Raw genomic sequence first — 72,089 nt, forward strand, 5'->3', positions numbered from 1 at the left:
GAGACGCGAGCAAGCCCGCGACGTATTAAACTGAGAAGAGATAAGTGCTAGACCCCGTCTTCTCAATCTAATACGTTAAGCGTCAAGAAATACAAACGAAGTCACAGGTCCCCGATCACAATCAGCAAGAATATAATAAACAATACAGAATATGAAATAGACATATCATCAAAAGTAGATCATCCGAGACATAAAATACGGGTCAAACATACCCTTATACAAATCTGAACAAATGAATACTAAAGAGATAAAGCAAACTGAAAGAAATAACTAAGCTCGGTTCTTCTTCTGCTCTGTCCGCTAAGCACTCCTGCTGAGAATCCTCTGGCTCCTGATGATCTCCCAGCTAAACATGTTCTTCCTCTAAGTCTGACGTACACCAGAGAAAACAGGTGTACGTCAGGTGCATGGCGCACGACAAGACCCGACCCCACAAAACAAAAAGAGCGAACAAAAACCCAATGCGAAAACGAAATAACAATAGAAATGATAAAGAAACATGCAACGGAAATCCAATAAAATCAATCAAGTAACAAGACGATCATGCAACTAGAGATCAGAAATCATCCAAGTCACAAGGTTATACAATAGATGGAATTAATACTTAAAAATCTACAACAAGAGACGTAGTACATCGAGCGAAATAATCCAAACAAGGAAAGCCTCATGTATATACCATATGTCTCAAATTGTAGATAATTAAATATTGACCCCGATCTATGTATGAAAATAAAACAACTAGACATCCTATCACAACTCACTGGTCACTATCTCACACAGAGTCAAAGTTCACATTATCGGATATCTGGATAACAACCACATCTCACTAGTACCTCAGACCCGCCCCAGTGCGAAACGATTCACTGGTGCGTGCCTGGAAATAATCAATAATCACAATATCACCGTTCCTCAGACTCACCCCAGTGCGAAACGATTCACTGGTGCGAGCCTGGAAATAATCAACAATCACAATATCACATCACCTCAGACCCACCCCAGTGCGAAACGATTCACTGGTGCGAGCCTGGAAATAAACAATAACATATCCGATAACACGAACCAAGACTTTCCCATCCCAAGTCCAAGTTAACAACTCATATCTCACGGGTCACTACGGTAAAGCCATACTCGCGATTCTCAACTATAACAGGATATAAATGCAATGAATACTATGTAACAGTGTCATGAATCATGAACATGAAACGTGAATAACTACTTATAATAGTGCAAGATGGAACTACAACTATCAAATAATTATACATGAAAACTCGCAATTTCCAATCGTCATGATCACAAATTTATTAATTCCAAAAATAATCTTTTCCAAAAAATAGATTCCTTTAAAAGTAATCCCTTTTCCAAAAAATTTTCTTTAAAATTTTTTTACATTATAATTATTCAAAACTAACCCATTTTCCAAAATAAATTCTTTCAACTCATTTATTATTATAAAAATTCAAATTAAACCTTTTTTCCAAAATAAACTCTTTTAAAAAAATTATTTCTCATAATAATAATTCTAATTAATCTAGAAAAAATATTAATTTATCATTTGAAATCATTTAATGTCATCATCAACAGTCCCACGCAGATAATCGCAATATACTAGTTATAGCTAATCATATTACAGCACAAATAATTCGCAATAGATCCAGAAATTGAATTAACGAGTCAAAGGGGAGCGGGATCTTGCCTCGGGGTTCGTCGAACGAATCGACGCACTTTACAAGCCACATCAGCATATGAAATCACTTTACATTATTTTCACGACTACAAACAAACAATTGAATGTGATGAAAGCTGACATTGGGGCCCACTTTTTTACACTTTCCATCCTTTTACATGGTAAAAACATACAACCAAACAGCCCACAATTTTACTTTCCGAGCAAAGTGTAGCAGGAAAATAAATATTTTTTAAACGTACGTCGGGCCCCAAGTTGCTTCTAATATGGGTCCAACTATATCCACTCCCAAACAGTAACTTTGGGTGGTGGATGGACGAAATTGCCCTTTATTGTTAATTAAGCTTACATCGACCATTAAAAGCTTCTCATTAAGGTTCATTAATTCGGTTCATTAATTCTGAGTCCACAATCCTTTTTGTTTAATTGACCTTGTTTTTTTATTAATTGTTTTTTATATTAATTCCGTGTTAGACTAATTCCGTACTGTTTTTTCAGCGATATTAAGGTCATGGAGACTAATTCCGTGTTAGACTAATAAAATAACAAGGTCAATTTAACTGTTTCAAAAAAACAAGGTGTTGGACAAAAATAGAGACTTCTCATTAAGGTCATGGAGACTAATTCCGTGTTAGACTAATAAAAAAACAATTAAATTTGTTTTCAGCGATATTAATAAAAAAACAGTCCGGTGGGTTATAAATTTTTTTATTTTGTTTTATTAACTAATTCCATTTTAATTGTGTATTTAAAATCCGTGTTAGACTATAATCTGTGTCGGTTTATAATCCGTGGGTCATAAATTTTTTAGTCACGTAAATCTCACAAGGCTTACCTATTTGTTGTGTAGCTTCCGAAGTGAAAATAATGGTCGATGTAAGCTGACAGGATTTTTTGGGAATGCGGACTAATCCATGTGTCAATGCAGTAGTTCAACAATGCTCCCCAATTCGAGTAATGTGCTGCCAGACGTCCCCATCTATCATTAAAGTCATCTATGGTCGGTGCACTTATCGCCCAATTCCAACGAAATTTAAATCCTTCTGCCGCCTCTTTTAAAAAACCAGGTTGCTGCAGTGCTCGTTGTAGCACGCATTGCTCAATGTGACGGCGACACAAATGATGCCTGGATTCCGGGAAAACATACTCGACAGCATGCATCAAGGCGTAATCTCGGTCTGTTACAATGACATTAGGTGTCACTTGGCTAACGCACAAAGTACGGATAAACTGTAACACAAACCTGCAAAATAATATAACATTAATAATTTTAAATTTAAACGTAGGACAAAATAACTGTACTAAATAATTGTCAATTGTAATTTATAACAACAAATTAACATAATAACAATATTAATGACAATACTACAATAACAATGTTAATAACAATAATAATACTATAATAAGTCCTAATTAAACAATATAATAATTTTCATAACAGTAACAACTCCTAATAATACTATAATAAGTTCTAATTAAACAATATAACAATAAAAAAATAACAATATAATAATGTTCATAAAAATAATAACTCCTAATTAAACAATACTAATAACGTTCCAATAAAAATAATAACTCCTAATTCAACAATTCTAATAATGTTCATAAAAATAATAACTCCTCCTAATTCAACAATTCTAATAATGTTCATAAAAATAATAACTCCTCCTAATTCAACAATTCTAATAATGTTCATAAAAATAATAACTCCTCCTAATTCAACAATTCTAATAATGTTCATAAAAATAATAACTCCTCCTAATTAAACAATTCTAATAATGTTCATAAAAATAATAACTCCTCCTAATTAAACAATTCTAATAATGTTCATAAAAATAATAACTCCTAATTAAACAATACTAATAATGTTCATAACAATATTAACTCCTCCTAAATATTCAATTTAACATTATTCATAACATTGACAAACAATTGTACTAAATAATGTTAATTAACAATTTTAAATTTAAACATATGACAAAAATTAAAATTCATTAAGACACAAACCTGTAGTTTTCTTGTCTCTCATTTCGCATGAATGCGTAGGCGATAGTGAACGTTTTGTCCGTACTTGTTGCACCGACCACTTCTAGTAGAGGCATGTCATACTCATTGGTGTTGTACGTACAATCAATCATCATGACTTCCGGATATGCATTCACCATCACAAAAGAAGCCGGGTGGCAGAAAACAATATCTCCAAGTTCGGAAGATTCATCAGCAGTCCGAACGTCGTACATGTAGTTCAATTGCCTGAGTAAATGGATGAAATTATTCATCGGGGTCCGACCTTCTCTTTTCTGGGCACGCACCTTACTGACAGCATTGTAAACTTGTTTCTGACACGATTTGTTCTCCGGATCAGCCCTTTTCATGGACGCCAACATATTACTCGGGCTTAAATTAAAATTCTCTTGCTCCCTAATAACTTCAAGTTGAATAGGGGATATTTTACCTAAACGAGATCCCACAGCATGAGACGGGAACGGATGGTTGTGTCTCCCCTCCCGGACTTCAAAGTACCAGCGCCCTCCAGGGTACTCCATTCCGTCCAACCAAAATGGACAATTATTTTTTGTCGTTTTAGTGGACCTAGTTCCAGTAACCTTTTTTGGTCTGTATCCGCCACCTTGGCTACATAAATATCGAACTTTGGGCCGTCGGCCGTCTTTTCCCTTCGAATCACGAATTGCCAAAGTAACGTTCCTCAAGCCAGCAACATATCTTACATGAGCATCCATGTCCTCTCTACTAGCAAAACCTCCTTCCGGATTACCGAAATCGGTTGAAATGTCTTCAAACTCTACATATGAACTATGATCCTGGAATGGATCACTTTGTGTTTCGTCGATGACGAATTCAACTTCATCTAGATTTATGGAGTTGTAATCTCCAGAATTCATATTGTTTGTGATTGTAATTGTAAGTGATTGAGTTGTGAGTGTGATTTGAAAAACTTAAACTGTTGGCCTTTTTATAGGTAAAAATCTAAGGGGTCAAAATCAATTTTGACATTTTGAGTGCTCAAATCAAATTAGTAAAAAATTCTGAGTGGTGTAATTTATTTTTGAAAAAAACGATTTTATGTAATTTGTGTAAATTGTATTGAAAATGAAAATTGTTATAAAAATTTGAAATCGGAATTCGAAGCCAACCGGACACCATAAAATCGATTTGACCACATTTTCACCATATTTTCACCAATTTTTCTACCGTTTTCACCACCGGAAAATTTTATGCACACACAAAATTACATTAATTGTTGAAAATGTGGTGCATAAAAATCCCCGTAGTATTAATCTATGAGGAAAATTTATGCACCACATTTTCATGCACACACAAAATTACATTAATTTAATGCACACACAAAATTTATTAGAAAATCAATTGTTGAAAATTTGGCGAAATACATCAATTGTTGAAAATGTGGTGCATAAATTTTCTTGCCAACATTAAATTAGTGTGTTCAAAGTATCTGGTTTCGAAAATTATTATATTGTTCAAAGTATCCGGTTTTCGAAAATTATTAAATTGGTGCATAAATTTTCTTGCCAACATTAAATGGCAAGAATACAATGCCAATCCGGTACCACATTTAATCAATAGTCCACATTAAATGTACAAATTTTTTGAAGCCAACCGGATACTTTGAACACACCAATTTAATGCTCACACAAAAGTAAAAATTTATTGCACACACAAAAGGGCATTTTCGGCAATCCCACTCCCAAAGTTACTGTTTGGGAGTGGATATAGCAAACGTGGGTTGCTTCGTTGGTTTCTTGGGGAATGGGAGATGAGAGAGAAATGAGCTGGAGAGTTGTAGTGGTAGTGGGTTTCTTGGGTTTTAAAAGAGGAGAGAGAGTGAAGAAAATATAATAAAGAAGTGAGTGATTGAGTGATTGGTTGAGTGTGAGAGATTTTGTTGGATTAGAGAGAGAGTGTCAGAGAGAGAGAGTTTGATTGAGTGTGGGATTGGAGAGAGAGAAGAACGGCGGAGAATTTAATGAGAGAGATTGTGCGGGATAGGGTGGTTGGGAGGACGTGGGTTGAGGGCTGAGGGAAAACATGAGGCGGAGGGATATACAGAGTGAACACCGGTGGGAGGAAAAAACACGGGGAAAAAAAATACCCTTTTACATAGTTTAAAAAATATCATAAAATTTATTTAAAATAAATATTAAAATTTATGGTCAAAATAATAATAACAATAACAATGATGAATAACTAACTATTTATTTACAATTTTCACCAAAACAATTAAATTTATAATTAGTAAAAATATTAAAATAACATAATACCGTATTTTTAAACCGTAGAAAATTCTAGAGAAATTGAGAAAAATACAAAAACTCTTTTAGAAAAATAATATTTAATATTTAAATACCAGAGAATTATTTAAACCCGTATTAGAAATTTACGGTCATTACAATGCTAGTGCGCGGGGAGGACTTCCGTGTCTTGGTTTGAAGAGACCGTCGATTTGTAGTCTCTTTCTGTCAAAGCGTTGCAAAGATCGTCATTTTGTAATCTTTGCTTTAGCTCTTTGATATGTGAGAGTCGTCAGATTATAACTCCCGATGTTGATTGTGAAGACTGTTGATTAGAGCTTTCATCAGTTATTGTGAAGATCGTCAGATTGGAATCTTCATCGATCTACGTGAAAGTTTTGAAATTATAATCTTCTGGAAGCCGTCGAATTGTAACTTTCATCATCGGTGTTTGATGAGAATCATCTATCTGTAGTGATTTTTAGACAGCCTACAGTCCAATATATATTATTCCTAATTAATCTAATCTTAGACACATCGGCTACTTAATAAGGTTATTTTGAGGCACGTGACCTCACGTGATAATTCTAGCAACTAATTTTTGCTGCTGGGGTAAAAAAAAAATACCAAAGTGACAATAAGGATCATGAAAATACCACTCTGATAATAGAAATGTTAGGGGCACACCCCCAACCACAATCTCAACCACAACTCCTCTCCCTCTATAGTGCATTGGGCTCCACATCAATTTTTTTTTAAAAATTTGATATGGGACCAAATGCACTATAGAGGGAGAGGAGGTGTGGTGGAGGATGTGGTTGGGGGTGTGCCCCTAGCACCACTCCTCTGATAATTTAGTCTTGTTTATTCATTAACGAATAGAATGAAACAAATTGCTGAATCAATGATATGACCCACTTTCTTGGGTCATTTGCTAATGATTGATGGCCTTGACATTGTACGTGCTTATTTTATTTGTTTGTACTAGTTTTTTTGTCGTAACCAAGCTGTTCAGAACATGGATGACATGTTGTTAAAAGGGAAACGCTACCAGCACAATCTCGGACATACCTCCGGCCACACCCTCCTCTAGCTACAGTGCAGGAGGGCTCACTTGAGATTTTTTTAAAAATCTCAAGTGGGCCCCCCTGCACTGTAGATAGGGGGTGTGGTCGGAGGTGTGCCTGAGGGTGTCCGATGATGTGTCTCTATCATTTCTCTTGTTAAAATTAGCCAACGATTTTGTTACTTAAAATATTATATTATATTATATTGAAATTGTAATGATAATTGTACATAAGGGTATACTAATTTTATACTACTACAAGTAAAAAACTAAGATTATTTTTGGTAAATTATAAAAGAAAATTTATAATACTTTTAAATATTAAGGGACCTCTTTTGCTATCTTTATAATCGTGATAACTATTTAATTTATATGCAGCCAAAAAAAAATAAGGGACAACAGTGCACTCAATTGTTTGGTGCATGCGCGTGACTCTCTATTTGATCTTTATCTCCTCTGTTCAATTAAACTTCTCCTGGGTACAAAACAACTTAATTTGTTGTAAGATAATCGAGAGAGAGAGAGAGAGAGAGGGAGATGTGCATCAATATTGGTGCAGAGCTAGTTTGACAAGTGTTAGCTTGAAGCAAGAAGGTGCAGTTAATTTGAGCGGTGGACCTTTTAACAGTTTTCTTGGGGAATAGGTTCTCCTAAAGTTTTGCGGATGGGAGCGAACATGGCGTGCCGCATCAAATGTACGATTTCTTCAAAGTCCCAACTAATTCTCTGACTAAATTAATAACAAGAAGACAAAAATAAGTCATCACTAGGAAAAAACGTAAATTAGGTAGTCTCATTTAAGTGAACAGAAACTATTATCTATCTAATTTTTTTATCCGTTGATTAATTTTATTGTTAAGATTCAAGATATGCTATTTTCTTAGAGTACTTGAACTTCAACATGCGTCCTTAATAAGCGTGAAATCTGAAAACAGATAAAGATAAAAACTCAGATGGACAAGGGGACCATGTATACGTACATGAAACATAGTTCATGGTTTTTTCATCCATCATCACTTGGTTTATTTGAAAATCTAGTTGTAATTTTTAGAAAACTAAACGTAATTTTTAGTTCACATCCAAACATCGTAATTTTTGGAAAACTGGACGTAAACCCTACTTTTGACACTTCCTACCGCTTTACCTTGCGAAAACGTGCATCCAAACAGCCCCCAAGTGGATCGAAAGACATTTTGCCGCTTTCTTTCAAAAACTCTCTACCCAGTGATTTCAGTACGTAGTATAGACGGTATAGATTTGATGTACGATGTTAGGTGTTGTCGGGACACTGGATACTTTCTCCAATTAAATCTCCAAGTTGTTGGGAGAAAAAGTTGATCATTAGTAACGAGAAGGGGATGAGGTTGCGCTTGTGAGCACTACCCCCATCAACTTCATGTGTGGGTGGGGGCGGGTCACATCGATCGTCACAATAAACCCAAGGGGAGCATCTCTTGATAGAAACAAATTAATTATTTCTACCAAACTTCTCGGTATGTGTGAGCGTTAATTAATAATTTAATTATATCAAATTAAGCATCTCCCTGTGTCTGTGTGACCGGTATCATGCGCAGGCGATGACTAGCCCAACCACTGTAAACAACAGTAAATCAGAAGCGTTCATGTTCACGGGTGATATAAAAAATAGGCTTAGAAGATGAAGAAATAAAAGGTATTTCACCCATTTTTATATATATATATATATTTTTTTTTTACAAATCAATACCTTTTGGTTGTTGTTATGGATATATTTCTGACAATTAAGAGAGGTTAATAGAATGCTATTTTTTTTACAACTTATGGCATTAAAGTTTCAGTTTCTTATAACTTAGAGGGTTAAAATACTACTTTTACAATTTAAAATATTAGTCTAAAAGGGTCCGTTCGGTTGGCAAAAAAACATGGAAATTAAAGATAATGAAATATATTTCCTATAATTAGGTTGATTTCTTGTGTTTGATTCACTTCTTAAAAGTAAAAAGGAGATGATGTGAGATGAGTTGTCACCGTATTATTGGATGATGTGAGTAATTTTTAAATAAAGAAATTATAAAAAATGTTTTGAGGTTGTTTGGTGGGCTAAAAAAAGGAAATGAATTATAAGAAATATATTTCCTTGTTTAGGTTCTTTTCTTGTGTTTGGTTCATTCTTAAAACTACGAAAATAGATGAGATGAGATGAGTTGTCATTATATTATTGGATGATGTGACACGTGCTTAAGAAAATCAATTTTCTTATTTTTTTTAGGAAATGGATGGAAATAAAATGTTAATGAGATGAGACGAGTTGTCATCATATTATTAGATGATATGGGTGATTTTTAAAGATGAGATAAAATAAGATGAGATGAGTTGGATGCTGTGACCAATTTCTTGTGTTTGGTTTATTTTTAAAAGAAAGAAAAGAGATGAGATAAGATAAGTTGTTGGATGAAAATAATATTTTATTAGATATTGTGGGTGATTTTTAGAAATGGAAATGGATGAAAATAATACTTTAATAGTTTCCATGTACCAATTTCCTTTTCTTGGTTTTTAGAAAACCAACCAAACGGACCCTAAACGTGGTGACACAATTGATAGAATTAGTTGTTATTTGTTATTATCAGTTTGTTTAATTAGTCGTTATTTGTTATTATCAGTTTGTTTACTGTTTTGATTCGTATCACCACATTATAGGGTTGTTAGATGTGGTTAGCTATTTACTTTCTTAGTTATTTTGTACTGGCTATATATAGCCTTCGTTTGCTATCAATCAATAAAACCCTTCCAGTATTCCTTTGAATCAATTCTTGAGTTCTAACAATTGGTATCAGAGCACTGTAAAGGGCCTGATTGTGTGAAAGGGACGTCACCAGCGGCTGAGACACAAAGGAAGATAGTGGAGGAAGCCAAGCTCAAAGATTTGAAGGTCAAAAACTATCTGTTCCAGGCAATTGATAGAGAAATTCTGGAGACAATTCTCGACAAAGGGACGTCGAAGGCAATCTGGAATTCAATGAAGCAGAAGTATCAAGGATCCACTAAGGTGAAAAGAGCTCAACTTCAGGTTTTGAGAAGAGAGTTTGAGCTACTCACCATGAAAGAAGGAGAGAAGATAGACAGCTACCTGGGGCGAACCTTGTCTACAGTGAACAAAATGAAGACAAATGGCGAGACAATAGAGCAGAGTACAGTGGTCAGCAAGGTACTGAGATCTTTGACTTCCAAATTCAATTATGTTATCTGCTCAATAGAGGAGTAAAATGATTTAAGCACCTTGAGCATTGATGAATTGCACGGGAGTCTGTTGGTTCAAGAACAGAGGGTGCAGGGCCACCATGAAGAGGAACATGTGTTGAAAGTGGCTCAGGAAGACAGAACAGGTAGAGGTCGAGGTCGAGGCGCACTCAGAGGAGGACGTGGCCGAGGAAGAGGAAGACAGTTTCCAAACAAAGCAACCATTGAGTGCTTCAAATGCCATAAGTTGGGACATTTTCAATATGAATGTCCTGACTGGGAAAAGAAAGCAAATTATGCAGAATTAGAAGAAGAAGAGGAGCTCTTGCTGATGTCGTATGTAGAACATCATCGAGCAAAGAGGGACGAGGTGTGGTTCCTCGATTCAGGATGCAGTAATCACATGACCGGGAACAAAGAATGGTTCCTGGATCTGGAAGAAGATTTCAGTCGAACAGTGAAGCTTGGGAATGACACAACAATGGCGGTGATTGCAAAAGGAAGCATAAGAGTGGAAGTGAATGGCATAACCGAGGTGATTTCTGATGTTTACTATATTCATGAGCTTAAAAACAATTTATTAAGCTTAGGACAGCTTCAAGAGAAGGGATTAGCTATTTTGATTCAAAATGGAGCCTGCAAAGTTTTTCATCCTAAGAGAGGATTGATCATGCAAACTAACATGAGTGGGGACAGAATGTTCTTTGTGTTAGCCTCCATGACAACAAAGAGTTCTATGTGCTTAAAGACTGAAGGTGTGTCTGACAAAGAAGCTCACATATGGCACTGCCGCTTCGGGCACTTGAACCACAAGGGATTGAGAATGCTATGTGTCAACAAAATGGTAACTGGGTTACCATCTTTAAAGCCTCCAGAGAAGATATGCACCACGTGCTTGACTGGCAAGCAGCACAGAGAGCCTATACCCAAGAAAAGCTTATGGAGGGCATCAAAACAACTTCAGCTAATCCATTCAGATATATGTGGTCCCATCACGCCAACTTCTAGCAGCAACAAGAGGTACATCTTAAGTTTTATCGATGACTTTACTCGTAAAACTTGGGTTTATTTCTTGCATGATAAATCAGAAGCTTTTGTCACATTCAGAAACTTCAAGGCCTGTGTTGAGAAGGAGACAGGGGCATACATAACCTGTTTAAGGACAGATAGGGGTGGTGAGTTCAACTCAAATGAGTTTGAAGAATTCTGTTGATCACATGGCATCAGTAGACAGTTGACAGCAGCCTATACCCCTCAGCAGAACGGGGTTTCCGAGAGGAAGAACAGGACAATCATGAATGCAATCCGATCCATGCTAAGTGAGAAAAAGGTTCCCAAAACCTTCTGGCCTGATGCTGTAAGATGGTGTGTGCACATTCAAAATCGATGTCCAACAACAGCAGTTCAAAATACAACCCCAGAAGAGGCATGGAGTGGTAAGAAACCAGTGGTGGAGTATTTTCGAATTTTTGGTTGTGTAGCACATGTCCATGTACCGGATCAAAAAAGGAGCAAGTTGGATGATAAGAGCAAAAAATGTGTCTTTCTAGGAGTCAGCGAAGAATCAAAAGCATGGAGATTATGTGATCCAGTCTCAAAGAAAATTATCATCAGCAGGGATGTAATTTTTGAAGAAGAAGAAAGTTGGGACTGGGACAGAACAGACGATGAAATCAAGGGAGACATACTAGAATGGGGTGATGAAGATGAAAGTGATGATCAGATTGAGGAAGAAAATGATGAGATACCCTCAAGCAGCAACTCAAGCAGTAGTCCAATGGAGACGCCTTCAAATGAGCCAAATTCTGATCAAGATTCGAGTACACCTGAGGGGCTTGATGTAGCTGGAGAATTAGCTGAAGGGAGGGGAGCACGAGAAAGAAGAGCACCAGGTTGGATGGCAGACTGTGAAACAGGGGCAGGAATTTCAGAGGAAGAGAACCTCAATGTGATGATGGTGGTAACTGATCCAGTTACATTTGGAGAAGCAAATGAAAGCAAGAAATGGAGGGAAGCAATGTCAGCAGAAATCGAAGCCATAGAAAAGAATCAAACCTGTGAGCTTACAACGTTGCCTAAAGGAGTCAAGCCTATTGGAGTTAAATGGGTGTTCAAGACTAAGCGTAATGAAGTTGGAGAAATAGAGAAATTCAAAGCAAGGTTGGTGGCAAAAGGGTATGCACAACGTCATGGAGTAGATTATACTGAAGTATTTGCTCCAGTAGCAAGGCTCGACACCATCCGTGTGATACTTTCAATGGCTGCTCAGTTCAGTTGGGAGGTCTTTCAACTCAATGTGAAGAGTGCCTTTCTTCACGGGGAACTCAAGGAGGAAGTGTTTGTGCAGCAACCTGAGGGATTTGTTAAAAGGGGAGAAGAAGAGAAAGTCTATAAGCTGAAGAGAGCACTCTACGGATTGAAACAGGCACCACGAGCCTGGTACAGCAGAATTGAGGCCTATTTTCTTCATGAAGGATTTGAAAGATGTCCCAGTGAGCACACCTTGTTCACCAAGACAAAAGGAGGTAAAATTTTGGTAGTCAGTCTATATGTTGATGATTTGATTTTTACTGGGAATGATAGAAGCATGTGTGATGAGTTTAAAGCTTCAATGATGTCAGAATTTGACATGTCTGATTTGGGGAAAATGAAATATTTCCTGGGGATAGAAGTTAAACAGTGTGCAGATGGAATCTTCATATGCCAGAAAAGGTATGCACGAGAAGTATTAGCAAGGTTTGGCATGGAAAATAGCAATGCAGTAAAGAATCCAATAGTGCCAGGTACTAAGTTGTGCAAAGATGAGAATGGAGTTAGAGTTGATGAAACTCTATTCAAACAAGTGGTTGGCAGTCTCATGTATTTGACTGCAACTAGGCCTGACTTAATGTATGGTGTTAGCTTAATAAGCAGGTTTATGTCAAGTCCTACTATGGCACATTGGCTCGCAACAAAGAGAATTTTGAGGTACCTAAAGGGTACAACAGATCATGGAATTCTCTACAAGAAAAGGGAGAGCAGCTTGAAACTTTTGGCATTTACGGACAGTGATTATGCTGGAGACTTGGATGATCAAAAAAGTACATCTGGATCTGTATTTATGTTGGGAGCTGGAGCTGTTTCGTGGTCATCAAAGAAACAACCTGTTGTTGCTCTCTCTACTACGGAGGCACAGTATATAGCTGCAGCGGTGTGTAGCTGTCAGTGTGTTTGGCTCAGAAGGATCTTGGAGAAGCTTGGAATTGAAGAGAAGACGAGTACAATGATTATGTGTGATAACAGCTCTACCATACAGTTATCAAAGAATCCGGTGTTCCATGGCAAGAGCAAGCATATTGATGTACGATTTCACTTTCTTAGAGACCTGGTGAATGATGGAGTCATCAAACTAAGCTACTGTAACACTCAGGAACAAATTGCAGATATTATGACGAAGCCATTGAAGTTAGAGCAGTTTGAGAAGCTTCGCAACATGCTGGGAGTGACTGAAGTTACAGAAGAAAGCTAAGATGCATTAGTTTAAGGGAGGGAATGATAGAATTAGTTGTTATTTGTTATTATCAGTTTGTTTAATTAGTCGTTATTTGTTATTATCAGTTTGTTTACTGTTTTGATTCGTATCACCACATTATAGGGTTGTTAGATGTGGTTAGCTATTTACTTTCTTAGTTATTTTGTACTGGCTATATATAGCCTTCGTTTGCTATCAATAAATGAATCCCTTCCAGTATTCCTTTGAATCAATTCTTGAGTTCTAACATCATCATGTAGTTATGCAAAATGAAAAAATAAAATAAAACAAATAAATTATCAACATGGGATTCAAACCCATGACCTCAAGCCAAAAAGCCAAATGCCTCAATCAAGTGTGCTAGTAAGTATTCATTAATATTTATCAAATATTTATTTAATTAATCAAATTGAATTTGAACACTTCTACCTATTCAACACAGATTCGACGACAGCGCAAATAGAATTCCAATTTGAATTTGAATGTAAAGATAATCAATCAGATTCGATTTGTTTTCAACCCTACTTTTTAGAAAAGAGCGATGAACCTTAAAGGCTCTTTAGATTATGTTCTCTCTGGATGTACTGTTGTTGTGACGCCAAACGTTGGCGATGGGTTATTGTTCTGTCGCCAATGCTTTGTCTCTCATCTCTGATGACCCATCGCCAATAGTGACTTTTTTACGAGAGAATTCTGGAACATGTATAAATACATGCTGATTGGTTTTGTTTTTTTAATATGATTTGTATTGATAGTATAATTAGTTTTCTAGTATGGACTATGAATTTATTTGTGAGTGTATAATAATATATTCATAAATGTCTTATATTTATTATTATTTTTACAATACAGAAAAAAATTATTTGACTGGCGTAACATAAAGAATTTGTATGTTTGATTTTTTTTTAAATCTTTATATGCCGCAATATCATCCTTTATCCTATATTTATATATGTTCATGATTTCGTTGGCATAGATAAGTTCTGTAACACTTGAGCAATTCGTAGAGTTGTGCTTAAGCCCAATGGCCCATAAACTGCATCGAGTCTTGAAGCCCAACAACAAAATGGCGTTTCAGAATTAACATCTCCTTAAAAGGCTGAAGCCCACCTGTTATACCCGCAACGCCTCTGCTTCTCTGCTCTCTTAATAAATGATGATCAACTGTAGGGACTGTTTGTCCGTACGCAGCCCCTCTCAAGTAATTAACAGCAGTTGACATTAATACACACGTGCTATTAAGGGTAAATGCCTTTTTATGCTGCTTTTTTTTTCCTTCTTCTAATTTATGATGGTTATCTACAGAACTCACAAAGTTTATGGGGGGTGCTCTACAATTCCAAAAGGCTTACGGGGGTTTACTGCAAAAATATGAAAGTTCATGGGAGTTTAGTGTAATTTACCTAAGAGTTCATGGTGTTTTCTGCAAAAGTTATCGGGTGTTTAGTGTAATTTTGAAAGGTTATGGGGGGTTCCACATGAAAACACTAAAAAAGGTCATGGGGGTTCGTGTAATTTACCTACTTCTAGCTATCAAGAGGAAGCTACTTAATAGATGACTTCAAAAAAGATACCGATTTATAGAAGAAACCAGCCTGTGATAATCTTTACGTATTTGTAATATCAGGGTGTGTTTAGCAAGTTTAAAAAGTAGAACAATTTTTCAAAACGGACTGATTTTTTTTTTTTTTTTTCAAAACCGACTGTTTTTTTTTTATTTATCAAAATCGACCCGGTTTTGTGATTAGGCTGCTAATCACTATCCTAAATAGTCGGGGTTGGCAACCCCGACTATTTAGGAGGGTGTTAAACCCTAATTAAAGGGTGATTAGCAGGTTAATCACTATCCTAAATAGTCGGGGTTGCCAACCCCGACTATTTAGGATAGTGATTAGCCTGCTAATCACAAAACCGGGTCGATTTTGATAAATAAAAAAAAAAACAGTCGGTTTTGAAAAAAAAAAAAAAATTCAGTCGGTTTTGAAAAATTGTTCTTAAAAAGTAATATAGACTTTATTGAGACCGCTTTGCCTAGGAATAACTTAAAACTTAGTTCGGCTAATTTGTAGACTACTTTATTGAACTAGTTTTGTTAAACAAGACTTCAGTGAACCAGTTATAGATGACTTTGTTAAGCTAGACAAGACTTTATTGAACTAGTTCCAACTAAAACCTAGTTTGGCTAATTTGTAGACTAGACTCTATTTGAAACGGCTCTCTTATGAACCAACCAAGTGGGAGTTACTTTATTTTTAGCCTAGTTATTAAGCAACAGTGGACCTCAAAAGAACTTTTCCCCCCAAACTTTTTCATTTGCCTAACAAGAGCTAAGCGCATAGAGTCATATTGTCTCCACTAAAACTGGTATTATACCTCAAAAGAAGAAAGAAAATAAAGATGCATGCATTAGATTGAGGAATGCCCATGGCTAGCTAACAAGAACATCCTGGAATGAGAGCTCCATGTGACATATCAATACAGAAATTAAATTAGCATGCAGCATTACGACGACTACGCGAAACAAAAACCCTGCAGTGTGATCTAACGTCAAGATTCCCTGGAACCAGCAATATTGAGCACATCCTCAGCACATTAAGATTTGCCATGCTTAGGTTTTCATTGATTTTGCAGACGAAAAAAATCTTACAGAAACATGTTTAGTTCTCAACCGCGTAACAAAAATCTTACAAAAACATGTTCAGGTCCTCGATGGCGTAAAGGAACTTCATATCAAATGGCATTACCTTGAAAACAAAAGAGCATAAAATAGAAGCAACCTCACTTAAAATTCACCGTTACAAATATTGCTCAGACGTTCAAACTACAAAATAGCATGTTGCCTTCACCACATCATCATGGTGACAAGCAAGAATAATAATGACAATACCCAATGGAAACATAAAAAACAAGGAAAAAGGATGGAGGCCTAGACTTGCTTTGATGTGCGCTCATTCCTATTATTTAGTACCACGACGCAAAAAAAAAAAAAAAAATTCACTGAAAATCAGGCTTCTCAGGGTAAGTGCAGCCTGACCTCTGAATAATGACATTTGCTGCATAACAGCCAGCCCTAACACAGTCCTCTATGCTCTTCCCTTGAACCAACTGAGAGAGGAATCCCCCCACAAATGCATCACCTACTCAGCAGGGTAAAAACAAAAAATTAATAATGAAAAGATTTGAGGTATATATAATAGCCAAAATATTGGAGAAGCAGCATAAGTTCTATCCACAATTATTATTATAGTACCTGCGCCATTTGTGTCAACCAGCTTCTCCTTTGGCAACAAAATGACTGGAAAAGTTTTCACCTGTTGCCACAAGTACAGCATAAGAAAAAGCAAACCAAGCACCATAACAATACACATGGTTTCTTTGTGCAATCAATAAATGTTACATTTTGTCGCAACAAAAAACTAGTCTACTTGACAGTAAATGGTTTTGCTTTAGCAATAACATTATTGAAAATCAACGCAGAAAAAGCTAACCTTCCCATCCTCAGCGACAACAACAGGATCAGCACCTTGAGTGATAACGACGGTTCTCTTGGGTAGTCCTGGTGCCTTGGGTAATTCTGAGATCTTTAATGCAATCTCCTCAACATTCTCAGTCTAGAAACCACAAGTAACTCATCAGCCAAAAAAAATTCACATGATAAAAGCAGTAGCCGTATACCAGAATTCTGAAGAAAGTTACCTCCCAACCATGGACTTTGGCGAAGGTCTGTGCTTCAGTTTCATTCCCAAAAATATAGCTACAGTACCTGAGTGTGGTTAAAAGAAAAGATATTATACTGGGAAGCACTACAAATGTCTCTGACCAAATGATAAGACCTTATCAATGTTTATTATCACTTCATTAGTACATCACGAACGCGTAAATAGCTTCTAGTTCGCAAGAATGAAATAAAAGGCATCATAAACAAGTAAATCAAACCTACTCAATCTAATGATGCATCTGCATTCACGAGCATCCACCCACCCACAAACAAAAAGCAGATTTTTAAAATTACAAATTTTGAGAGAACTTGCCATTAAGACCCGGAATTCCAGGGGTAATATGAAGATGTACACAGTTAAGACTCCGGCCCCAATCTAAAGCCTAATCTGGTTTCAAATTGCTCCTTATGTAAAAAGAAAGAAGCAGCAAAAACTTACGGTAAAACCTTCTCTTGGGCATCTTTGAAGAACTCACAAATGAAAGGTGCAGAGAGATTCATCATGAACACCTTGTTGTTTGCAGCTGCATGCTCAGCGACAAGCAAGATAGATTCAGGAGAGACCGTGAGGAAGAAACCGGCAATATAGATATACTTTGCCTTTTCAACTGCCAGAAATGTATTAGAATAATTTGTTAGGTCCAAAATATAGTTTAGTTTCAAAGTAAAACAAAAATCTAAATAAAGTGTGCTCCTTCATTGTCAACACGCAACAGGTAGACATGCATAAAAAAAGACTGGAGAAACAACTTTCAAGCAAACATAGGAAAGTATTAGTTTATTGGTAATGGTATTAATGAAATAAAAGTTTCGGAATTAAAGATTTAGAATGTGGAGATTTTTATCTTGCAAAGAGTTTACTGCCCTATAAATGTTTGACATCCAGAAAGATGATTTTAAATAATAAAAAACTATAACAGTAAGATTCTGCAGTTAGTTGGGTTCAATTGGCCTTATCATCAAAGAAAAGACCAGTATTGTAAAATATTGTTTTGCACCATAATCTCTAAACAAAAATGATAAAGGCAGTGTTATCCATCTGCAGCTGATTTAGTTAGCATCCACACAAAGAAAGTGGTGAATCTGGCAATTTTGAAGTGGTGAAGCAACTAAGTGAGGCAGATTTTTTCTGCATAGTTCAGCTAGACAGTTATTTTCCAATATTATTTTCCTGGGGACAAGGCTATTGCCTGAATAAGAACTAGGACTTCTCAACATCCAGCTCCATCTTTAACAGTGGGCAAGGGCTGAGAGGCAAATAGGCTAGAGCCGTCAATGAACATGAAGGAATTTGCCAATGTGTTCATGATTCACCTACATTGCTCACTCAATGACAGGTGAAAGCTCTAGGAAAGCACTTAAGACCAAAAACATGCAATATTAGTTCTAAAAAATAACTGCAATTTAAAGTGTGAATTTCCATCTAATTGAAAAGGCAATACGAAGACGGAAGGCTACTTCAAGAACTGCTAGAAAACTAAAGGCAATCATCATGCTAGGAACATCTCAGTTCCAAATTTACATGCAATAGAAGACATTCTTCCAGTTGAGATGAACAATGATGAATTTCATTGTTCATACATATCCATTTCTTTTTTCCTTTTAAGGGTTTACAACCTAAAGCAATAATTAAATATCAATTGGTTCTCACACAAACCATGATGCCAATATGCATCTCTATTTCTTTCTGCTTACATCCTAACGGTCTTGAAACCACCTAGTAAAGTAAATCAATCAAGTACTTCGCGAATATGCCAAATGGAGACAAGCTTTGCAATACATATATTAGTTAGAAAGAGGTTTTGACAATGAGGAGCACAAGAAAAGAAATTACCTAGTCCCCAGTTCTCTGGTTTTTTCAAATGGTCAGGCTTGTAACAATTCGCTGCAGATAAGTTAGCAATCAAGGACCTGTTCATCAACAAAAGAACAACACTGATAAGACATCATGACAACAAGCATAATGCAATAACCAACTGCAACAAGTGAATACCCTAAAATTGAAACACGCCAGAAATGAATATGGTTACATAGGAGATTAACACAAATTAGTAAAAAATATCTTCTTTTATCGCCTTATTTTATCTTGTTTGTAGATAACCTCTTAGCTACCTCGATTTATAAAAACATTGATAAAGCTGAACTTCCAAGAAATTTAAATCGTTATGTGCTACCTGAGATTTTTTTTCTTTATGAACAATAATTTAAGCTAAATTCCCTATCATACTCTCTGACAGATAAAACCATTTTTTTCTTGAAGAAAAAATACTTTCAATCATAAAAGATAATTGTACTCCATAATGAATATTCCAGTCCTTTCTCTTGAATGTGCACAGCACATTCCTGGGAGACTAGTATTCACATATGATAGAGAAGATATGCGATGAATCTCTACCTTTCACCTCCAACAACACAGACAGCACATGTACCGGTTGCAGCAGTCTCATCCTCACGATAGTGAACCTGTGTGATTATCATAGTAGATTTTATTTAACTTGGCCAAAAAAAAGTCAACATGAAAGCAAAATGGAATGAACAAATCAACTTACATTGACACCAGCAGCTGTTGAGGCTCTCTTCATTTCTTCACCAAACTTGTCCTTTCCAATGCAACCCATAAAGCTAGTTGCACCAGGAGTTTGAAGCATCCACTGCAAAATTGAATATGACATCAGAAAAAACTATTAAGTCGACAAAGCTTCATAAAATACAGGAGATTCACATTCATATGTTAAATATACCTGGGCAACCCTATTAAGTCGACAAAGCTTCATAAAATACAGGAGATTCACATTCATATGTTAAATATACCTGGGCAACCCTGATTGCATTTTGTGTAGCCCCTGAAGAGAGGAGATTCACATTCATATGTTAAATATACCTGGGCAACCCTGATTGCATTTTGTGTAGCCCCTGAAGAGGTTAACATAATATATGGCCGAATGTTATCACATAATTTAAAATTGAATTAAGCTTGTGTCATAATGATTGTTTAAACCAAAATTTTACCTCCAGCAATATACTCCACACTGTACTTTGAAGCCATTTCTTCATACCTAGAAGAAGGCACAGAAAAAACGTCAACGTTTTGTTAACAACAAGATGGTCAATGCAACTTGCAGTAAAACTGATAGACAGGCTTACATATCTCCATATAAATATAAAACTGTATGAATGCATGTTTAACCCCTAAACAGTGCAGAACAGATATATAAAGTTAGATATTCAATATGATTCCTTATGCAGATGCTATATATGTTCGAAGAAAAGAGAAACAAAAGAAAACAAGATGTACCAATTTTTTTTTCACTTGCACTACTTAAAAGAATAAACCAAAAAAGGTTTCTGGGAGATATTGAAAAACTTACATGGGCACATGCTTGTCCTCTGCGAGAATGGCATTGTTCAGCTTGATGTCATATCTGGTAAGAAGCAAGAAAATAAGTCACCGCAACAATACAAATTGATATTCATATTTTATCATGTAAAAACAAGTTGCACATTGCTATGATCGAAGATGAATGATATGCAAAAGAAAATATCTATAGATGTTATGGGACGGTGACATGCAAATTTTATTTTTGGTTAGAAATCTTCTTTTCATCTCGATCCTGACGTTTGCCTTTGTCGGCACGAATATTGGGAATATTGGAGTTTTTGAAGCTTCATATGTGATATGTCAGTAAATGGAATATTAATCAAACCATAAGTTTTCTCTTTGTTGATATTACTTTTTAATCTTTGCCCAAGTTAACAATATCAAATCAGTTTTTGGTACTTCAAACATCAGATCTCCTAATATATTATGTTGTTAGCCAATATTAGAATGAATTTAACTGTGCTCTGCTAATAGGGGAGGGGCAACGCCAAGTTATGAATGGATCAGATGGCACGCTTAAAATCTAATACATTAGGCTATCATACAATAACATTTCCAAATCTTGTTTTACACACAACACGCAACATTCTGATGAATTCCAATCATAGCACATTCATTTGTGCAAAATATTTAGCATAAAAAGAAGGAGAAAATGAAGCTTGCTACGTGAAAGTGAATTATTTCAAATATCTGAAATGCGTTTCGACTTTCTCTCCTTTTTGCCAATAGACACCATAAGAAATGGCAAGCAAAAGAAAATTAAAAAATCAAATTGACCAAGAATGCTAGAGTTTTTCATTCACATCAGCGAGGGGGTTTCACAGACGAATATATCAATCTCATCAAACTTCAACAGTCAAGTCCATTCTCTAAACCCCAAACAGGCCATAAATGTAGTAAAAAAGATCAGGTGAGTTTGAAATAGAATTAACTGTGATCTTTATGAATTCATGAACGCAGTTTGCAAACAAAACAAGTAGCGACCCCATCAACTACAAATAGAAGAAACAATGCATTTCGTTCCCCAAACAAACTATGCTCTCATGTATCTCCATGCTAGAATAATCGAGAAGTATAACTAACATATGCGGAAAAGGCGACTGATCTGCGTCTCTGAAACCACAAATCTAACTTGTACGACTTTATCACAAATGAATACTAACAAACAGCAGATTATAGGAGGAACTATGCAAATATAACGACTCGCTCGATCAGTCTACCCTACCATTGAGTTGGATCCTCCGTGAACCCCCAAAAGATGTATGCAGATCTACTGAAACTAGGAGCACAGATCCAACGACTGAGGAAATGTTAAAGAGAGAGGGGAAAAAAGACCCCTTTCTTCAAATAAAATCAGATCTCTGCGTCCGCACTCCGCAGTCCGAAATATAACCTAAAACCTCAACAAACTACTCATATCAACATTAGCAGGTCTGATCTACGCGCTACGAACTGAGATCTATCATCTACCACTAAAATTCGATGAGAAAGCGAGATCTACAGCTAAATTAATTCCAAAATCGCTCGGGATCACAACCAAAAAAAAAAAAAACACGACGTGAGAACGAGATCTATGGCTAACCTAGCAGCAGTAAACCCGTGCAGATCTGAGAAAAGACATTCAGAAATCGATGGCTACAGCGAGAATGAAAGCATTAGAGAAGGAGATCTAGAGAGAGAGAGAATGATACTTGTTGAGGAAATCCTCGTCGACGACGGCGGAGATGTCGAGGAGGGGGTTCCCCATTCCCAAAAGAATTCCCTCCGACGCCATTGCTATGGATTTTTTTTTAATGGAGGGAGGGGGCGAAATCAAACGGGGGACCCCCACTCCCGCCTACGCCTGAGAGGAGAGAGGTCTAGGTTTGGTGGTGCCCACCCCCTGGGCTGTGGTTCAACATTTAAATCATAATTAATTAACTAAAATCTTGGTTGGTACGCGGGAATAAACTAAAATAAGAATGGAATGGAAGAAGTAATGTATTAGAATGTATGTTGGAATGGAATGATCATTCTCATTCTCTTGTTTGGTTGTGTTCGTAGAATGAAGCTAGAATGAAAATCCCATTCACGTTCTCATGTTTGGTATCACTAGTTCACAAGTGGGAATTAAATCTTATTTTTTAATAGTGTCCTTACAACAACATAGATTTTTAATAAGATAAAAATAAACATTAATGATAATAACTAATCAATTTTTTTATGCATAGGTTATATTAATCTAGCTATGTTTTATACTAATGCACATGTTATCCCTCTGGTGTATGTTCCGTTTTTATTTTTTAAACAATACTCACTGTTTCTTAGTCTTAAAAAAATAAAGAAAAATAAATAAAAGAGTATTATATCTTTCATAGGTCCAAAAATAATATAAAGAATGATATCCACAATCCACAGTTCTAGATATCAAAAGTAACTCATTTGATAAATTATCAATAGGGGGATAATTAAAAATTACGTAACTAATTTGATTCTCATTTGAATGGAAATGGTCATTCATTATCAATTCACTTGGAATGCTCATTCCCACAAAAAGTGGGAATGGTCATTCCAACTTCTAAAAATAGGTACGTTTGATATCGAGGAATGAAAAGTGAGAATGACCATTACATTCCACCACATTTTCGCGTACCAAACGAGGCGTAACTGATAATATATTTATTAAATTGTGTGCTAATTCGGTAGATCTTACCTCTCTTAATCATGCTAGAGCCCATCACGGGCGACAAGCACGGTTAGGTTTTAAGAGTTAGTATTTGGATTCTTGTGGTCAGATCAATTATTATTTGCATATAAAAAGGGTAAAAACAACTCGAACCCTCAATATCTGTATTTTTGTTTTTGAAAATCGCTTTTAACCCCCATGAAGCTCGTACTTTCTTTGATCGTTAATGAAATTGATAGTTATTTTATTGTTCTCATGTGTACGTGGACTTTTGCTCTTAGGGATCCACACACAGTAATTTCTTTGAATTCTTCTTCTAGTAATTTTTTTTTGTAATTTTACAAAAGAGGCGCTTTTAAGAAAAAACCTTTGAAACTTCGATTTCTTTTTCTCTTCCTCTTTCAGTACCTAGATACATAATATATGTTGAAATGCACGAGCAACAAACTTATCGTAAAAAATATTGAATTCATTAAATGTCGTATGTAAAAAGATTTTCTATTAGACTTATTTCATGAGGGTTATATCAAAGGGAAAAAACTTATTTCGCAATGGGTTTCTTAAAACAATATGATCTAAGATGGAGGGGGTACCTTGCTAACTTTATGTGAAAAACTTTTGAACATAAAAATCTGTCTGGATTTTGGAATAGACTATCATATGAAGATTTACATGCAAAATTTAAGCGAACCGTTATTTATTCATAAAAAAATACAAAATATTTCCACATTATCTGAAAATCTTTAACAACATATATACATCTGGTATGTTGGGATAATCCAATCCTAGATATACGAGATGGTGCTTCATACTAAGAAAATGATTAGTTCAAGAAATACATGAAAACAACTTTGCCTCGTGGTTTTATCGCATATAGAATTTGAGTTAAGAGTTAATCCTTAAAAAAAATTAATATAAACATATAATTTTAAAGAACATTAGAGTGGAAATCTTATAATAATTTTATTTTGTTAACAAGTAAAGACTATATACAATGCAATCTTATAGTAGGTGGGGATAGAGAAGAGAGTGGGGGAGGGGGATGGCTGAACTAAAACTAAGAGGATATGACAGTCATCCTCTCATGCCTTGAATCCAACTAGCTAGGAAATTGAGGATTGTATCGCTCGTATCCCCGCATCAATAACCGGAGTAAGGGGAATTTTTTTTAACAGTCTGACAGTTCATATGAAAGTACGAAAATAAATTTTTATCAATGCCAAAGTGCATTCCTAGCATGCAAGTGCATTATTGCAATATAGTGTTTGTTTGCAAATAAATTATTTTTAAAAGTAGAAAATAGAGTGAAAATATTCTTACCCGTCCATTGCCCACATTACGTTTGTAGTGACATCCATTGTTGATAATTATTATACAATATAAATGAAAAATAAGAAAATAGAGCGAACATAATTGAATTATATAGTTTTGTCTAAGTGCAAAAAGTAGGGTAACAATTTCAAATTTTCATTGGAATAGAATATTCCACAAATATTAGCTGTAAAAATATAAAAATATGTTGATCACCCTTTTCATATCATACTTCACTTTAAAAGCACGAGTTTGGGAAAATCTTTCGGTAGACAAAAAAATCTTTAGAATTCAAATATTATTCCATTAAGTAAGAGTAAATTGATAAATTGTTAAATTGTTATTGGATATACATAGTATGAAGATAAGGATACAGTTTAAATTAAAATGCAAATCTAAATAAAAATTATTAAATGCCAAATTTACAAATATCTACAAAATGAAAGGCGTATATGCAAAAACTAAATAAATTAATGAGACAAATAATGTCTACCCTAAAGGCCGAACATGGGAACAACGTAGTCCTACAAATGTACATATTGTGGATAGAATATTTACAAAAGTCACCAAACAAATTAAAGAGACAAAAGTCATTTTCAAAATTATAAAAAAAAATTAAGAAAAACAAAAACCATACTCCCTTTAAAAGCACAAGTTCGGAAAAAACTTTCTATAGTCAAAATTACCTTGTACTATTTTAAATATTTAATTTAAATTATAATCTATACTAATCATACTTATATCCTATCCTAATACCTCTTGAAATATCTATAGCTCAACAATTTAAATAAGATTAATAAAATATATGAAACAGCTCCGTAGTATCAGTTTATTACATGAAGTATTACAAAAAAAATAAAAAATTTTAAAATTAGAAAAAATACTCTCAAAACTTTACAATTACACAAAATAAAAACTGAAAATTTAGAACTTAGCAAAGAAAAGAGTAATTGTGTGATGTTTTTTCATTAAGATATATAAATATCATACTTCACTTTAAAAGCACGAGTTCGGAAATTTTTTTCAGTAGATACAAATACCCTTAGAATTCAAATATTATTCCATTAAGTAAGAGTAAGTTGTTAAATTGATGAATTATTATTGGATATACATAGTATGAAGATAATGATACAGTTTAAATTGAAATGCAAGTCTAAATAAAATTATTAAATGCCAAATTTACAAATATCTACAAAATGAAGGGCGTATATGTAAAAACTAAATAAATTAATGAGACAAATAATGTCTACCCTAAAGGTCGAACCCGGGAACAATGTAGTCCCACAAATGTACATAATGTGGATAGAATATTTACAAAAGTCACCAAACAAATTAAAGAGACAAAAGTCATTCTCGAAATTATAAAAAAAGAAAAAAATAAGAAAAACAAAATACATACTCCTTTTAAAAGCACAAGTTCGGAAAAAGCTTTCTATAGTCAAAATTATCTTATACTATGTTAAATATTTAATTTAAATTATAAGCTATACTAATCATACTTATATTATATCCTAATACCCCTTGAAATATCTATAGCTCAACAATTTAAATAAGATTAGTAAAATATATGAAACAACTCCGTAATATCATCTTACTACATGAAGTAATACAAAAAAAAAAGTTTTAAAAATTAGACAAAATACTCTTAAAACTTTACAATTATGCAAAATAAAAACTGAAAATTTAGAACTTGGCAAAGAAAAGAGTAATTGTGTGATGTTTTTTCATTAAGATATATAAATATAATTTATAATTTAAGGTTTATTATTCCTTTTCTGAATCTGAAAATAGTCAAGTTGATACTGGTAAAAAAATAGTAATAATAACAGATTAAAAATATCCAGTTAAAGAATAAAAATTAAAAAAATATGATAGATTAAAAATTAATGTTATTGTATAAATTAAAGTAACTGCATATAATTTGACCAACATGTTAGAGCAGCAAAAATATATAAGTATCATTAATTGATAGAAGACTAAATCGCAAAAAACTAATAAAAACTATAATATAATAGCTTAACATCAAATTATTATAATTTATAAATATTGATCTCTAATGGTAATAATATTTATAGGGTAAAAAATTATAAAGATTTATGTATGGAGAACTATTAGAAAATTTAGAGATACCCTTTAAAAGAATTAAGTGGTTTTCATTTCAAATGGAATTCGAAACGTCCATGAATCACTTCAATTAACACTAACATAAGTTATATTTATCAAAGAAACACCGACTGAATACCCCCTGAAGGATATATTGAAAAACTTTGTTCCAATCAAAGAAACATTCTTCATGAAAGATAAAAGAAAAATTACTATATCATGACTCTGCATAAGAAAAAAAAATAAAATCGCCCTTTTTATTTTTCTTATATAGTATCACGACCCTGCGTGTGACTTTATTTAGGGGTATGACTACTATCGAATGATCAATTCTTGAAGACACGATCAAAGATAATTATGTAATAGCACTATTAGAATTCAAGATCTCTAAATATGAAGGCAATATATTTTATTACTAAAATTCTTATTAAAGGTCACTAAATAGAAAATTCACATTATATCTGTCTCAATTTTATAGAGGAGATATGCATATCATCGTAAATTACGCTAATAATATATATCAATCCAAAGATATAACTGTTGATGCTCGTGAACAAACAGTCGATGGGGGTTTCCCATAGTCGGATGCAGTTTCGATCCTGGCGACAGTGGAGGTAGAAGGAGAGGATGAATGTTGGGGCCGACTCCTCCTCCGACTTTATGCCCGATTCTGAGCGCGTAGGGATGGACTGATAGCATGCACATGTAAGTATCGCAGGAATACGGGCTAGTTTCCCCATGGTACCTCCGATGGTCAAGTCAGTTGGTGAACTTGAGGAGGGTTTTTTAAGAGGTCCCTGGGCTATTGAGGTCCTTGCAGGGGGTTCCTCCCTAAGAGTTATTAAATGTTCTTTTTTTGTAAAAGAAGATCCTCAATGGGAGTAAAGCTAAGGTGTAAGAAGAAGCAGAGAGCAGCCTCCCGTCCTTACCCTCATTACCTTCTTTATATAGTCCATAGCCTCTGATATTTTTGGCTTTTTTTCTTTTGCACAAAAGGGCGGTTGCAGGGTGGGTAGATAGACTGCTGAGCCATCCTTCTCTCTCCAGGTGATGGCTGGCGATTGGGGAGAAGTCATTCGTGCACAGGAGAGAATTATCTTCTCAATACCCTAGGTTTGTCAGAAGTGGTAGGGTGTAGGGTAGGTCGGCGGCGTGGCCGTCCTTCTCTCTCCAGGTGGCAGCTGGCGATTGGAGGAGTAGCCATTCGTGCACAGAAAAGCATCATGGCAATTTTCTGGGAAATGACTTGTAAGCCGAATAAGCGGCTGGTGCACGAGGGTTGTCAGAATAGAGATCTTGATGGGACTAATCGGTACTGTTGTGTTGATTGACATCTGAAGTGAACTTGGTCGGCTCTTATCCCTTTAGTCGAGGCAGGTTGATCTGCGAGCCATCATTATGATTTGGCGACCCGATGTTTGAGTGGGCTTCGGGTCAGGTGTATAGTCGAGTCGTCTGCTCGAGGAGTCGTCTTAATTTTGAGGGGGCGACTGATCCCGCACTTCGAGTCGGTCATGATGACCTGTTGATCGAAATATGGCTTGTCTGGTCGAGGGACTTGGTCTTGACTGGGCTTTTGAGCCTCTAAGTTGATTCGAACCATAGCTATCTTAGGCTTATGCAGACATTCTCCCGATATTTTTATCTTAGTATGACGACTGACCATAACAACAACTTACTGAAGAAATAAGAGAAGAGTAAATAAACCAAGCAAACATCCATATAACACCATGAAAAAATATATTACATATTAAAGCTAATATGCTGCGCTCTTTTAGAGTAAGCTGCTAAGACAAAAGTATCTCCATTAAGGCTCTTTATAAATGCAGCTAAAATTCAAATTACTAATATATACAACCATTATAACATTTTTGAAAGAGGTATGATCTTAGAAAATTCATTCTAAAATTCATACAATTAAACCTAAGAATAATGTACCAATATACAGACACACTATCATACCTTTAAGGTAACGATAACTACCATTTGTAATAGAGTTGAGCAGTGGTTCTATGTTTACAAAGGCTGCAATAATAAAATGGATAAATATGTTAACAATAAGTGTCCAGATAATAAATGTTGTAGAATCGCCGATGATGTAGTACCAAGGTTAAGTGATATCCCTTCTTCATGAAATAAATATATTAATATTATAATCTAAAGCAAATTGGCAATAAAACTGTAATGTATTTAGTTTAGATCCTTATAGATAATGACATAGACAGAGCAAAAATAACATTATGACACATCAGAAATTCTTATTGGATGCACAACAGAAGAATTCATTGCAGAGAAAAAAGATGTAGCTCCTAACCTTATTTAAGTAATAAATTAAAAGTACAAAATTTCATATATATGAAATTAACCTTTATTATTATAGAAATAGGAAAAAAAATCAAAGTCTGTATTGTCAGAAGCTTGTGTTGAACATAAGAAATATATTCAACTTCTTTGTGAATTTAGACGAGAAGACAAAAGATGAATGAGCCCAAGGAAAGATAACATGCTTCAGTCTCATATCACAATCGATGTAGACGATGAAGACACTACTCTAGAATTGCCAAGGGAAAAGATAAAGATGAAGAAGGATTGATCTCGACTCAATAAAAAATAAAATAGAAGCAACAAAAGATAATGTTTGTGAATTGTTATAGAATAGTTCTAATTTTTAGTAAAATTAGGAATCTTTAGAAGGGATTTTCATAAATTATTTTTAGTGCTTTCATATGCATGCATATGTGGATGCTTTTATCATATAAAAGTATAGTAAAGTTAGCATTAATATTTAGTTTATGATTTTTTCATTAACTATTTTTTGTTATTTTAGCCCACTTTAGATCAATCATCTTGGCTCGTTGGCTTTATTATTCATCTTACTTTTATAATGTTATTTTTTCAAGTGTTTTCACTTTCATAACACTATACTTCCTCAGGTCAAGCTCGATTTCATGCCGATCCAAATGAAATGAAAATTTAAATTGGTTTTAGATTATATTTATCTCATGACAATTCAACTATCAACATAGAAAATTAAATCAGGTGTAGCCTATTCAAACAAACATCAAATAAGTAAATAATCAAAGTGTAATCGAGGAACAAAATTAAGTAAGAAAATAAACCAAAAATACTTAATCAAAGTGAGCAAAAATTATCAAAGAGTAACCATTGAACAAATTTTAGTAAGAAAATAAACCAAAAATACCTAATCACAGTATTTAACCACGTGCATAAATTCTAGTATTCTGAAATGAGTGAGATTACTACTGTAGTTATACAAAATCTACAAACGCTTGCAAAGTCAAAAAATTTACATAGTAACGGGTCGGAAGTTATTTTATATCACTCTTTTTATATTTTGGAATAAATTAAAGGATAATTTTTAAAAAATACCATTTTTAAGAATAATTAGCAAAATTGACCTCTTTTCTAATAAGAAGTTGACATTGTAAAAAAATACATTTAAAATACACAGGACTAGTAGTCGTGCGTATTTAGTCATCATTAGTTAAACCTTAAGCATTTCAGCGCAAAATATACGAGATGACTATTTCAAATTAACCGTAATTAGCAACCACTAATAGCATGAGACTACTAGTCCTGTGCATTTTAAAGTCAGTATTTTGCAAAACCGACCTCTTTTGTCTAAAAAGAGATCGATTTTGCTAATATTTTGATAAAAGGGTCGGTTTTGCTTATTATTTTTTAAAAATAACCTTTTTTAGAAAATTCTCTTAAAATAAAATGAGCGAGGTTATTATGGTAAATATTTAAACTCTACGGAGATAGAGGTAGGGTGCAGACTCAAAATTTGCCTAGGACAAATTTTCAAAACCGACCCATTTAGGAATTTATTGCCAAAAAACGACCACATTCAAACAAATTTGCAAAAACCGACCTGGTTTCAGCCTCAGCGCTGAAACCAGGTCGGTTTTTGAAAAAAAAAATTCCGAAACTTCACGGGAGTTCAACTCTCGTGAAGTTTCACAATTCAAAATTTTTTTTAACTAAGAAACTTCACGGGAGTTGAACTCCCGTGAAGTTTAGGAGATTAATTAAAAGCTGCTAAACTTCACTAAGAAACTTCACGGGAGTTGAACTCCCGTGAAGTTTAGGAGATTAATTAAAAGCTGCTAAACTTCAAGGGAGTTCAACTCCCGTGAAGTTTCAGATTTTTTTTTTTCAAAAACCGACCTGGTTTCAGCGCTGACGCTGAAACCAGGTCGGTTTTTGCAAATATCCTAGAAACGGGTCGTTTCTTGCAAATAAAAAATCAAATGGGTTTGGTTTTGAAAATTTGTCCAATTTGCCTAGCGTGGGAAATGAGCTCTCTCAACTGACAGTGGTATAATAGTAGGGGTGTTAACGGAGCGGATACGGCTCGGATATGGCACTTACCATATCCATATCCGCTTACCCATCTCGGATACGGATACGGATACGGATATACGTCGGTAAGAAAAATTCATATCCATATCCGCCAAAATCGGATACGGTTACAGATATAGATGCGGATATATAAACAGATATGCATGTGGATACAAAAAGGATATGAGAAAACTAGAAAGTATTTAGAAAAATATAGTCATGTGATACAAAAAGAGTTCGTTAATATGTTCATTATGATTGAAAAGCTAAGATTAGACATCTTGATCATCAAAATTAACCACAAATTCATAATCTAAGAATCAAAACTATCGTAAGTGATCATCAAAATTAACCACAAATTCATAATCTAAGAATCAAAACTATCGTAAGAGTATTACCAATATGTGTTCGGATATTTTTGGATACGGATACGGATATTTCATAACAAAACCATATCCGCAACCATATCCTATCGATAATAGATTTGAGTAACCTTAGTTGTATCCTAACGGATACAGTTACGGATATTTCCTCGTATACGGTTTGGCACCCCTATATAATAGTCATTAGAAATCACCCCACTTTTAAAAGCACGGGGCGGATTCTCATTTCTTAGTTCGGTGATTGTACTTAACATTTCTTTAAAAAAAAAAAAAAGACAAATAGATGAAACCCTAATGTAGGGTTTCAGACTCCCAATTTTTTCGCTACTCTTCAAAGAATTTGCATCTCTTTTTAGCGATGAAAGCACGCAGGTACCTTTGGAAGGTCAAAAGTTTAATTTCCATTCTTTTTTGTTGAAAATTTTCGTGGAGTTTGTGTAATGATTCACTATTTATTTCGTATACTTTTAATTGTTGGTTTAGTTCATACCTCTTTCTGTGATCTTAGGATGAATATAAATAGTCTGACACTATTTATATTTAAATTACTGCAGTTATTATACTTTTCATAAAATTCCCCCTAGATGTGTTCAATTGGTTAGGGTTTGTTTCGGAACTCTATTAGTTTACGTTATTTTTTGGTGCTTATTTGTGTTATACTTTTCATAAACTATTACCTGCATTTTTCATAGAATTCCATTTACAATTTCTCACCGAAACTATTACCTGCTGTTGTGATCAATTTTAAGAGCAGAGACAAAATAGTTTACTGAAAGAACATGTTTAACTCTGTGTGTGGCGTATTATACATCTCATCAGGGATTCAGGTTTAAGGTAAAGTAACACGCATAAAAAATGCATCTCCATTAAGTTTAACTAAAAGTCTAAAAGTATAATGTCACCTGTCTTGACTGACATTCTAGATCGAAGTATGATTGTATGTTCAGGTAATGTCCAATCTATGGACTCCCAACTTGACATCTTTACTCAGTTATGAATTCAACAGTGACATTTCTTACCAAGTTTTCCTTAAGGGGCTGTTTGATTCAAATCCTAAAAATATAGGATAATGAATCTGCATAAAAATAAAAAAAACAAAGCCCTAGCTTTATATAATTATCTTGGAATTTCTAATTTGGTGTTTGGTTCAATGAGGTTCTAGGAAAGCAAATCCTAAAATTTGCAATCTCTAGTTGGTTCAAACCCAAAATAATAGGATAGCAAAATTGTAGAAACCTTTTCCACCTATGGGAATTGAGGGGGATCTGACATCTCCTAAATTTTTTTGAAAGAAACAGAGGATATGGAGTACTATTATGCCAAAGGTACCACTTTTTTATCCTGGAATTCCTTTTCCACCTCAAATCCTATAAATTTTAGTGAAGTAAACAGCCCCTAAGAAGATAAGTAATCTGAACAAAGAGAAATTTGGGTAAGGGAATTATATTTTTTGTCAGAAAACATTTTCTTTGAGGGAAGTGGGAAGTCAAAGAATAATGTAGCTAGATAATGCTCCAGCCATTCCACAACAGTGCTGCAGTAAGTCCAATGCTTCAATTTATGTTAGAAGTGACCATTTTTGACCAACTCCCCGTGTCTACCCTTTCGGATCACAACCAAATACACAATCCTTGACACTCCCTGTCAATTTAACCACTCCCATGATCATGAGCTGTTTGGATTTATTGCCCTCTCAGTGCAGTCCTCCTTGTTAATTTAACAGATTGTTGAGGCAACATTTATTGTGGCCACATTTGTGGAGATAGGCAATTTACTAATTCTACCTCACAATTTCCTGACACTCTACGCTAATTTATGGGAATTCCTATTGCAGGAACTTTCTACTCCACCATACTCATGCCTTGGGAGGGGCTCATTCTGGAATTTACCATCACTTCAGACTTTGCTTCAAATATTTTACATTTCGTTTTGCATATTACTTTGTCGTCTTCAGGTCTTATTTTACAATTTCTCAACTAAAATGGTCAAGTTATTGAAAGCATTGCTTGTTGTTGGGAATACTACCCGCCGGGCTACGCAAAACCCCTAAAACAGCAGAAACGCGGTATAAAGAAAAGTACATCAAGTTTAACGAGGTTCGGCAACTGCCTACGTCCTCGGGAGCCACACAGTAAATTTCTTATTAATCAACAAGAAATTACAATTCAAGAGCGAATCTCAAACTTGAGATTCCTCAATAAATACAATCGTTATTGTAGCTACAGTACGATTTCCCTCTTCTTAAATACCCCTTTTAATAGAGAATATTCCCATAATAAATTCCTCTCAACAAACTGTGAGCTGGAAAATCACGAGAGGAGAAGAGGAAGAAAAGCGCTGCTGCGTTTTTGAGTTCGTCGCCAGGAGGTTGAGATCGTGAGAGAGAAAAGGGGAGATCTATGGTTTCGGCCCTGGGGTTTCCCTATAAGGTTTCCCTTTTATAGGGAAACCCTAGATGAGCTGTCGACAGGCTGTCGACAGCCTGGAAATCCTCCACGAGCTTGCCTGTCACGAGCGCCTTGACCCCGCTTGCTAGCTACGAGCCCGCCTATGAGTCAATCTCGCCTGCAGCTGCGAAGAACTCGCCTACACGAGAAGTCGCCAGCCACGAGAAGTCGCCTGCACAAGAAGTCGCCAGCACGAGAACTCGCCTGCAACTCTTCGTCGAGACCTCGCCTGGATCTCGAGCTCCGCCTGCAGTCGCTGACCTTGCCTGAGCTTCATCCTCGCTTGGAGAAGCTCGCCTGTAGGTTTGGGCTTCACCCCCAATTCTAACAATCTCCTACTTGGAGACCAAACCGCCGTCAACAGGCTATCTCATCAAGCTCCTCTTCCCGTGTGGCACCGTCCTCATCGCCTATGCATAAAGGCCAACTGAAGTTACGTACAACTCCAGTTTCTGAACGGTCATCGTCTTTGTTAATATATCTGCTGGATTCTTACTTTCTGGAATCTTCTTCAGTTTTAACACGTCATTTTCCAACAAGGATCTGATGAAGTGGTACTGAAGCGCAATATGCTTCGTTCTAGAATAAAATACGGAATTCTTAGCCAAGTGAATCGCACTCTGACTATCGCTATGTAAAATATTCTTCTCCTGATTGAATCCCAGTTCTGTTAACAAACCCTGAAACCATATCATCTCTTTACTGGCTTCAGTCACTGCAACATACTCAGTTTCTGTAGTGGACAGAGTGACAATCTTCTGTATCTATGACATCCAACTAACAGCTATAGTTTCGACAGTGAATACATACCCGGTGGTGCTTCTTCGGTGATCGACTTCGCCGCCAAAGTCTGCATCTACGTACCATTGCACTTCCATCTTTCCCTTACCAAAGTACAAACACTAGAACTTGCCTGCACAAGAAGTCGCCAGCCACGATAAGTCGCCTGCACGAGAAGTCGCCAGCACGAGAACTCGCCTGCAACTCTTCGTCAAGACCTCGCTTGGATCTCAAGCTCCGCCTGCAGCCGCTGACCTCGTCTGAGCTTCATCCTCGCTTGGAGAAGCTCGCCTGTAGGTTTGGGCTTCACCCCCAATTCTAACAATCTCCTACTTGGAGACCAAACCGCCGTCAACAGGCTATCTCATCAAGCTCCTCTTCCCGTGTGGCACCGTCCTCATCGCCTATGCATAAAGGCCAACTGAAGTTACGTACAACTCCAGTTTCTGAACGGTCATCGTCTTTGTTAATATATCTGCTGGATTCTTACTTTCTGGAATCTTCTTCAGTTTTAACACGTCATTTTCCAACAAGGATCTGATGAAGTGGTACTGAAGCGCAATATGCTTCGTTCTAGAATAAAATACGGAATTCTTAGCCAAGTGAATCGCACTCTGACTATCGCTATGTAAAATATTCTTCTCCTGATTGAATCCCAGTTCTGTTAACAAACCCTGAAACCATATCATCTCTTTACTGGCTTCAGTCACTGCAACATACTCAGTTTCTGTAGTGGACAGAGTGACAATCTTCTGTATCTATGACATCCAACTAACAGCTATAGTTTCGACAGTGAATACATACCCGGTGGTGCTTCTTCGGTGATCGACTTCGCCGCCAAAGTCTGCATCTACGTACCATTGCACTTCCATCTTTCCCTTACCAAAGTACAAACACTTCTGTGTGGTGCCTCGTAGATACCTCATAATCCACTTGACCATTTCCCAATGAGCTTTTCCTGGATTCGACATAAACCGGCTGACCACTCCCACTGCATGGCCAATGTCTGATCTCGTACAGATCATTACGTACATCAAACTTTCGATAGCTGAGGCGTAAGGGATCTTAGCTATACTCTATTTCTTTTCTTCTGACTGAGGAGATTGATCATTCGATAGGCGAAAATAGCTGGCCAAGGGTGTGCTCACAGGCTTGGCGTTACCCATATTGAATCTCTGCAAAACATGGTTGATGTACTCCGTTTGAGACAACTGCAAGAATAATTTCTTCTTGTCTCTCGTGATTTGCATTCCAAAGATCTTTTTCGCTGGACCAAAGTCCTTCATGTCAAACTCCTTTGACATCTGCTACTTCAAACTCCTGATATCCTTCATATCTGTATCTATAACCAACATATCATCAATATGCAGCAGTAGGATGATATAACTGGACTGATATCTTTTGAAATAGCAACAGTGATCGGCGTTGCACTTCTGAAAACCTTCCTTGTGCATGAAGCCGTCAAACTTCTTGTACCACTACCTTGGGACTTGTTTTAGGCCATACAAGCTTTTCTTGAGTCTGCACATCAGGTTCTTCTTTTCTTCTGAGAAACCTTCTGGCTGGTGCATGTATATCTCCTCTTTTAGATCTCCGTGAAGAAACACCATCTTCACATTTAACTGCTCGAGATGAAGATCTTCGATTGCTACAATACTCATCACTGTCCTGATAGTATTTAGCTTTATCACGGGAGCGAAAATATCGGTGTAGTCAATTCCTTCTGTTGGAATCCTTTGACAACTAGCCGAGCTTTATATTTTCTGGAATCATCCTGCTCCTCTTTCACCCGGTACACCCATTTATTGTGGAGGGTCTTCTTACCCGTGGGCAACTCAGCTAGTTCCCACGTCTGGTTTAAGATGAGAGATTTCATCTCATCTTTCAGGGCAAGCTCCCACTTGCTCACATCTCTACTCTGACAAGCTTCATCAAAGCTTTCAGGCTCTCCACCATCTATCAGCAATAGATAATTCATGTATCTCCTGTTGGGTACAGGAGGACGAGAAGCAGTGTTTTAAATATCGGCCGTCATGTCGGACATGACGGCCGATATGACGGTTTTATCCCCTAGCCGCCACGATATTACTCATTTCAATGCGTATTGCGTTTCTGAGGTCATGTCGGGGACATGTCAGAAAATATCGGGTATGTCGAGCGCCATTGCGGCCAAGAAATATCGGCCAAATTTTAGAAAAAGCGGTTTTAAGCTTATTGGGTCAAGTTTGAAAAACCCGACTCGAAAATCAGGTGTCTGTAATTGGTTAGTGATCCTAACATCAATAAGTTATGTACTTTTTCATATGTTCAGACAATATAATTATCAAGTATGTTTAGACAATATGTTTAGACAATATAATTATCAAGTATGTGAAGATTCCATTTTTCATATGTTTAGACAATATAATTATTAACTATGTGAAGATTCCATTTATGATATTATATCAACCTATTCGATATGACAATCCGATATTTTTTCATATCCCCCGATATATCCCCGATTTTCGCTATCCGACATGAATTTTGGCCGACCGATATGAACCCGACATCCGACATTTAAACATTGACGAGAAGTTCTTCTCAATATCGGAGCTGGTGCTTCGGGTTCCTGCGCACCATCTTGTCCAACAGGCTCTTCTGGCTGATGACCCTCTGCATTGGTTTCTTTCGAGAGGTTACCTGGGACAACATCTGCATCTATAAATGTTGACTCGCTCTTTGAGTCATCTGTCTTGTGCATGTCCTTGTACATCACCTTCTCGTTGAATATCACATCTCTGCTCCTAATCACTTTCTTGTTTTCGTTGTCCCAAATACGGTAGTCGAACTCATCTTCACTATAGCCGATGAAAGTGTATTTTTTTGACTTGGGATCAAGCTTATTCCTGCCTTGATCACTAATATGCACGTAAGCTACACAACCGAAAACTTTAAAATATGAGAGTTTTACCTTCTTTCCGCACCATACCTCCTCTGGTATTCTGTGCTCCAATGGAACCGATGGATCTCGGTTGATCAAATAAGCTGCTGTGTTGACCGCTTCTGTCCAGAACTTCTTCGGTAGGCCTGACTGTACCCGAATGCTTCTGACTCTCTCTGTTAACGTTCGGTTCATCCGCTCAGCTACATCATTTTGCTGAGACGTGTCGGACACGGTTCTCTCCATTCTGATCCTGTGCTCATAGCAGAACTTCTTGAATCCGGTGTCTTCATACTCACCGCCATTGTCGGTCCTAAGCTTCTTTATTCTCAGACCGGTCTCATTCTCGACCATGACTTTCCATCTCCTGAAAGCTTCAAATACTTCTGACTTATGCTTCAGAAAATAGACCCACACTTTTCGAGAGTGATCATCGATAAAAGTCACGAAGTAGTGTTTTCCACCAATGGACGCGGTGGTGGTTGGTCCCCAAACATCTGAGTGAACGAGCTCTAGCTTCTCTTTCCTGGAGGTTCTGCCACTTGTCTGAAAGCTAACTCGCTTCTGTTTTCCAAGTATGCATTCTTTCACATATCTAAATCAACTGATTCTAGACTTGGGAGTTTCCCCTTTGTGTGCATGATCTTTATTCCCTTCTCACTCATATGATCGAGTCTCTGGTGCCACAGCTTTGAAGTCTCATTGCCTGCTGCAACTGAGATCAAATAACGTGCATCTGCTGTCATATATAGGGTATCAGTCTTCTTACCTCGGGCAATCGTCATTGCGCCCTTTGAGATCTTCCAATCATCTTCATGGAAGGTCGTAATGTATCCTTCGTCAGCCAACTGGCCTACGGATATTAAATTCTTTCTCAGGTCGAGAATATATCTGACATCTTTCAGCTCCCATACTGACCCGTTCAACTTAATTTTCACCACACCTTTGCCCACAATAGCACACGGTTGATCATCACCAAGGTAAACGTATCCAAGATTTTCGGGGACATACTTCTCGAAGAATTCTTTCTGAGAAGTGGCATGAAACGACTCTCCTGAATCTAACACCCAAGATTCCTCCTTGCTCTCCAAAGAGCATATCAATGCGTCGTCTCCTTCTGAAGTGGAAGTGACATTCACCTCTGCCTTCGTCTCCTTCTCCTTCTGTGCACTCTTGCACTGATTCTTGTAATGTCCGGGTTTTTCACAATTCCAACACTCGATAGCCTTCAAGCTATTGCTTGGATTCCTGGATTTGGACCTTCTGTCCTTTGATCTACCTCTATAGTTTGCTTTTTCTCGTCCGTTCTCTCTGGTTGAATTTCTACCTCTTGATTCTGTATGCAATATTGAAGAGGTTGTAGCTTCACCCGGCTCTCTCCGTCGGATTTCCTCACTGAGAACCAGATCACGAACGTCGTCGAACTTCAACTTGGTGCTTCCCGACGAGCTACTCATTACCGTGACTGTAGCGTTCCAGCTTTCTGGTAGGGAAGACAAAAGTATCAACGCCCGAACTTCCTCATCAAACTCAATTTTAACTGAACTCAATTGGGTTGTGATCGTGTTGAGTTCATTGAGGTGTTGTGCTACTGACGCGTCTTCAGCCATTCTCAGATTGAATAACCACCGCATCAAATGAACTTTGTTCGCGACTGATGGCTTTTCATACATATTTGAGAGTGTTGCCATAAGACCCGCCATGGTTTTCTCCTTTGCTATGTTGAACGTAACATTGCGAGTCAACATCAATCTGATAACTCCGAGGGCTTGTCTGTCTAGAAGGTTCTACTCATCTACCTTCATAGAATCTGGCTTCTTTCCCGATAGTGGTTGATACAAATTTTTCTAATACAGATAATCCTCTATCTGCATTTTTCAGAATCCAAAATCTGTTCCATCAAACTTCTCAAGTCTCATTTTTTCTTCATCCGCGGTCATGACTCCCACTTGAATCTGACTTCCTCTAGATCGTTTTACGCTCTGATACCAGTTATTGGGAATACTACCCGTCGGGCTACGCAAAACCCCTAAAACAGCAGAAACACGGTATAGAGAAAAGTATACCAAGTTTAATGAGGTTCGACAACTGCCTACGTCCTCGGGAGCCACACAATAAATTTTTTATTAATCAACAAGAAATTATAATTCAAGAGCGAATCTCCAACTTGAGATTCCTCAATAAATACAATCGTTACTATAGCTATAGTACGATTTCCCTCTTCTTAAATACCCCTTTTAATAGAGAATATTCCCACAATAAATTCCCCTCAACAAACTGTGAGCTGGAAAATCACGAGATGAGAAGAGGAAGAAAAACGCTGCTGCGTTTTTGAGTTCGCCGCCAGGAGGTTGAGATCGCGAGAGAGAAAAGGGGAGATCTATGGTTTCGGCCATGGGGTTTCCCTTTTATAGGGAAACCCTAGATGAGCTGTCGACAGGCTGTCGACAGCCTGGAAATCCTCCACGAGCTCGCCTGTCACGAGCGCCTCGACCCCGCCTGCTAGCTACGAGCCCGCCTATGAGTCAATCTCGCCTGCAGCTGCGAAGAACTCGCATGCACGAGAAGTCACCAGTCACGAGAAGTCGCCTGCACGAGAAGTCGCCAGCACGAGAACTTGCCTGCAACTCTTCGTCGAGACCTTGCCTGGATCTCGAGCTCCGCCTACAGCCGCTGACCTCTCCTGAGCTTCATCCTCACCTGGAGAAGCTCGTCTGCAGGTTTGGGCTTCACCCCCAATTCTAACACTTGTTTGTGCCTTGTTGTATGGTCAGTTTTATGAGCACATGCAAAAGCGTATAGGGAGTAGCATGTCTTCTCTATGTCTAGCAAATAATCATCTTAGGGCCTGTTTGGTTGGTTAGAAAACTGACATTGAAGAAAACACATCAAAATTTGCTCATTTCCTTCAATTTTAGGTGTTTGGATGAGAAAAAAGGTAAGGTTCAGTTGAAAACACGTGCCAGCTCACCGGGAACACAAAAAACAATTTTCCGCTCTCAAAACCCTGAAATTGGGTGAAGCCATGATTTATCCAAATAAAAAACTCCACCTTCTACTTTTGGGTTTCTGTCTCGTCTCCCTAATTTCCAATCCTTTTCAAAATAGTCCCCGGCATGTGTTATATTGATATTAGTCCCCCAATTAATAAAAATTTAGAATTATTCCCTCAAATGTTCAAACATTTTGCAAATTACTACCTCAAATTTAAATTAGTCCCTCAAATCTTTAATCATTTTGAAATTACTATCTCAGATGTTCATATTTTGAATGTAGTCTCTCAAATCTGTAGACATTTTGCAAATTACTACCTCATATTTAAAATTGGTCTCTCAGGTCTTTAAACATTTTGAAATTACTCCGTTAAATGTTCATATTTTGAATTAATCCCTCAACTCTTTATACATTTTGCAAATTACTACCTTAAATATAAAATTAATCCCTCAAATCTTTAAACATTTTGAAATTACTCCCTTAAATCTTCCTATTTGAAATTGGTCCCTCAAATCTTTAAATAATTTGCAAATTAGTACGTCAAATAGCCGTTGGGTTTACCATTGCAAGCAATTTTTATGTGATGGTGGGTGTCTTCACCCCTCAGTTTATGTTGGCAATACTTTTGTCCTATGTGAGTGGTAAGTACGTCATGGTGAGCACAACCTTGGTTTCTTCTTTTTTTTAAAAAAATTGAACCAAACTGAAGAAAGTGAGGAAAGCTATTCACACATCAACTAGTCTATTTCCAAGTTGAACCAAACCAAGGAAAGTGTTGGAAATTACTTATACCCCATGTTTTTTTGGCAAAACGAACAGAAGAAATACTTTTCCATGAAAGTGAAGGAAGCCTCAAAAAAGGAAGGAAACATGTTTCCTTGTAATTATGGAAAACAATTAAACAGGCCCTTATCAGATTTAATATGCGGTTACTCAAAGCATAAAAAGTGCGTGCATGCCACCTTGTTTTAACTTAAGGCATGGTATCATCCTTATGAACTGATATTGTAGACCTGGTCCAGTAATGACCAAAATATGATCCTATGGTCCAGTAATAACCAGGAAAATTTTGTATGGTTTCAGATAGTTCGTTAATGGTTGGAGGAAATAAACACTGAGATCACTGACCCTAAATAGTGTTTAGATGAATTATTCATGAAGTTCTCAATATGTTTTAGTAACCACTGTTAGTGGTGTTGTCTTTGCTCTTCCTAAACTTTTAAGAGACTTTTTTCCTGGTTATCTTATCCGATGTTGGCATATTCACAGGGATGAAGGCCCCAGTAGGTAGTAGAGAAGGACCATCACTGGCAGTGCCAAAGATAAAATATAGGAGCCCAAAATCCTGAGGACTCAGAACACTAAACATGCAAGAAGAAGCTGTGACTGATTGCAGTTACATTTGCAAACATGGCAGATCTCAGGTATGAGAGTTATTCCATTCAAGGTTACGTTGCCACCTGTGTATTTCACATCAAACATACATGTCTAGATGGGCAATTTCTGCATCTGCTAATGTAAAACAATGTGCCTTTTGTTTTTCTTCTGATGACCTGCCCTTATAGGATTTAGGTGACCAGAACCAATACAACTGGAGCACAGTAATCATATAATGTGAAATATCATGAGCCTTTGAGTCAACTACAATGTTCGTCCCAGATAGGTGGCAGGTTAGTATCAACATAAGCTGTGGCAGCATCTATGAAGGTGAGCAGTTTTAACAGTTATGTCTCACAGTTAACAGCTGCCTATTGCAAATATTCCATACAAAATTATGCGGGTTGCATCACATCAGGAATCCCACTGTCCAATGATATGTTTGTTGACATGATGCGGTGGAAATGAGGTTAATGTGGGTTCAAGTTCATCTGGCTCGGAATACAAAAAATGCAAGATGTGATTGGCTGCTTGCAGTTACAGAACCTTAATTAAATCAAAAGCCAAAAATAGCAGGGATTCAGGTACAAGATTCATTCATTTCAAGCTTACATCTTGTCAGCTAATTATTTATCCTCAAATACAGTTTATAGATGAATAATTACTACACCTAGGAAAAACACATATATTTCACATTCTTATGTTTAGAAAAGTGTCCTTGCATATGTTATTACACTGCTACCTGCTAAATTGTCCAGATACCAATAGCCATGCATTTGTGCGCTTTTCATATCAGGATTCAAGGAACAGAGTAAAAAGTAATAGGACTAAAATGAAGCAAGAATGAGAACTTGTCGACTACGCATACAAACAAATTCCATCTTATGCGTGTACTTTGATTTCCTTCGAAACCTGATAAACCTCTATTGGAAGCCTTACATGTTAATATTTCTCGCTTCTGCAATGGCTTGCAGAATAAAACAGTACTTGCATATTAGAATCTACTCACATCAAAGCAGGAAAGTTTTTCAAAATTAGAGTGAAGACGAAACATACTACTTCATTGAGAGGGAATAATGTAAAATTATTTCTCTCTCTCTCTCTCTCTCTATATATATATATATATACTTGGAAAAGATTCTATAAATTCCGAAGAAAATACGTATTGTTGATGCAACACGGAAATACGAGGAATGTATGAGGTTTAGGGTAGGACAAAGGATCTGTTGGTAGGATAGAGAAGTTGACATTATAGACCATGTCCTGCCTTTGATTTGATGTTAGAATAATGTGAAAGAGAGGTTTGAAGGATGAAGAAAAATGAGAGATGGAGAAACTAGAGGGCAGGATGAAGAAGGTAATATGAAGGTAGCTTAGAGGGTGTTTGGTGGAGCTTATTTTTTGGTCAAAATAGATTTAAGCTAGCCTTTTCACATCTACATGTTTGGTAAAAGGACAAATTTTTAAAAAAGACCGCTTTTTAATATTTATAAGCAAAATCGACCGCTCCCAATTTTATTTAGCAAAATCGACCACACGGGACTACTAGTCCCGTGCAGTTCTCTGTTCTCCCAAAAATTCCCACCGACCTCCTCTCTGTTCTTTCCTGACCTCAATCCCCCAAATCCCCCGACTACCACGCCCGGCCCGAAAACCTGGGCCAGGACGCCCTCCGCCTCATCGGCAACCTCTGCTTCGCCGTCTTCGTCCTCCTCGTCCTCGTCTTCACCATCATCGCCGCCACCTACAACCCCGACGACCCCCTCCTCCTCCGCCCCTCATCCTCCTCAAAGCTCACGTCTTTCCTGACCTCGACCTCCAACGCCACCTTTCTCTCCGACGACTCCGCTCCGCGGAGGCCCTCCTCCCTGACTTCGACTTCGACCGCTCCGTCGCCCCGAAGATGCTCTCCCCCTCCGGCCCCCGCTCGCTCGTCGTCCTCCTCGTCGACGCGTCTAATTTCCATGGGAAATCTACGCTGATTAATGCGATGGGGAGGTTCGGTGGTGGTGGTGAGGGGAGGAAGAGGGGGAGTTGACAGAGGTGCCAGGTGGGGGATTGGGGGCAGGCCGGGGATCTGGTGGGCCTCGCAGAGGAGGAGGGAGGAGAGGGAGAGGGCGGAGGAGGGAGGAGAGGGAGAGGGACTGGGATGGGGAGAGGATGTCGTTGGGGGAATTTGGGAGAACAGAGAACTGCACGGGACTAATAGTCCCGTGCGGTCGATTTTGCTAAATAAAATTGGGAGTGGTCGATTTTGCTTATAAATATTAAAAAGCGGTCTTTTTTTAAAAATTTGTCCTTGGTAAAATCCCAGATAACTAGCTTTCAACTCCTACTTAAAAAGGTTGAGGTTCCCTAATGTCTGAAAACCAGGCTTATAAGCTCATTTAAGTAAGCTAGGTTTGACCAAGTAAATGACTATTCTACTCATATATTTTTAATAACATTTTTATCAAAAAAAACCAAAGGCCATCAAAAGCCATCATAACTTATAAGCTTAAAAAAAGAAGCCCTCCTGATCACCCTCGCCTCATTTCTTTTATTCAAAATATTAGCAATTAGAAATGGCAAAACGGTCACAAAAACTCACATGAAAATCAAATGACACTTCTGGATTAATAGAATTGAGGTGGTCATAAAATTTAGTTGTCATAAAATTTAGCAATTTTGTTTTTGAGGACATCTTAAACTTTGTTATTGTGTATCAAACTTTACTGGCCTGTCACATGTTAGATATTTGGATGCGATCATACCCATGAATTCTGACCAAGAACAGGACTTATGAAGCACATACTCAACAGTTAGGGCCTGTTTGGATTGAGGGGAATAAGGGTGAAGGGAAGTTAGGGGAACCATTCACCTTGTTTGGGAACATTTAGGAGGTGAAGTTATTCACCCTAGTTCCCCTTGGTTCACCGAGGTGAAGTTATTCACCCTAGTTCCCCTTGGTTCACCCCCTAATAGTATAAAATTTGTTACCCCCCAAACTGGGATGTAACCAAGGGGAAGAGAACTCCCTTCCCTTCCATTCCATTCTCTCACCTAGTTTCCCTTAACTTCCCTTGACCCCATTGAAATCCAAACACACCCTTAAGAAAATTGAAGTATCTAGCTTAAATTTGGAACATATATTTACCGTTCTTGGTCTAAGCAGACATCCCATCAGGACATCAAGGTTATTCTACAATTATATGCAGTTATGAATGTATATTAAAAAACTAAATAGACCCTAGTTAATTTGGTTCCATACCTATCAAATCTTTATCCATTACAGTTCAGCGTTACAATGAAGTATGGGAGTTTTACAATTGAGTTAGAATAGTTTTTTCGATATAAACCTGTGTTGCAATCATGATAATTTGACAAACCTATCAATTTCTTAGTGCAATATGAAGCTGTTAAAGAATCTGGAGGGAAGTATGCAAGTATTGGGGACTTAAGATTTTATTGAGTGTCTTGACAGTAGATAATTGATATGTCAACTAGAAGCATTTCTATTAAGGTTATGCTTTTGCAATTTGATTTTTGTTTTGGTTTTGTTTTTAGAGATGGTTCCATTAAGCATTTAACAAAGCCTTCAGTGGAGCACCCATTTTGAGTACTCATATCATCAATAATATTACAAACATTTTAAATTCATAATTCTGTGTCAAAGTTAATGTGGCAGCTTCTTGGACCAATAAGTTTGACTTTGAATAATATATTAATTTTGTTTCAGCTTCTAACACATTCCAGGTTAACCTTCTCGAGGCCTACCTTTTCTTCCTCCAATGGACCTGCAATCTGCATAGTACATCCTCAATGGTAGCTTTAGTCCCAATGCTTCATCTGATCTATAACAGTGGTGCAGTATTAACAAACAGTTCTCATCGGCCTATCATAAGTCCGAGCTTCACTTCCTGTTAGAAGTAACCCTTCTTGACCAACTTCCCTTCTTGACCAACTTCCGTTCCTCTATTTCATATCATGGGCAAGTCCACTGTAAAATGGATTACTGATGAATCCTCAACCCTACTTGTTAATTTAACTATTCAAGTGATTATCTGCCGTTTATGGAAAGCAAAGTCCTGTCTTTGCAATCCCATGAATCCTTTGCTTCTTAGTTTTGATTTAGCTAAAACTTTGAACAATGCATTAAAAGGTAAGGAGGCAAAAGCTAAAACGAGGAGACTTATGACTGGAATAGCTTGAGGTGACAAATATTTTAGAATGGGAAGCTAACTATGGATTCTCTGGACTATAAGGTGAGATGATGTGTAGTATTGAGTAAAATATATGTACAATTAAAGACCACGAACAACATACTATTCTGGCATTGTGAATCAAGCTATGCTTAGATTACGCAATGCAATAATTGTATGCTGTACTTAGTCTTGAATTGTGTCTGTATCTCACTCAACTCAACACATCTTGTTGCCTCATGGTCAAGAGCATCCATAGTTTGATTCCTCGTCTCTTTACTTGTCCCTATTCAAACTATCCCAGTCATAAATCTCCTCACATGTATTTGCTTTGTATTCTTAGCTTTTGATGGATTTTTCAAAGTTTCAGCTCAAGCTTTTCCGGATGTAGATTCCTCCTTTATTAAACTTGATTTTTCATAGTTTCACTTGATTCCTCATACTTCATTTTGTGAGTCTAAGTTTGTTTTGGAAATTTCTTGGTTCTGTAGTTGAATTTGACTTTCAACTTCATTTTGAGTCTTTTCCACTTCGATTTCTTCTTCCCGTTTTATTTGTCTGGATGTGGTGGTAGTCCCCCGTCTGCATAAAGTAAGCATGCATGATTTCTTTGAGGGGATTAATTATCGGTATCTAGTTCTGTATGTCCGTTTGTGCTCTTGTCATACAGGGTTACCATCAAAAGTTCCCGCAAGATAAGTTCATCAAGAACATTATATTGTCATGAAGAGATTATATAAAGAAGAGATGAGAGGGTCACTTTTAAGTGCTAGAAATGATGCTGGTTTCTGTAGAGATTGCAAATAGAAGTTCATAATCTTCTGGAGGAAAATTTTAGATCACAAACTAGAAGCAATCCATGATCTTCTGCACGCAATTAGCTCATGTATGGAATCATATAATCACCAAGAAACTGACATGAATACAAGGCATGTTGTGGAGGACCATGTGAACAGAAGTAGTTTGAAATCATCATAACCTGATCATCAGAAACAAGAATAGAAGCAGGAAAAAGTAGTCAGTAGTGTGCTCCAAGAAATATTTTTACCAAAGATTTATGGCAAGAATTAGAAAAGCCAATATGAGGGAGAGTGCTAATGGTAAAATGTGCTTTGGATGGACAGACCCGGTACAACAAGTATCATAGGAACGAAATATTTCGGAGAGCACTCGAAAATAAAATGCAATACAAACATCTAACCTTCGAAGAAGAGGAAGAATTGGAAGAAAGAGTCATAAAGGAGACTTTGGATAATGGACAGAAGTATCAGACGGAGAGGCTTAGAGTGTTTTATGATATACTAAAATGTGCTCAGAACAGCTGGTAGAGAAAAAAGCGCCTCTTCTGTTCGAAAGACAAATGGATATTCTACCTTAACCCCAGTGTCAACAATTACGAAGTGAAATTTCTACACCGTTTAACCAGGTATCACCCTTAGCTTTCCTTTCTAGTTCTTGTTCAGATGTACCTGCTTTCATCTGCATAAAGATATTTAACTTTATGATATAACATCAACAATTCTGCATGTTTCAGTGTATAAAATTTCTTAAAAGATGATGTTAGAATATAAAAATATAACCCTCAACCCTCACCATAACTTTGGAGTTTTGGTGAAATGGTTAAGGACTTTAAGATGATATTGGAGCAACCCGGGCTCGAATCCCACTGGCCACAAATTTAAAATGGATTTTCTAAAAATTAACACCACTATGGGAGTCCAGGTTTTGGCCCTTTTGTTTCGGCTCATAAAACTACGGGGGCATGTTGGAATATAAAAATATAACCCATAACCATCACCATAACTTCTGAGTTTAGTACAATGGTTAGAGACTTTGAGATGATATCAGAGCAATCCAGGTTCAAATACCACCGGACAAGTGAATTTTTCTAAACTTATGTTGCTGTGTGAGTTTAGGTTTTAGCCCATAAAAAGGGAACTCAACCTGCGGAGTCATGTTAGAATGTAAAAATATAACTCTTAACTCTCACCTTAACTTCAGAGTTGTGGTGTAATGATTAAGGACTTTAGAATGATAATACAAACGAACGATTAAAAAAAAACCTTTATCTCATATTTTGGGGTCACTATGCGAATCCTAGCTCTTGTTAAACACAACAGGAAACATTGGATCCTGGTGACTCCACAAGGTTTGATTAGAGACAGCTAGCCGATATGGAATCTGTTGCGAAATTCTCTATTTCGAGAAGTTTTTTTCTTGTTTCTGGAAGCTGTTTTTAAGAAATCATTATTCATTCATTCATTCCAACCTTTGAATGAATGATTTCTCGGAAACATGGTGCCATGTCTGTCTAAAAGTTTACCAATTAAAAAAAGGTACCACTTATAGACCATTCTATCACTGTATTGTAGCACATTGTGAATTCCTACCAATTTGATAGCCATAGACAGAACTTCTCTTATCACTCCCTAATTCCATTGTTGTCTGAACCTTGACAGTGCAAAAGAAACTGACATGTTGTCAAATGGTTATGATACTCTAGGAAAATGTTAGACATGGCTATTCAAAGTTCTTTATGATGATGGCTTTACAATTCAACTTCAATTATAGATCTGAAGTAGAAACCAACTGAAACAAATTGGAAGTTGGAATTCTTCTTTCGATTAAAAAAACAAACAGGTATGGTAAAGGGCAAACGACTAGCTTTTAGGAGCACAGATTTATTTGATACAATGATTTAAAACATATAGAAGCGGGGGTTAGCAGTGAGCAAATGAGTCTAGTAGGGAACATATTGATCGGGTTAGTTTTGGATCTATGCGAATATGCTGAATACATCCAATTTGTTTATTTATCTGCTCAAGATGCATGACACACATTGGATCCACTTAATAATCAAATTATATGTATTTGATCTGTCTAAATTACCAATGGTTCAAATCAAATTCAAACGATTGTTTTAAGATAATTGCTCAAATGAAGCAAATGAGCGAGGTAGGCAGGGAGGGAACATGCATTTCTTATGCTTTGAGTTGCTACATTTTAAACCTGATGAAATTTCACTCCTTCCCTCCCTTTAGGTTATTTATTTATTTATTTATGGAAACCACCTTTAAAATAGGCCAAATCGATTGAAACCACCTTAAAAAAGTTTTATTTATACAGAAGCCATCTTATAAGTGGGTTTAGCTTTCAATCAACCACTTAGAGCAATTTATGTTCAACTTTTACTTGAAATGCCCAATGTACCCTCTTATTTTCTCCCTTCTCCCTCCTCATCCGACACACCTCCGCCCTTCTCCACCTCCGTCCCATCTATGTTCTGCACCTCCTCTACCTATGCTCCTGCCTCCATCTACCCTCTTCTCTCCTCCACATCTTCTCCCTCCTCCTCCCTTCTCCATTTCACTTTCACTTTCCTACCCGCTCGTCCATCCACCCTCCTTCCTTTCTTTTTCTTCCTATCTCACTCTCCTCCCTCCTTCCTTTCTTATTCTTCGTATCTCACTGTCCTCCCTCCTTCCCATCTCAACCGTGGGACGGAGGAGGATGAGGGAGTAGGGAGGAGTGAAGGTGGGTGAGGGTAGTTAGGGTGGGTGAGGAGGGAGGAGGGAGAAGGGGGGAGGGTATTTTCGGCATTTCGGGTAAAACTTGAACAAAAATCGCCCTAGAGTGGTTGATTGGAGGCTAAGTCCACTTATAAGATTGTTTCTGTATAAAAAAGAACTTTAAAAAACTTTAAATTGGTTCTTATCGATTTGGCCTATGTTAAAGGTGGTTTTCATGAACAAAAACCCTCCCTTTAATCTGAAACAGTAGAACATATTCTCCAGCTCGACTTCCATACATCTAGAAGATCACTCCCATTTATATATATATATTCACTTTCATATTTCATTTTTGATAATATGCATTTTTCTTATCAGCATGCTGATTTCCTCGCAAACTATCCTGATGTTAAATGTGGTTTCCAGGGTTATCTCGAAGCCTTCTGAAGCAACTCCCAGCGCCGTGACATTAATTCAATCTCTTTCACCATTCCAAGCCAGCCTTCGACAGGCAACCAAAGCATTCATGTCAAAATTATCATTCGATGCACAATCCATGTGTTAAAAAGCTGCTTGATCTAAAGATCTCAAGTTTCCAGATTCGCCTTCAAGCCTTGGGGAGCAGCATTAGTGCTTTCAGTTATCCGGCCAGCGTACACGCTCAAATGAACATTCTCGCTCCATTTCTTGCTATTTCTCCATCAAGGAAATACAGTTGCATGCCCTTCGAGGAGAACCCAAAAGTATTTGAGAGTGGAGGCAGAGTGACTTCTGTGTTTGTATCTCTACTTCGTGCACTTTTAGTTATGTATTCATTACATCTATTTTCTTTATTACCTTTAGATCTAGTTCTATTAAACACATATGATAGGTTCAGTTACTTAATCATTAGTTAATATTATTTTATTTTTGTAGGACCACAACCTTAAGATTTCAAATTTGGAGTGGGGGCATTGAAATGAGGGGTTTTTTTTGTGTGCTAATTTATCCATGCGTTCTTTCGTATTTGATCTTTTTTTCAAATTCATCGGGGATGTGGAGGGTAAATCTTTAAACATCTTATAGATGGATTTAGGGCATACAAGCAAAAAGAAATTTTTTTGGCAGGCAAAGGCGATATGTTCCCATTTCACCGTTGGCGGTTTATTTACCGTTGGAGGGATTAATGACCCGAAAAATATTTTGGTCTCTACACTATTTTTTAAAGGCTGTTTAGGGGGGTTTAGCGGAAGAAACATTGTGGTATTTTAATTTTTTTTTTCACGTAAACTACAACTAGTGGTACTTTTGTGCTACATAATGGGTATTTTTATGCAATTTAGCTTATTTTGGCCAGACCACAAACTTAAAGATTTCAAATTTTGAGTGGGGACATTTACATAAGGGGCTTTCGCTAATTTATCCATGTGTTCTTTGATATTTGATTTTTTTTTTCCAAATTCATGGGATATATCCGCAAAGCATCCTCTCTCCACTGTCAAAAAATAATAATAATAATAATGAAGAGGCCACTATGAACCATTAATTCTCTAGTGAATGGTTATGATTTTTTAGTGCAACTTAGGAATGATTACAATGTATGTGGATATGTTAAGTGTTAGATTTGGAATGAATCATAATTTGCTACTTTTTCATAACGGAGAGGATCCAAATTCATCATGAAACATGTAGACATGGAGGGTAGATCTTTAAACGTGATAGGTTCAGGGACATATAGGCTAAAAAAAGTTTCTTTATTTTCAGGGAGAGGGGGATATTTTTCTATGTTACCCCTTTGAGTTTGAAAACTAACAATGGTGGGGAGGAGATGTCTTATAGATCTGGGAGGCAGCTAAGCAAACAAGATGCCTGTTCGGGGCACGTAAGCAAAATGAACTGGGCGGGGCAATGAATAACAAAAGCAAATTGCATAGGGGTAAATATGCAAAAGCACCCGACAAAATAAATATACAAAGCGGAGGGCAAGTAGAAATAAGAGGAGAGAAGAGAGGAGAAGAGAGGGGGAGCCTTGGCCAAATCTGAGTCGGATGGCGAGGGAGATGCCGATTCCTCGGCCGTGGTTTCTAGATCTGGTCCCTCTCCTCGTCGTCGTCCTCATCGCAGCCCACGTCTTCGCACTGGTAGCCCATTAATCAAGCTAAAACCCTAGTCTTCGAAGCCTTTTGCTCGCTCTAAAAAAAAAAAAAACCCTACTCACCGACGTTTCTCTCTTGTGCTCAGGTCTACTGGATCTACAGGCTCGTCGCTGAGAGGCTGCCCCAAAGGAGCAAGAAGAATTAGGGTTTCGCTTTCGAAATTAGTGAGATTTGTGCGGTTTTATGTGGGGCCGAGGTACGGAGGTTCGAAAAGATTGTGTTTTTAGTGAGGTTTGTGCTTTGTTAACGATGCCCGTTGTTTAGTTTGTTAACTGGATGTGTGTGGTGTTTTTTTGATGTTGTACTCCAGTTTCAGTAAAAGGGTTGGAATTGGTTCTCAAGGGTTTTTATAATTTCCCCCCTCTTCTTTTTGGAGCGCGTGGCCTCAAAAAGTTCTAGTTTCTAATGCTTCTTGATTTGGTGTTTACACTTGCGTTTTTGGCTTTTCGCTTATGCGCCATCGAATGCAAAAGTTTTACAAACTTTTGATGTATGCTTCTTGAATTGATCTACACAGCCCTGTCCTGATGAACTGACAAGAGGTCGGTTGACCCGGTAATTAGAGGAGAGGCACCTCCATCAGTCTTTTGAGGTAAAATATAAACCAGAAAGGGTTTCAGTGAAACACATTAGTGTGCAAGGTTGAGTTGTTGGATTTTCGGAAATGTTTGTTAAAATATGCTAAGAAGCACAGGGGTATCAAATGACTATATTTTGTTCAAATCAGTTCTTGGTGACTGTTGATAATAGTGTATTGTAGTGGGTTTTAGTCCCACATTGGTTGTGAGAACACACCTCACCCTCCTCTGCTTGCATAAATATATGTGCACACTTAATATTCAACTCAAGGGAAATTTACCCATGACTCTCTCTCTCTCTCTCTCTTACTTTAATAGTGACAAAAAAATGCTTGCTTGATGACATCTTTTAACCCTTTGGGCTTGATTTGGATAGACTAACTTCTGTGGTTCAGAAGGGGAATGTTTTTTGCGGTTGGTATTATTTTCTATTGCATGTCAGTTTTAGTTTTAGATGAAGTGTCTTGTTAATGCTTCTTGAAAGTGAACTGCGATCCAACTGATGTAGATTTTAGATGAAGTGTCTTGTTAAGGCAGGATTTATTAGAATACCCCAATTATGTTCAAACTACTCTATTAAAAAAAATATTAATATACACGAGCATGGTAAAAGATGTGATGAGAATTGACCGTTAAGACTCAAGAGATCCACCTAAACAATATTTGATATCATCATTTTATAACACTACAAGATGTTTAGGTATGATAGTTTTAAGTGGAGGTTAGCAAGCTTGATTGTTTTCTTTTACGAGTAGCCATCGGTTAGTTGACATGTCAATGCAGGTGCTTATTGAACTTTACGTTAGATTTTCAAAGGAAGAAAGTAAATTAATGGTAATGGTATCGGTTTTATAATGGAGTTTTAATTAAACAGTCCTTAAATTAATTCCTATTTTTCCTTTTTTGTGTATAAATCAGTGTATGATTTCTTAGCTCCTAAATGCGATGGCTGAAGGGGTTATCTCTATTTTTGCCAGTTCATAGGTAGGTTTGTAAAGGTGGTGGTTACCAGAGGGTTCATATGATTCCTAGATGTAACTGGCATTATCCGTAGAACTGGCATTATTCATAGAACTGGCATTATTTCAATAGAACTGACATCATCCATGATTGATTGATTTGTAGATGTAATTCTTTTAAATGAACAAAAGAGTGATAATTATGTGTTTCTTTATCCATTTCCCTCATTTTGAACCTAATGTTTTGAAGTTTTGCATTTTGGGTCCGAGTTAATAACATACAGTGTGTCCTATTTGTGTATGTCCATCATAGAATGATTTGTTTGAGGTTTGACATTCTGAGTTTCCAGGAAAAATGAATTTGTGAGTTGCTTAATTTACTTGTGGAATTGCTCCTACGTTTCTGATGGACATACAAGACCCTCAATGGTAGCACACCTTCCAAGGGATGCTGATTGGTGTCTCAATGGACAATTCCAGGTTTGAAATTGCTGCCATTAGGAAGCCCGTGTTTGCCTAATTCTCCAAGGTAGTCAATGATTTCAATAAAAATATCATCCATCCAGTCCCTATGGAGGGTGGCGGAACCCAAGATTGTACTATAGGTTCAAAGGAGCAAAGCCAAGTTGCCTACTGCTCTGAACTGCAGCATCCTGCCAACCAGTGACTAACCATGTGCAGAGTTCAGAAAAGCCCAAGCAGGATGTCAATGCTTTGGGGTTGATCTCCGGAATTGCAGCTTATGACATCCACCTCCTTGGTCACTCTGCCACGTCGTTCATCTGAGGCACTTGAAGGAGAATTTCACTCTAGCAATTGACAACACAGTAAGCCAAGCATCAAGGAAGTAATAACAGGCATCAACAGGGAGCTCCCACCATCAAGCTTCTGTGACGATGAACTGATTAAGGCAATTGACCAAAAATTCTTGGGGTCAGGTTCCCGAATGCTGGAACTTCGCCTCCAGCCAGCAGTCTGGCAACATGCTTCGTCTACTTATACTGCAATGCTAGTCCAAACCAACACCTTTCTCTATGGCTACTCTGACACCCGCTTTAATATCCTTGAAGCTATTACTTCCTCAACAATAATACACCCCGCGTATCTCCGTTGTCCTCTTATTCTACACTTATTGGAAAACTAACAGGTGTTCCAATTTCAAAAGCTATTGCTCCTGATAGCAGCCAAGTTGGTTCTTCTGAGCATCAAAGCTATCAGGAATAATCCACGAATCCTTCAACTGCAGACAAAAGATGGCCTCACAGTTGTCAGTAGCACTGCTGTTGGTTTCGGGTCTTGACTGAATTTGTCCTTCTTGAGGCCAAAATCTTCGATGTTCTCCTGAAGTCCTCTCTGCTATTAAATTTCCAGTTTGAGGCCAGCAACCTTGTCGTCCTCTCTGCCGTCTTCAGAATAATGCAGAATTTAGTGACGGCTACCTCACCAACAAGTGAACTACCATCTAGGAGCAAACCTCGTGGAGCAAATTTTGTAAGAAAGCTCCTATGCAAAAATGGCTAAGAAGTTATACAAGCTCGGTTCTTTCCAGAAACTGGAGCAAGAAAATTATGCTTTATGGAACACAATGATAAGCGTCAGAATGAATTCGTCAGCTTTAGTAAATTCGTGTCAGATCAAGCCTCTATGAAGTTTTAAGGGACAATATTCTGTTGAGTTAAACCTGTCACTATACGAGTCAAGTAAAATTAGTCAATGCAGAAGTGCCCTAGAGAGGATCGAGCACTGGTTTGCATTGCAAGAAGTGAATCAGATGAGTCAAAGATGAGGAACTGCCAGCGAGAGAAAGCTTTTTGTTTCCCCAAAAACTGTGAAACTCATTTCACTATTAGTTAGTCCGGCAAGTGAAGTGATGAGCATGATAGGAAGAGAATTCCCTTTTAAGGATCTGAGATCTGTTCCTACGTATTTTCATCACACATATGATGACTTTTCTGTTTGTTTCTTTAAGAAGGCAATGTGCCTTTTGTTACATCAAGGAAGATTTGGGATATGGCAAAAGTTGATTATACTACAGCATGAGCTTGTTATCTGCAGAGTGCAAATGATGTGGTTGTTTTTCTTAGCATTTGATATTCATGATTCTTATAGAAAGTCTTTCCTTTTTCAAAAAAAGCTTTGTATCAATTCAGATTGTCGGCATGGATTCCAACTGTTAATCGTAAGAACTAGTTTGGTTGTACAATAATACTCCCAATTAATTTTTTTTCCTCCATAGTTGTCAAGCTGGGTATTTTATTAGCAAGATTTCCTTTAGTTTAATAAAAAATTTACTTTTAGTTTTAATCTTTTATGCCTTTCGTTAGAAGTTAAATAAAACCAGTCGTCTTTTTTATGGAGTGGTACAGCTACATGAATTAATGGGTAACTACTTTATCTTTTTCTTTGCACAGGAGATTTCAGTGCCCCTCAAAGGTAAGTCGTCAAATGAGGAATAAGCCGAGGCTGATGTGCTGGGTTGTTGAGGTCAGTGCTTTACTATTGACTTATATGATCATCCTCATGTGTTACGTTCTCTGTATACTCATAACTGCATTTTGTGCTAGTATCCCCCCCCCCCCTCTTTTAGGCTGTCTAGACTAGTTTTCTTTGACATTTAGTTAGTAAGTTTGTTGGTAAAATGTTCTTAAACCTCAGTCTCATTGCCTTTTATCTCTTGGCATTTCTTTCTATATATCACCCACCAAAGTAAGCTTTAACTTGACAACTCATTGAGTGTGACATTATACCACAAGACACAACACGTGTGATGCACATTATAAAACTGGCATTTAAAAACATTGTATGTTCTCTGTCACAAAACACTATATTACTGGATCCGGCACGCATAATTTGGGTGAAGAATTAGTTCACCACTCTAGTTTGGTGGTTGGGTTAGGATTGACATCTGCAAAGGCCCAAATCTAATTTATTAGCTATACTTTTTCTAAATCTTAACCAGAATATGCATTTGAGTTTAAGCTTATTTGTCAATAATCTCAGGCACAAAATTTGTAACTTTAATAAACATAGTAGCCAGAATAAATTTGATATGCATACCGCAAAAAAGGTATGTTAGACTGCAGGAAAAGGTGAATTGGTATGTAGAACATGAAATGAGCAATTTTCAGAAGCCGAGACAATGGATAGGATTTTGCACCTCCACAGATTATAGAAGGAAACACTAATGAATTCCCAATCTCCCAATCTGTGTAACACTTGTGTTAGCTACAGTAGGCTCTTTTAGTTATCCATTTTTACGAAACATGCGGTAACCAGCAGGCTCCTAATAAGTAACTCAAATTGAATATCATGCATGAAAAATACTTTGTACTTGAAGTTGTTAGTGCTATTGCGCACTACTTGTCTTGTCCAAAGTTCTTCATAGTAGGGTTTCATTCTTAACCTATTGATTTGAGGGACTTGAATTACCAACCTGCATCAGAAACATGTTGGATGTCATGTAAATCCTGCACGTGTAAAGTTGGTGCTGCGATTACAAGCAACATATTTTGACTGAATTCTCTAGGGTGGGTTTGTCATTCTTTACTTCAGAAGAGACTTAAAAAGTCTTAAACTAGATGCTGGCCAGAGGGGTTGTGTTAGGTGTATAGCTTCCACTAGTGGTTCATAGATCTAGTCGTATGCGGAAACTTTGATACACAGCCAGTTCTCATCCTTTCACCATTTAGTCAGGCCTTAATGACATACGATCAGTTGATGCTGAAAGATTAGTTTGTCTCTCTGCCAAAATTTCCCTCTTAGTTCTTCTAATTTCTCATAGTTTTGTACAGAGCATCATCCTTCTGTCTTTACCTTCTCTTTCTATTGCTGCATTATATTTCCTTCCATGTAAGTCCTCCTAGCAAATTTAGATTAATCGACACATTATAAAATTCTCAGTCCCAAGTTTTCTACAAATGGGAATTATTTATTCAAGTTTGTATGAATTAAACTTTCACATAATACGTCACTTCCTTAAACAAAACTCTGGGAAAAAGAAATAGAAAAAGGAAATAATAGAACAAATACTGAGAAGGATGTCTATTGACATACAGTTTCTTTACCCCCTTCCAGATTTTCTTACAGGAAATTAGCTTCTTAACATATGGGGAGGGGTGCACCATTCCAGTCCTTGAGGCACGCGAGCACAGCATCAATCATCTTCCCCTGAGAAATAGCGACAAACACCTTATCAAACTCCTCTCCCGGTGATCGAACCTTCTCCCCTGTCAGAAGCTCAGTCCCAAGCTCTTCCCTCACAAACCTATACAAAGGATAGGATCTGCATTCCTTAATCCTGTTGGCAATTGCTGCACTTCCATTCTCCACTGCAACTCTAGCAGCCTCCACCTCTTTGGGCAGAACTGCCTTGAGCTCCTCTTCAAAGACAGCAATCTTTTGAAATATGGAAGTGTTCAAATCTCTTTCCTTCTCTCCATTGTTCAGTGCGTGCTCAACGAGTACTTGCCTTACCTTCTGCATCAGTGGGTAAGTGTAACTGCAAGGATCGTCGATGTAGGCAAAGACATACTCTCTGTCAATCACCTTGATCAGTTCCTTCTCGCAGAACCTTGATGGGTGAAGCTCCCCGTTGACACCTGTCGTCAACACTCTCTTTGAGACTTGGCTCACTGTGTTCTTCACTGCTTGCTTGAGATTCTCCTCCAAGTGCCTGAGATCGATTGCTTGGCAGAGCGCGACTAAAAACGTGGAAGTCATCAGCTTCAAGATCTCTACAGCCTCTGCTGTCTTTCTCGATGAAATGAGTCCTAAAGAGTTGACATCTTGATTGTGTTGTTCGGCGCTTTCAACATGGTTGGTCACCGGATTGGCGAGATATTGAAGCTCAGAGCAGTAGGAAGCCATGGCTATTTCTGCTCCTTTGAATCCATAGTCCAAGCTTGGGTTTCGTCCTCCAGAGAGATTGGAAGGAAGGCCGTTGTTGTAGAAATCGTTGACAAGCTCCGATACCTGAGCAAACATGAGCTTTCCAATGGCAGCGATGGCAAGTCTGGTATTGTCCATCGATACACCGATAGGAGTCCCTTGGAAGTTTCCACCATGGAGAGCCTTGTTCCTCGAGACATCGATGAGCGGGTTGTCGTTTACTGAATTGATCTCCCGTTCAATAGACTTGGTGGATGAGCGGATTACTTCAATCTGAGGACCGAGCCATTGGGGCGATGTCCTCAATGCATAACGATCCTGCTTCGGTTTCTGAAGGGGGTCGAGCTCGTGGACCTTCTTCGCCATTTGCATATATGAACTTCCTTCTAAGATGTGCTCCATGATCGCCGCTGCTTCAATCTGACCCGGGTGATGCTTCAATTTGTGAGTGAGATGGTCGGTGAACTCAGGCTTCCCTTGCATCACCTCGCAAAACACTGCAGAGATTATCTCAGCCAGGACAGCGAGAATGTTGGCCTCGAAGAGGACGGTGGAGGCGAGCGCAGAGCCAACAGCAGTGCCGTTGACAAGCGCAAGGCCTTCCTTCGGTTGAAGCTCAAAGAACCCGCTGGGGATTCCGGCGAGCTTGAAGGCCTCGGCAGCGTCGATCTCAGAGCCATTGGGGCCAATGGCCTTGGAATTGGGGCGGCCGGTGAGCATTCCGGCGATGTAGGAGAGAGGGACAAGGTCGCCGGAGGAGGAGATGGTTCCTCGGAGGGGTAGGCAGGGCGTGATGTTGGCGTTGAGGAAGGAGGTGATGGCTTCCAGGATTTCGAAGCGGATGCCGGAGTAGCCCTGGAGGAGGGTGTTGATGCGGACGAGCATTGCGGCTCGAGTGGCAGAGGTCGACAGCATGTTACCGGATTCTCTGCCGGAGCCGAAGATTCCGGCGTTTAGGAATCTGAAGCAAAGAAGATCTCATCAGAATTTTGACTTGTGTGTGTGCGCGCGCATCAACCTTATTGTTATTAGTTCAAAAATAGGAGTTGCAGAGGACCTTCATTTTCCGTACAAATTTTAAGTTAATTATTTAGTGTACAATATTTTTTGTTAATTTCGGATGATTAATTAAAAATCAGGGTTTTATCTTAGTTCATGGGGGCGTGCAGAAGGAGTGGATGGCGCGTGGGGTACTGCATGGTGGTTGTGATTGTTGAGGTCAAGTGTCCTTTCATTGAGCTGTTTGTTTCCTGCTATCACGTTTTGTGTTTTAAGCAATATTTAACTAGTTAACTAATTGTAGTTGGTGCTAATGATTGTATTACGTCTTCATTTGTTTTCTTTGTCGTTAAGTATTTGAAAAAATAAAATAAAATAACCTTTCTTTGACATTGTCAAGATATATTTGCTGGTATAATGTACTAAAAGACGATCGTCATTTTAAGTTATTTTTGAATTTGTTGATTTATATTTGGGCCCCTTCTCATTGCATCTATCTCAATCTTCATGCGTGTTTACTTGAGAACCAGTTTAGTTGTGGACCAGACTGAACTGGTTTAAGCCCTAGAAAATGAACTAAAAAGAACTGGACTATTTTTGGCCCAGCTTTTGCCAATCAGAAAACGGTCTTAAAGCTAAAATGAACTAAAAAGAACTGGACTATTTTTGGCCCAGCTTTTGCCAATCAGAAAACGGTCTTAAAGCTTGATTTTATTACCTAATGAGCTCCTTCTGAAGAGCGCCACCCTGCTTCGTCCTCCGGTGAGAAGTCGCCCCAAACCCCGTGGTAACCCCGTCGCTGTCGGTCCCCTTCCCCATGCTCTCCATCACCCAGTCGCTGCTCGCCTTCACCCCCTCCCTCGCCGCCTCTGCCAGCTCCACCCTCCCCTCCCCCATCGCGACCGCCGCCACCTGCGATATCTTTAGGTCCGCCCCCTCCAGTTTCACAACCGGGTTCCTGAAGTCCTCGACCATCCTCTTCACCTCGTCGAGGTGGCTCCCCGTGAGGGCCTCTGCGGCCGCCCCCCAGTTAAGGGGATCGGCCTGCTTCGTCTTCATGCAGATATTCTCCATGTATTGTATTGAGGTGCTAGCTGTTGTTTAGTTTGTAACGGTGAAGGAAAGAAAATGGAGCTAATGCTTCTTCTTCTTTTTTTCTTTTCTTTTTGGTTTTCCTTTCCTGAGGATGGAGGGACGGAGGAGTGGGGGTTTAAATAGTTTATGGATGAGGTAGGTGATGGGGGTTCGTTGGGAAATGATTGCGGCCGTTGGATGCGTGGAGGGCGATTGGGTGGTGGATGTGGTGGACACGTGGCGGGGATTGGTGGGAGTGGGAGGTTGTTCGCGCGCTCGTCAAAGATGGGAGGAGGAGGTTGGTGACAGAATCTAGTGCACGCCTCGTCACTTGTTACATTGCTCGGAAATTCAATAAGTTTGGCATGGCCACACGGCTTTTTGGAACTCAAATTCTGATAAGCCCCCTTGGTTTGCTCTGTAAATCTATTAAGCTCACGCATTACCAAAATCAATATTTCGATCAGGGCAAAGTTGGAATATTGTGAAAGTAGTCACGTGCGACTCACGTGAATATTACGATCACTCAAGGAGATTCGGAAAGAGGAATATTGTGAAAGTAGTCACGTGCGACTCACGTGAATATTACGATCACTCAAGGAGATTCGGAAAGATTATTAGGGCGAAATCGCTTCTGCTTATTTCTTCCTCTCGTGACGGAGATCAACTAGCATGAAAGTTCAACCTCTGAAAATCCTCACCATCCGTGTCCACTTAAGAATGAAAATCATCATAAATAAGAAGATCCGCTTACAATTCGATCCCTCGTTCGTAATGTGATATGTTTCTTGGTGATGGGTTCCTGTCTTGAAGGAGACTGATGTTCTTATCGTCGTCCAAGAGCCCACTTAAAGCCATCATTCACAGTGTTGTATCCATTATAGACCCCCTAATCTTGAGGTAATTTCTCATTTATTTTTGTGTTCAATTTTACTTAGTATCTTTCTATTGGCCGTTTGTTAATTTGGTTAATGTTGAAAGAAATTCTTGTTGATTTGAACTGATTAATTGAGAAAAATTCTTAACTTTTGGGCTTAAATAACATAGGTTTTACATAATTTTATTTCATAATTTCCATGAACTCTTCATATGCTACATGATTTCACGTGTAGAGTGCAAGTTTCCAGGTTGCTAGATTTTCAATACATCTAATACAATCATTGTGATAGCTACGATGTTAAAGTTCTCAATTTGGTTTTGAATTTCAACTAAAAAGCAAAGAAATTTTCTTTCTATTGTTTTATCAAAATAAGAGTTTTTATTATGATGATATTCTTGAAGTTTTCATTATAATGCAAGTTTTCGTTATGATTTTTTTAAGGTAAAGTTTTTATTATGATTTGTTATAAGTTATATGATTATAGGTTTTTTTTTGTTTTAATTGGTCATATTTTTTACCAGATAATATATTTCTAAGTAAAATATGGTTAAATTCATGTTGCATATTGCTTTTCATTTGCAAGTTTTTGAATGTATGCTGACTATGCCTTGATTTCTCTTGTTTGTATTTCTAATGTGTTTAGATGGAAGCGAAGGTAATGACTGTAGGCGTTTAAAAATACATATAGGTATGAATGTCACTATCTAAGTCAGAGGAAATCATCCAAAGGAAGCGAGACAACATGGAAGAACAATGTACACACCAACAGACAGTCCATGGTGACGCGCTTTAAGCGCGACAGTACATGACGGCGCGGCAAAGGCGCGGCAGTACATGGTGCCGCGGCTAAGACACGGCAGCCCATAGTGTCGCGGCTAAGGCGCGGCAGTACATAGCGGCGCGGTTATTATAGAGAGTTGCCACGACGGTTAAATAAGCAGTTATACAATGATTTTCAAAGTCCACGTGGCGGCATATCAGAAATAGAACGTGTGCTGACGTGGACAAGCAGTTAAACCACGAAAAAAGTGGTTAAAGGTCGTGGGAGAACAGTTTCAAGTACGATGGAACGTGGTGATAACCGCTCCTTTGGCTGCGGCAGTCCATACTGCCGCGCCAATAGCCGCGGCAGTGTTGACTGGCGCGGCCAAAGAGAGGTCATATGGTCAGTTATTTCAGCCCCGTTTCCAATGCTGTACACTCCTATCCCTATAAATACCTCCCTAGACACGAAACAAAGAACAGAAAGCAGATTGGGGCATAGAGACTTGAGCTTTTGGTGATTTTGAGGAAGAGAGAGAGAATTTTCATCTTTCATAAACATCACTTGGTGATTCCTAGAGATCTAAGCTTAGACTTGATCTTTGGAAGAGTGAACATATTACATCGATAAGATATTCGCTTCAAATCCCTACTTCGATAAACGAAGGAAGGATCTTTAAACACCCTCACAATCTGTGAATCGGTGGTCTACGAGCCAAAGCACTCCCGGCATAGGCAAAGTCCCACAAAATCAGAATTCGATAAACGATTTCTGTGTTATTTTCTCGAGAGTTGTAATTTTCTCAATTTTTCATTGTAATTCTCTGTAAACGATCGAAGTTTTAATGGAATCGGCAATGGAAACGACTTTCGCTAAAAACAAACTGGCGACCACAGTGGGAGCCAACGGTCTCGCTGTCGAGACCGTCGTGTCGCAGCCGATCAAGATTCCAGTTGAATCCACGGTCGAATACGAGTTTGACCAAACCAAGTTTGAGGAATATCTCTCATCATCCTCTTCAAGATCTTCATTATCTCGCAAGTACAAGAGGATCTCATCATTGAAGAAGGCTTATACGCCAAAGAAGGCTAAAAGTGAAGACTCTCGCCCAATCGTTGTTGAGGCCTTGCCTCGCAACATTATCCCGGCGACCCCCAAAGCCGGAAGCTCTGCTCATAATGATTCCACCCTAATTAAGGAGTCGTTCGATCGAAGTTCGCCAACTCTGACGAAGAGGGCTCGTCAGAGGCGACGCCAACGCCGCGCTCGTCAATTGGCTAAGGCCTTGGAACAAACCGATGGAGTTCATTACTATGCGGACTTAGAATCGAGGAAACATCAAGTGGTTCAGTCACCTCAACGTCAGATCACTCACATCTCAGCAAAACTTACGTCGGAGGAATGGACTCTTGTCAAAAGGGCCCGTTCGACCCTCAAAGAACGCATACAAAAGCGTATGGCAAACACCGCTCGTGCCCGTGCTCTTTTACAGCAAAGACGAGAAGGAAAGAAGAAAACAGTGTCTAAGGAAGCACCAAAGAATCACAAATTATGGATCCCCAAATCCAAACTCGTACGAAAATTAGGTCTGCAGAACACAACCTTTGACCGCGGCAGTCTTCACCGCCGCGGCGCTTCTTTCAACCGCGACAACTCATACTGTCGCGGCATCTCCTTCAACCGCGGAAGTCTCCGCTGCCGCGGCACACTGTTCGACCGAGACACCAATCACTACCGCGGCCAAAAGAAGTTTCACAAGAGCATTCCTTCGACTCCATCAACGTCCGTTCCGGGTCCGTCTACTGTGTCAACACCCGCTATGTCACCAGTGAAACCCTGGGTCAGTCCTGACCTGTCGAAATCCAAAATTATAATGGCGGATGGCCTCGATCCTTTACCTAAAGATCGAGGCAAAGCTCCGGTCAAAGAACGCTTGGGGTCCGGTGAATGAACCCCAAATAGATTCTTACACTGGGGGTCGTAAGTATCCTCCTATCAAGTCAAAACAACTCCAAGATGGGAAAACCCTAATTTCTACCCGTTTGGGAGTTCGTAATAAAACTCAGGAGCCCGTTAAGACTCTGCACTCGCAAGGGGGTGGTTCTAAACATGCGACTCCTGACGTGACCTTGGATCGCTCAAATGCGACAACAAGTTGTCCTGAGAACGCCAACAAGGCTTTACATCCTCAGAAGAAGACATGTTCGTCAAAAGACATTGTTATACCTGGGGGCTCATACCAACAGATGATAGGATTCTCCGGTAATTATACCGATGAGTTGTACTATCAAGCTGGGGGTGTGAACAAAACTCAAAAGAGGATTGTCCGAGAAATGAGCTCTCATTGTTTCTGTATGCGACTCATTAGAGCAGTACTGTCAGAATGTGACTACTCCAAACGAGAAGCAATCCTGCAAAGAGTTTCAGTATTCCAGAGGCTTTTCACCGAGATGTTGAAGCCTAAGCCGAGACATTTCCGTAAGAGAAGATCAGCTGTCCAAGATGACGAATTCCCTAAAGTCACCATCAACATGGTTGATAAAAGAAAGTCTAAGCGGCATTCAAGTGACTCAAATCCCGACTTTTCCCCGAGAGGAAAAGTCAATCCAAGAATTACTCAACGAATGTCTCGACTCCAATTAGGAGCCATCAGACGCAGGGATTACAAGAGAATGCATGAAGGAATATCCTCGGAGGATGAACTTTCAGACACTTGTTCAGCCATTGCTTCTGATGATACAATGTCTAGCACGGGGCAAACCAGAGAAGTGCTCACAATCACCCCTGATCAGTTTGCTCAAATGCTTCAAGAAGCTCTAGCCAAATAACGTGAAGAAATTAGAGCTGAGATAAAGACAGAAATAGAGTTGGCTATTTAACAAATGAAAGAATTGCAAGCTCAACGGCCTCAACCTCCTGAATCCAGTCAGCGAGCTGAATCCAGCCGCCACACTCAGAATGTCATAGATGACAGCGATCCAGAAGTGGATGAAATCATTATGGCTGATACACCTCTCAATGACAATAACACTGGGGGTGGTTCAACGGATCCTCCCAACAATAATATTGGGGGTGGTTCAATTTCACCTTTTAATAACACTGGGGGTGGCCCAATTATTTCTGCTCAACATTACTCAAAGAGAGATGAAGATGAGGATAAGAAAATGCAAGACCTTGAATATAAAGTCAATGCTTTGATGTCCGCTCAGGAAGTAAAGAAGACGGGTATTAAGTGTCCCTATCCAAGAGAATGAGATTCAATACCGTACCTGACAAAATTCAATCTGATCAACTTCACACCATTTGATGGGAACAGCTCGCCTATTCAGCACTTGATTTATTTCAAATCTCATTTGGGCATGATCTCTGGAAACGAGGCTTTAATGGTCCGGTCATTCGTTGGCACCCTTCGTGGGCCCACCTTCGATTGGTACCGACGTCTCAAGTCTGGGAGCGTCAACTGCTGGGATGACATGAAAAGTTTTTTCCTCAGTAATTTCTTTGATGATGACACCGAAGTGTCAATCGGAACCCTTCTGGATGAGAAACAAAAAGACGGAGAGTCAGTTAATAACTTTGTCAAGCGCTTCCGTAACAAGGCAATGAATTGCAGAGATCCTGTTACAGAGGAGTTCATCCTGCAAATATGCCACAATAATCTCTCCATCGATGTCCTGGAAACCCTGGGGGTCGTACCATCCAAAACTTGGAAAGATTTAAAAATACGCGGTGAACAAGCTAAACACTTTCTTAAAAGAAAGGAAGCTGAGAGAAGCCAACCGACGACATCTGCAATCGCTGTGAACGCGACTCTCGATCCGAGGTTCCAAAAAAGCTGAGAGAAGCCAACCGACGACATCTGCAATCGCTGTGAACGCGACTCTCGATCCGAGGTTCCAAAAGGAGTATTCTTTCGAAGATGATGAAGCTCCAGCCATCTTGAAATACCTCCTCGCCAACGACAAGATCGAGCTACCACCTATTAAAGACCAGGAGGAAGCTAAGAGGATTACAGATCCAAACTACTGTGCTTACTACAGAAGGGTCCTTCATCCCACCAAGGTTTGTTTTGGCCTTAAAAATAAAATCCAAGCCTTAATTGACTCTAGCGTCTTAACGGTAGAACAAACCAAATGAGGACGCGTGAAACTCCAAAGAGTACACGAGTATAAACTGTTTCTCCTAACTCCGAAGAGTATACGAGTATAAACTGCTTCTCCATGCACTCCAAAGGGTATACGAGTATAAACTGTTTCCCGAACCTCCGACTAGTATAAGAGGTTAAAAAACTGCTTCTTTAAATTATGCGCTTCAATAATGTAACCAAATGTGATTAGACTCAGGTTCACCTAAAAGTTGGGGGTGGATACAAGGTTATCATGGCTGAATACAAAGGTAAGAACCAAGACCTGATTCTGTATCAAGAACAGTAACATTGCTCACAAACGAGAAGTTCTTGAAAAAGTACTATCCCTAGTACCTTCAGGGTAACCTATTTAACGGGAAGTTCCTGGAGAATACTATATATGGTATTCTTAAGGATAACCCGAAACTAATTGATTATTCAAGGTGAAAACCAATCATCTGAGTAATCCACCCTTAATCATGATAAAAATGATTAAGAACCTCCCGATGTGGCTATTTAATCATGTCTAAAATGATCAAAACCCCTCATATTGTGATTTTCAGAGCACTCTTTCATTGAGATGAGATTCAATGACTTCATCAAGTCAATCTTCCTTCACGAAACTCTGAAATCCTTCAAGGATGAAGCATGTCCCATTTGCTTTTCTTTTATCCGATTCTTGGTTGGTTTTAATAGTCGGGATCAATTTCGTCAACTCCCATTGTGACTTTCCAAGTACTCTTTCGTTGAGACGAGATTCAATGACCTCATCGGATCAGTCTTTCCTCACGAAACTCCTACGGTCTAGTTGTGGAGTGCTTGATGATTCACAGTCCTTCACCATAAAATCCATCACCGAACAAATCAACTGATGGTAGGTCCACCAAAATGCTTCATGGTTAAATCTACCCAAACTCTCGCTGTATCCTAGCCTTTAACACTCCCACTGTTGAGCTTTGACACAACACCTAAAATTTCAATCCATGATAATTGGCAACCCCTTTTCGTCACTGGTTACCAAAAAACCTCTTCTGAGTGATTTGTGTAAATCTACATTCCTACTGTTATTTGTACCTCCACTCCCTCCGTTTTCTTGGTCAAACCTTTAAACAGTTAGGACCAAAGCCAAAATCCCCTCTCGATTTCTTTTATGAACGAGAGGTCCACAAATTGAACGATTAAACCTTTAAACAGTTAGGATCGTCTCAAATCATCATTTGGTCAAACCTTTAAACAGTTAGGGCCAAAGCCAAAATCCTCTCTCGATTCCTTCCATGAACGAGAGGTTCACAAATTAAATGATCAAAGCTTTTAACAGTTAGGATCGTCTCAAACTCTCATTTGGTCAAACCTTTAAACAGTTAGGGCCAAAGCCAAAATCCCCTCTCGATTCTTTCCATGAACGAGAGGTCCACAAATTGAATGATCAAACCTTTTAACAGTTAGGATCGTCTCAAACTCCCATTTGGTCAAACCTTTAAACAGTTAGGGCCAAAGCCAAAATCCCCTCTCGATTCTTTCCATGAACGAGAGGTCCACAAATTGAACAATCAAACATTTTAACAGTTAGGATCGCCTCAAACTCCCATTTGGTCAAACATTTAAACAGTTAGGGCCAAAGCCAAAATTCCCTCTCGATTCTTTCCATGAACGAGAGGTCCACAAAATTGAGCGATCAAACCTTTAAACAGTTAGGATTGTATCAAACTCCCACATGGTCAAACCTTTAAACACTCGATTCGTTGCATGAACGAGAGGTCCACAAATTGAGCGATCAAACCTTTAAACAGTTAGGATCGTATCAAACTCCCACATGGTCAAACCTTTAAACAGTTAGGACCAAAGCTAAAATCCCCTCTCGATTCCTTCCATGAACGAGAGGTCCACAAATTAAACGATCAAACCTTTAAACAGTTAGGATTGTATCAAACTCCCACCTGGTCAAATCTTTAAATAGTTAGGACCAAAGTTAAAATTCCATCTCGATAAACGAGAAATCCTCTTTTAGATTGGATAATCAAACCTTTAAACAGTTAGGGTTATCTAAATCTTTTCGATTCTTGGAGTGGAGATCACACTCTTAGTCTCACTCTTCAGATTCTTGAAGTAGAGATCCTACTTTGAGTTTCTTTTGCACCAGGAGATAGAATATAAAATTCTTCCTCTCCGATTTTGGTTTTATCTCTACCAACAAATAAGAGACCAGGAGATAAAATATAAAATTCTTCCTCTCCGATTTTGGGTTTATCTCTACCAACAAACAAGAGAACAGGAGATAGAATATAAAATTCTTCCTCTCCGATTTTGGGTTTATCTCTACCAACAAACAAGAGAACAGGAGATAGAATATAAAATTCTTCCTCTCCATCATCGGGTTCATCTCTACCAACATAAAAGAGACCAGGAGATAGAATATAAAATTCTTCCTCTCCATCATCGGGTTCATCTCTACCAACAAAAAAGAGACCAGGAGATAGAATATAAAATTTTTCCTCTCCAGTGTTAGGTTCATCGTTTCACCAAAAAGACGTAACCCATTAACATTTCCAAATCCATGTTTGATGCATGGGGGACTTTATCTCGATCCCTTATTAGAGATAAGCCTACGCCTAATACGTGTTGCCGGGTGGTCCGTTCCCGCAAAAATGATCAAGTCTATGTATTCAATATCATAGCACCAAGTCTAAGAAAGTTTATTCTTTTAGCACAACGTTACATGCAGAACGAACTTAAACAATCTGCATGCTAGCCAGATTCAAATGGTAATCGGTAAAGGCTCATCAAACCCGTTGATGGCTGAGGGTTTGCCAAAAATCCTATAAATACGATAATCACTGACGCACCAGCTTCATTAGTTGGTCTCGTGACTTGAGTATTCGACAAACTCAGGATAAAATCCATATCTGCAGATGAACCAACCTGAACAATTGGTCCTGCAGCCTCGACACTCAGGACCGCTATGCTCCAACGTCTTAAGAGCTTAAACTGTGTAGACTCCAGTAAACACATGAGGATAAACTGTGTTAACGCCTGTCAACTCGTCAATGATTTTTGCCAAAATAAGGCTAAGGAAAAAAATCCAATGGATGATCTTAAGGGATTCAATTGCGATCCAGATATGAATTCCTAATGAGAAAACCAGTTCAACATCAGTTCAACGACAAGAGCTAATTCACAAATCAAAACATCAGTTTTAGTTCAAGACTTCGATAACGGTCAAGCGATAAACGCAGCACCGGAAGAATTTTAGCTATTCTACAAAGCACTGAGTAGACTAAAAGATGAAGAAGTCAAGAGTTGAAGCCATTCACAGGTCCTTCTACACGATCTTCTCAACTAAATACTGAAGGGATTGCAAGTAAGACTTATCTTATCCAAAGTGTCCCAAACTCCTCTATGAAAGAATGAGTCTGAGATACTTTAGAGGGGGTATCTGTAGGCGTCTAAAAATACCTATAGGTATGAATGTCACTATCTAAGTCAGAGGAGATCATCCAAAGGAAGCGAGACAACATGGAAGAACAATGTACACACCAACAGGCAGTCCATGGTGACGCGCTTTAAGCGAGACAGTACATGGCGGCGCGGCTAAGGCGCGGCAGTACATGGTGCCGCGGCTAAGACACGGCAGCCCATGGTGCCGCGAGGCGCGCCAGCCTATGGTGGCGCGCCTTAGGCGCGGCAGTACATAGCGGCGCGGCTATTATAGGAAGTTGCCACGACGGTTAAATAAGCAGTTATACAATGATTTTCAAAGTCCACGTGGCGGCATATCAGAAATAGAACGTGTGCTGACATGGACAAGCAGTTAAACCACGAAAAAAGTGGTTAAAGGTCGTGGGAGAACAGTTTCAAGCACGATGGAACGTGGTAATAACCGCTCCTTTGGCCGCGGCAGTCCATACTGCCGCGCCAATAGCCACGGCAGTGTTGACTGGCGCGGCCAAAGAGAGGTCATATGGTCAGTTATTTCAGCCCCGTTTCCAATGCTGTACACTCCTATCCCTATAAATACCTCCCTAGACACGAAATAAAGAACAGAGAGCAGATTGGGGCATAGAGACTTGAGCTTTTGGTGATTTATAGGAAGAGAGAGAGAATTTTCATCTTTCATAAACATCACTTGGTGATTCCTAGAGATCTAAGCTTAGACTTGATTTTTGAAAGAGTGAACATCTTACATCAATAAGATATTCTCTTCAAATTCCTACTTCGATAAACGAAGGAAGGATCTTTAAACACCCTCACAATCTGTGAATCGGTGGTCCACGAGCCAAAGCACTCCCGACACAGGCAAAGTCCCACAAAAACAGAATTCGATAAACGATTTCTGTGTTATTTTCTCGAGAGTTGTAATTTTCTCAATTTTTCATTGTAATTCTCTGTAAACGATCAAAGTTTTAATGGAATCGGCAATGGAAACGACTTTCGCTGAAAACAATGACAATGGCAGTAGTAAAGAAAATATGTTGATACAGAGTGAAGATACGGGGACACTAGACTATGATTGGGATCAAATTGTAGGAGATTTGGACTGATGTAGACAAATTGGAGATGATAATATTAGTGGGACTAATGTGATAAATCTGGACAACCACAATGATAATAATGCAGTTGATGGAGTTGGGGAAGGAGGTAATGAGAGAAAGAAGAAAGGCAGAGGAAAGGCTAAACCAAGAAATAAAAGCGAATGGTGTAAAGAACATTGTGCAATGAGAGATGATTTTGACTCTGATTATGGAGACAATGACAATTTGAAATCCCCCTATAATCAAATGATGAGCAGGAGAATGCTGGATACTCTGAATTTAGTTTTGATGATGGACCAATACCATAATTTGAAGTTGGCCAAATATTTTCTGATTTAAAGGCATTTAAAAGTGCAGTGAAGGATTATGCAATGAAGGGAGGTTACAATGTGCCTTATAAAAAGAATGAATCAAAGAGACAGAGGTTGATATATTAGGGTAATTGCGAGTGGCAATTATATGCCTCTGCCATACACGGGGAAGATCAGACAACATTGCAAGTAAAGAGGTATGATGCTGAGCATAGTTGCATTAGGACCCAATACAACACACAATGCACATCTAAATTAGTTGCAGAAAATTGTTTTTAGTTAGTACTACATAGACAAGACACTAGACTAGTTGATATTAAAAATATAACATCATATGTGCAATAATACAAATAATAAGTTGTGATTAAATTTTAAACGAATATTTAATAGACAAACGAATCGAATATACATCTGGTTAAATTCTATTCTTTAGTAAACTCGAATACTAAAAAATATTTGTTTAGTGGTAAATGAACTACCGAATCGAATATGATCGAATAGTTATTCGAACAATTATCGAACCATTTATTAATTATTTGGTTCATTTCCAGCCCTAATTGAGGGACTTGAATTTACCAACCTGCATCAGAAACATGTTGGATGTCATGTAAATCCTGCACGTGTAAAGTTGGCGCTGCGATTACAAGCAACATATTTTGACTGAATTCTCTAGGGTGGGTTTGTCATTCTTTACTTCAGAAGAGACTTAAAAAGTCTTAAACTAGATGCTGGCCAGAGGGGTTGTGTTAGGTGTATAGCTTCCACTAGTGGTTCATAGATCTAGTCGTATGCGGAAACTTTGATACACAGCCAGTTCTCATCCTTTCACCATTTAGTCAGGCCTTAATGACATACGATCAGTTGATGCTGAAAGATTAGTTTGTCTCTCTGCCAAAATTTCCCTCTTAGTTCTTCTAATTTCTCATAGTTTTGTACAGAGCATCATCCTTCTGTCTTTACCTTCT

General features: G+C 38.1%; 3 protein-coding genes and 2 long non-coding RNA genes across 11 annotated transcripts; 2 read left to right on the forward strand and 3 right to left on the reverse strand.

Moving 5' to 3' along the window:
• On the reverse strand, positions 2,516 to 4,587 carry LOC109836210 (PKS-NRPS hybrid synthetase CHGG_01239-like). The gene is made up of 2 exons (XM_020404080.1): positions 3,692 to 4,587; positions 2,516 to 2,927 (listed from the first exon to the last, which is right to left on the reverse strand). Exons 1-2 carry the CDS (start codon positions 4,585 to 4,587, stop codon positions 2,516 to 2,518), a joined length of 1,308 nt encoding a protein of 435 aa, XP_020259669.1.
• LOC109836320 (adenosine kinase 2-like) lies at positions 16,467 to 22,668 on the reverse strand. 2 transcript variants are annotated; one of them, XM_020404183.1, is made up of 12 exons: positions 22,540 to 22,668; positions 20,838 to 20,891; positions 20,479 to 20,525; positions 20,281 to 20,312; positions 20,019 to 20,120; positions 19,865 to 19,932; positions 19,304 to 19,380; positions 17,909 to 18,077; positions 17,448 to 17,514; positions 17,240 to 17,362; positions 17,002 to 17,062; positions 16,467 to 16,888 (listed from the first exon to the last, which is right to left on the reverse strand). In XM_020404183.1, the coding sequence occupies exons 1-12, from the start codon at positions 22,620 to 22,622 to the stop codon at positions 16,746 to 16,748; spliced, it is 1,026 nt and encodes a 341-aa protein (XP_020259772.1). In that variant the 5' UTR covers positions 22,623 to 22,668; the 3' UTR covers positions 16,467 to 16,745. The 2 variants fall into 2 exon arrangements, with proteins under 2 accessions (XP_020259772.1, XP_020259771.1); XM_020404182.1 differs by lacking the exon at positions 20,281 to 20,312 and adding an exon at positions 20,351 to 20,382.
• On the forward strand, positions 42,086 to 46,216 carry LOC109836324. The gene is made up of 4 exons (XR_002245928.1): positions 42,086 to 42,240; positions 42,382 to 42,523; positions 42,612 to 42,777; positions 45,929 to 46,216. It is a non-coding gene; the product is annotated as an uncharacterized LOC109836324 (long non-coding RNA).
• Positions 51,714 to 57,766, forward strand: LOC109836323. Of its 6 annotated transcripts, XR_002245925.1 has the most exons (6): positions 51,714 to 52,003; positions 52,104 to 52,249; positions 52,536 to 52,610; positions 53,906 to 55,734; positions 55,967 to 56,039; positions 57,630 to 57,766. It is a non-coding gene; the product is annotated as an uncharacterized LOC109836323 (long non-coding RNA). The 6 variants fall into 6 exon arrangements; XR_002245923.1 differs by lacking the exon at positions 52,536 to 52,610 and having other exon boundaries at positions 51,716 to 52,003; XR_002245926.1 differs by lacking the exon at positions 52,536 to 52,610 and having other exon boundaries at positions 51,717 to 52,003; positions 54,036 to 55,734.
• LOC109836322 (phenylalanine ammonia-lyase-like) lies at positions 57,463 to 60,610 on the reverse strand. The gene is made up of 2 exons (XM_020404185.1): positions 60,160 to 60,610; positions 57,463 to 59,403 (listed from the first exon to the last, which is right to left on the reverse strand). Exons 1-2 carry the CDS (start codon positions 60,513 to 60,515, stop codon positions 57,654 to 57,656), a joined length of 2,106 nt encoding a protein of 701 aa, XP_020259774.1. The 5' UTR covers positions 60,516 to 60,610; the 3' UTR covers positions 57,463 to 57,653.

This window comes from Asparagus officinalis, chromosome 4 (assembly GCF_001876935.1).
Source record: "Asparagus officinalis chromosome 4, Aspof.V1, whole genome shotgun sequence".
In the NCBI taxonomy this organism is placed as follows: domain Eukaryota; kingdom Viridiplantae; phylum Streptophyta; class Magnoliopsida; order Asparagales; family Asparagaceae; genus Asparagus; species Asparagus officinalis.

Coding starts and splice junctions, on each gene's coding strand:
- LOC109836210 (XM_020404080.1), bottom strand. CDS start 4,587: ATGAATTCTGGAGATTACAACTCCATAAATCTAGATGAAGTTGAATTC. Junction 2,928..3,691: donor GAGAGACAAGAAAACTACAG/GTTTGTGTCTTA, acceptor ATTATTTTGCAG/GTTTGTGTTACAGTTTATCC.
- LOC109836320 (XM_020404183.1), bottom strand. CDS start 22,622: ATGGCGTCGGAGGGAATTCTTTTGGGAATGGGGAACCCCCTCCTCGAC. Junction 20,121..20,280: donor ATGCAATCAGGGTTGCCCAG/GTATATTTAACA, acceptor TCAATTTTGCAG/TGGATGCTTCAAACTCCTGG. Junction 17,515..17,908: donor GCCCAAGAGAAGGTTTTACC/GTAAGTTTTTGC, acceptor AACCACACTCAG/GTACTGTAGCTATATTTTTG.
- LOC109836322 (XM_020404185.1), bottom strand. CDS start 60,515: ATGGAGAATATCTGCATGAAGACGAAGCAGGCCGATCCCCTTAACTGG. Junction 59,404..60,159: donor CTTCAGAAGGAGCTCATTAG/GTAATAAAATCA, acceptor TCTTTGCTTCAG/ATTCCTAAACGCCGGAATCT.